Consider the following 72,089-nt stretch of genomic DNA (forward strand, 5'->3'; position numbering starts at 1 on the left):
CTCAATAAATACGTTGGTGCTGATTTACATGCGCCACAGATACATTGATACTAGTTTACCACGTTAGTATTAATTTGCACAAGTTAACACTAACTGTGATGCTAATTTACACATCAACACGTTGGTGTTGATTTACGAAAACCAACACCAATCGTGGTGCTAATTTATGTACCAACACGTTAGTATTGGTTTGCGCAAACCAACATCAAACCAGCACTAACATGTTGGTGTGTAAACCAACACCAATAGTGGTATATATATATATATAACATTGGATATGTGATAGGGTAATGTGTTACTAACGTGAGAAGATATATACAAAATTTGTATTATTTTTTTTAAAAAATAAGATACAAATATCAAATTATAAGACACAAATTTATGTGGTAAGTTAGGTATGCATTATATGTTGGTGTGTCGTGATAAAGAAAGAGCTAAAGACCAAATTTAATATTGTGATTACATGTTATTTACATGGTTTTAAGGTTATGCATTGTGATTATATAGTAGTAATTTATAGAATTTAAAAGTTTAATCTATAATTAAGAAGGGGTTCAAAGAAACATGATTATCTTAGACAAATGGAACAAGAAAATCAAAAGAAAGTATCAAAGCAATCATTACTTTTCCTAATTCTAAAATACTAAATGTGATTTACTAATAAGTCAAATTGTGTGATTTATATAAGCCATTTAAAAGCTACCTAATGAACTCAACTGTACACTACCGATGAACAAGTAAAAAATGATGACTTAATTCAACATGTCTAGATAGCCATTTTAACATACTCCTCAGTGTAAATTTTGTTATATATACCAAACTCTCATCACAGATCACGTTAGGCAAAAGGCAATGATCTCATCCCTAATGTCTCCATCAATTCATCCTAGACTATCACGAGCTAAGGAGGTAAATCATGATAATTAAAAAGTAGGATGGATGAGAGGATGAGTTGTGTTGAGTATAAGGATTTACGCTCTATCAAATCTGAAATTCAACCTAGGAGCAAAGCCAACTCAGGCCCAGTGTGGGCAACTGACCTAAAAAAATAAAATAAAGTCATTATTACACAATCATGACAATAAATAAATAAATTATTGTACAAATATTTGAGTCACAGCCAGTTGATATCAGTATACTGATATTATATCAACAGTTGACTAGAATAGCTAAATTTATGTTTGATTTATGATTTCATTATGATTTGTGGGCTGGAGTTAGCTCTTGTCCTGCTATACAATGGTGTTGCGGCTTGCAAAGCGGAGCTTCAGCCGTGACATTACTGTTGAGCCCACCGCCAAAACTGAATCGAATGAGGCACCCTCCATAACGTGTCCGTTGGTGGTAGCTACAATTTACTTACACTAAACTAATATCCTAGTTCCGTCCTTGATTCAACCCTTCATTCATTGGACAATTTTTTCATCTACTTGCCATCTCATCTAGCATTTTAACATACTCCTCAATTTAAATTCTCTTACATAAACATGAAATTCTCACCTTAGACCACATTATTTCTATTGTACACAGTCCTATGTTGCATTCAACATGGAAATACTCTTATATCAAATTATTTGCCCTAGGGTTTAGCTGAGTTGATCACGATAGAATTGCTAAATCAAGAGTTGATCCTCGATGAAATCAGGAGAAATATTCTCTCATATGCTGACCTGCTCAGTTTCTTAATTTATTTCTTTATAAATAATTATAGGATTGATCGTGTGGAGTGTTCAGAGTCAATGACCTACAAAATTAATATATAATTTTTTATGAGCAAATGAAATTGGAGAAAAAGAAGTTCATAAGAAAAGTACAGTTAGAACAGTAGCCAGAAACAAAAAGAAAAAAAATGATTACTCTCATCTTAAGCTCCCTTACAATCCGTCCTCAAATAATGTGAAAAAAAAAATTATAGGATCAATATATAGTCAATCATCAAGTGACTACTAGCTAGGGGTGAGAGGAATTTTTTCTCAAAAGTATATGTCCATCGAAAAATGATCCATATCCTATTATAATAAAACTCACCTTTTAACCACACGAGTGGGGATAGAATCATGACGCCCCCAAGGCAGGGTTGAGCTGGTTAGTGAGGACAGAATTACTATTATGGAGCAAAAGTTTGAATCTTGGCAAAGCTGAGAAAAAAAACTCTCTCCGTACTGGTCAAATATAATTTTTTGATTTACCTCTTCACAAATAATCATGGGACCGTTAAGATAACAGATTTTATCTTTTACTAACATGGGGATAGAACTATGACAATAAAGACTTGACAAGCGATTTCTCAAACTCTAATTATCAAAGAAATCCTCCTCTAAGTAACTTAGATAATGATAAATAATAATTGGATAGTGAATAGTGAGTAGTATAGTGAAGAAGCAGTGAATAGTGAAGAAGTGCCTAAGTGTTCAACCCTCTAAAACCCCAATTTTATTGATATGAAAGTAATAGTGCCTAATTCAAAATATAATTATTAATAATTAAAGTGTGTGCGTGTTTTTCATTTCCCAATCTGTAAATTGCAGATCGTTTCGCCGAAGCATCGGCGGCCATGGCGATGCGGGCGACCGTGTCCCGATTCCCGGCGGATGACAAGACTCTGGAGGCCTCCGGCCTCCCTTGGGGCGTCACCGTGACGCCCTTCGCCCCCGCCGACGAGCGCGGCGACACCCCCCTCTACGGTTCCGGCGGCCACCTGCTCCCTCGCTGCGAAAACTGCTGGGGCTACCTCAGTGCTCTCTGCGAGATCGAGCGGTGGGGCTGGACATGCGCGCTCTGCGGCTCCTTCATCGGCCTCGACTCCGCCACCCTCGACCGCTACACCCAACCCCAGGACTGCCCGGAGTTGTCATCTTCCTTCATCGACCTCGAGCTCCCAGGTGATCGACTTCGTGACCGTTTTGAGGTTTATCGGTCTGATCTGACTGAGTAAAGGATTTTACTTGCAGCGGAGGGATCTGGTGACGGGGAGATGCAGACTCGACCTGTCTATGTCGCAGCGGTGGATTTATCTTGTAAATTATAGAAATTTGCAACCTTTTTTTTTCAGTATTCGTTCTTGTTCTGTTCACTTTCTCTAGGTTTCTTGCAATGCCGATTGAATAGTGCATTTAGTTTGGTGTTGCTTATGTGCTCTCTAGCGCAGTTTAGGCATTCTATGGCTAGATGGGACTAGTAGAAATAGAGATTTTCCATATGGTCAATCATGCTTTATTGTCCAAAACAAGTCCAAAGTAGATCAATATAGTCTTTGATGGGGGTGTTCTATCCCTCAATGTAAAGGTTCAGTCATTTTAGGATGAAATAGACTTTGCTTTTGCTACTACATGATATTAGAGTCTCAACTTGTGCTTCAGTCTAAACTCTAAGTGTGAATATACAAGATACGCTTAAAGCCTTAGTCCACACCTTTGAACCGAACATTGGTTATATATATATAGGTTGGTTAATGTTCGTGAACAATTTATCAATAAATTTATTTATAATGTAAAATTTAATTGTAAAGTCATTTCTTAATTTTTTTATTCAAATACATAAAAATATAGTAATTTATAAAATTTTATCATCCTAGACTATTCATAATATCTTAAATAAAGAAATAATATAGTGTTCATATATTAGATAAATTTTTAACATAAATTATAAGTACGACAATGATATTAGTTGAGCTCGATAAAAAGCTTGAGCTTGGCTGGAAAGTTCAATAAGATTTTTAATAAACAAGTTTGAACAAGTTCCATAAGAGAGTAAACAAACTTGAACACACTTAAGCTTGATTCATCTCTGTTTGTTTACACCCCTAGTGAGCTTATGGCTAAAGTTTACATGGTGAATTATTTTCTTTTATGGAAAATGTGAGGTTTGTTTTGACTCAGAATGTCTCTTTCTTACCTCAAGATAATTCTAAGCTGCATTTTTTATTATATTGTAAAATTTTCCCTTTTTAATTGGTAATGTTTGTCTTTTGATGGTTTTATAAAACTTGTTCAATGGAATAAGCAAATTAAATCTATTATCAAGGAAGAAATGGATTGTGCATATTTTAAATTTTCTCGTGGACATATACTTCATGAAATACACTTGCTTTATCTTTCTCTGTGGGATAAGATAAAGGTAGACAAAAGAGAAAGACTTTCTCCAGTCTCGGTTCTGTTGTTCAAATGGCCTAGTTGAATCACTAAAGTTCAAATAAAACATTGGAGCGACAACCGTCAGCTAAGATATGCAATTCTGTGCCTTTGCAGTTTCTTCCTTGCTCGAGGAGATTGCTTACTTCTTTTGCTGGCTTGATTGTTTACTATAGAACAGCTTTCGAAATGTGCACAGTAGCTCTATGTCAATCATGGTAGCTGCATCACTGATTTCTCCCGGACAACTAATTATTACCTGGGAAGACTATGATCATATCTGTCATAAATGATTCTTTTCTGCTTCTAGTTGGTAGATTAATCTGACCCAAATGCTAAACTCTTAGTGTAGATACTGAATCCACTAGAGACCTATGTAGTGTGTCTAAGTGTAGAATCATAAATTCTGCATATAATTCTTCATATTGGTTGACATTCTTGCTCCAGCCTATGCTACTTGGATTTGGATACTACTATCTGACATAAGTGTTGATCCAAGTATTTGACATTGTTATTTTTGAAAATTTTCACATGATCAGTAGGGAATATTGAGAGCATGCTCAAAGTGTCAGTGTTTGAATTTGTACTGAGAGGGCAGATGAAGAGTCCAAATATTGTAGGCGAAGTGTAGTGGTGGTGCTATTTCAGAAAGGAAGATGAGGCAAAGTGGAAGTTATTGGTATTTTCCAATAGTCCACTGCTTTGAAGCTATCTTGTGCCACTCCACAAGAAGAGGCAATGCTATCTTGTGTCGGTGTGCTTTCGGAATGGTGGTAGCACAAGAGGAAATGAGGATGAAAAGGGATTAAGGAGAGAAAATCAGAGAAAAAGTATTATATTTGGCACAGCAGAGGAATTGATTTATATTGTTTACTTTTAAATTGCAATAATTGCAAATTGCCTTCATCCGCCACTAATTCTGCAAGTACCAGAAAAGAGAAATAAGGTGATTATGTCTAGAAGTTACCCTTTTAATGGAATAGTTGCAACATCACAATAAGAGAAATGTCGAGCTCAAACTTGATACTGAATTTTGGATATCACTCTTCATATTGGTTGCCTTCAAGCAAATATTTCATCCGTTATTTATTGAGGTTTTCTTTGCTTAGTTAGAACCTTTGTTTTGTGTGCACCTGTTCAGTTCTTGCATTCATTTTGTCAGGCATTTCTAAGGCTTCTAAGATCATAATAATGATTAGTGATTTAGTGATACTCATTTGTTTGTCTGTTCAACTATTTTCCTTATGTTATGTTTTTATTGGTGCTATTGGGCCCATGTACTGAATCCCAATCTCCCTTGACACCCTAATCGCAGCTTCTGAAGAATTTCTAGAACTTGTCAAAAGTGCACTCCTGGCAGCTCTTGAAGGTAATGGTTGGTTGGAACTAAAGATTCTTCTTAGAACTTTACTTCATCTTCTATACTGATATAGCTGCATCTTGTCTTTTACTGATGTAGTCTCCTTTTTCTTCTACTCTTATTTTTTACAGCTTTGGTACCAGGATCATTGTTTGGTCTGGTTACATTCAGCCACAAGATTGGCTTATATGATGTTCAAGGTCCAATAGCAGTCGTTAAAAACATTTTTATTCCACCTGATTTGGAGGACAGATTGCCTGTTGATCTTGAAGATGTCATGCCACTGCTTTCGTTTCTAGCTCCTGTATGGTAACCCTTGACAATAACCAATTGTTAGCTCAGTTTATGTTTCCCATAATCAAATGTTTTTTTTTATGTAAGTAGGTAGAAACATGCAAGGATCGTATTGCTGCAGCTCTTGAGACACTAAAGCCTACAACTTCCTGGGAGAGAACAACTGCTGCAGGGCAAGGGCATAATGATGGTGTATTACTAGGTGGCCGTGGGTTTGGGGTAGCCATGACAGCTCTCATTGATTACCTAAGTTCAGAATATGGGAGTACATTTGCACTGGGTATAACTGTAGAAGACTTTTCAAAGTTCCCTTATTTTTTCTATTTGCTGCTGAATTAATTTCTAGAAAATCATTTTCTTCTATGCTTAGATTTGTTAGCTATCTTATCTGTGGAATCTATCTTCCTAACAGCCAGGGTATTTGCATTCATGTCTGGCCCTCCTGATTACGGATCTGGACAGTTAGATACAAGACGTTATGGGGAACAGTATGCTAGCAAGAGGGAAGATGCTGACCTTGCTTTGCTCTCTGAGCAGACACCATTCTACAAAGATCTGGTATTGTCATCTAGATGAACAGCTTCATGATGAACTTTTTGACATGTAAATGCTGACCATTATCACAGGCTGCTGTTGCTGTTCAAGCTGGTGTTTGTGTTGATATTTTTGCTATCACTGATGAATACACAGATTTGGCTTCTCTCAAGTATTTGAGTATTGAAAGTGGTGGCTCATTATTTCTTTATTCTAACATGGATGATTCTACTCTTCCACAAGACATGTGAGTTTAGAGATGAATATTAAGAATCCATTTGAGTTTATGGATCATTACTAGATTTAAAAAATAAATTATTTGATGAATTATTTCTCTTATTCTAGATTTATTGACTATTAACCCTAATACTTGGACAGGTATCGTATGTTGAGTCGCCCTTATGCATTTGGTTGCATATTAAGATTGAGGACATCTTCTGACTTCAAACTTGGATACTCTGTATGCAGCATCACTTCTATTTGTACTTCTTGTTGATGTTATATATAAGTCTTTTCAACTTGCCCTTAGTTCTTTTTATTTCTTGCAGTATGGACATTTTTTTCCAGATCCACAATATGAAAATGTTCAACATATCATCTACTGTGATTCTTTTGCCACATATGCATATGACTTCGAGTTTGCAAATTCTAATGGTTTCTTCAGGTAAAATATTCTTTGTAGAAGGCATGTTATTGTTGGCTCCATTGGCCTATCTAGCTATTTTTAATTATGCTTGAAAGTTTAATGTCACAGGACAGAGTTGAGGGTCAATGTAGATGTGGAGAGTTGGGAACTGATAAAAAAGGTTGTAAATATTTAGGGAATAGAAGATAAAACAAAGATGATATTGGTTAAGTGATGTGGATATATTGAAACATGCTCCATAGATTCAAGTTAGACAAGTGGAAGGAACTAGAAGAAAAGGGAGAGAAGAAATCTTTGCTAAATATAATTCAAAAGTTATAAAAAATCTAGGCATTTGTCAATGACATGTGGTCTTAGATTCTCAAGGGAAGAATGAGTATATAGTAGGCTCCAAATTTGTATAGCCACTGTTTAGTCTCAGCTCAATGAACATGGTAGTACACATATGCAAGAAGGTATATACCATGTGCTTGGAAAGACTGCCACATCTCTCTTCAGGATCCTGCAATTTCGTTGTTCAGTTTTCAAGATTTGGTTCATACTTAATCACTTAAAAAACTACAGTTTGATATACAGAAAAGTGAATCCATGCAACTTCATACGTCTGTTAAAGGATATTCTGTAAGTTATGTACGTTAAACAATCAAAAGGTCAGAAGGAAAGCATATAAAAATTAGCATGTGCACATAAATTGAGTGTCATCTTTTTACCATCGACCATCATCACTATTATCACCTTTTAGTTTCTGAGATATTACAATGATTGTACCATTATGGCACTTTAAGATGAATGTGTATATGATCATGATTATAAGTTTTTAACTACATATCTACCACGTCCTCCATATTTCAGATCCAAAGTAGTATGTACTCAAATAATAACTTGTAGACCATAAAGCACATGTTTGCTATGACCTTACTTGATAATTAAAATGCAATTATCTCCTAACAACCAAATGGTGTGTAGCTGTTTACTCCCTCTGTAGCCTATAAAAATTGTAATTCTGTGATGGTGTAGACTGGATTTCACCATGGCCTCCATGTTTCAAATCCAAAGTAGTCTGTACTCAACTAATAACTTGTAGATCATAAAACGTGTGTTTGACATGATCTTCTTACCTGATAATTAAGATGCAACTATATATCTCCTCACTACCAAATGGTGTGTGGCTGTGTACTCCCACCTAGCCTATAAGAATTGTATTTATGTGATAGTGTAGACTGCAGTTCTGTTTATTAAATAAAAATAGCTAGCACAATACTTGTTGCAGTATCAAAATTCTCATCTTTCGTTGTAGTCATCCTTTAGAAATAGCCTTCCTTCCAATTCTACAGAGCTTCATTCTGTAATATTAGAGCTTAAATTGGGAAGTGCATTTGGTGACACATTATTTATCTAACAGCTTGGTGATATACGTTGAGAATAGGGAAATGGAACAGAAATAGGACAATCTGGATTTGTTTAGAAATGACCATAGCATGAAAGGTTGGAGTTCCTCAACATGGAGGGGATCACAATTGTTAGTTCTTCTATTGAGAAAATTAGAATGATAATCTTCATAAAATTATGTAGAAAAGAAGCTTTGCAGATGTGATTGTGTCAGTAATCTTCCAAGAAGCGGGTATTATGAGTGTTTAACATAGAGCGATTGATATTATGAGTGTTGCTTTGCAGGTATACAGAACCTCCAGTTCTCCAGTTGGCATTTCAGTACAGTATTGTTGTTCCTCAGGAGGATACTGACACTTCTGAGTCGAATTCTGCTAGAAGGTGTGTATATATGCATTTCTGACAGTATTAAATTTAGATTCTTGAGATGTACACAACTCAAGTATGGGATATTGACTTGCATCCATCTTGTTCCTTAAAGTATGATGATCAAGTGATTTTCCAAAGCACTGTCCCTGATTTCTCTATAGATTATAAATTTTGGAATTTTCAGATGCTCGGAATGCATATTTTTTCTATTTGTTCTAAAATTTTAATGTTCAGTATGATCCAGTGTATATTTCTCCTATCAAGTATTATGGAGGATATCATTTTGGAGGACCATGATTTTCTTGGAACATTTTAGTTTCTTATTGGCATAGTTGAGCCTATTCCTTGTTCTCTATTCTAGTACAATACAATCATAGTCACTTGTTTGTTGCTTTTCTCCATCGCTTGGTTTGGGTAACTTAATCCTTTGTGTTTATATATAGCTCAAAGTTTTGTGTCAAGAGACGACTACGGATAAGGACACTGCAATATAGTTCTGCTTCAAACATGAATGAACTTTATGACAGTGTTGATCCAGAAGCAACACTCTCCATCCTTGTTCATAAGGTAATATTTGTGACGTAGAATGCATTTTCTTATGAAACTTCTTGTTAACTTTTGGTTCTACATTTCAATGTCAATTTCCAAGGCTCTTACATTGTTGGAAGAGAATGATGATGACAAATTGCCGACTAAAGTTTGATTTTTTGCCACTTAGTCCTGCACTTTCATGCAAGATTGTATTAGTAGAAGTTGAAGTTCCATGTTTAGTTTGTCCAATAGTCAGTTCTTGGTTCAAAAGATCTGAGTTAAAACTTTGTAAGTATTTATAGTAAAAAAAAGTCATTTCAATTAGTTCCTTATCAAACCAGTCTCACTTGCTCTGATTTTCGGTCAATCGTTTTCCTTAATACTCGAGTTTCAGTTTTTACCTGTAATTGCTGTCCCTCTCTAGATATATTAGAAAAAACATGCTGTAATTTCATATTTCTTCCGCATTCATTGTCTTTCAGGTGATTTTAGCTTCCTTAAAGGAAGGTGTCAGAGAAGGAAGGTTGTTGCTCCATGATTGGCTGGTCATTCTTACTGCTCAATACAATGATGCACATGGACTTGTACAAAGCGGTGCGGTGAATGAAACTTCACGCGTTGATGTTGCTTTCTCACAATGTCCACAATTACAGTCCATGCCTCGACTAATCTTTGCCTTGTTAAGGAATCCTCTTCTCCGCTTACATGAGGAAGGCATTCACCCAGATTTTCGTATATACTTGCAATGCCTTTTTAGGTGAGTTTTTTTATTGGACCAATTAGGTCCTTGTAGCACAAATAGTGGTTAAGTTGGCAATCAGACAAATGCCAAAACTAGCATCAAGTTAATACCAGTGGGCTTCCTTTTTCTTAGGTAAATTTCTTAACTTAAAACTACCTATAATGACCAAAGATACTATCGAATGGCTTAGTAAATGGTAATTATTTGACGTTTAATTTTGAAATGATGTATTGACAAATTTTCAACCAGAAAATATCCATCTGGACATGTTTAGTGCACTTCCTTGAAGTAAGATACTATTGGAATATATTGTTTTGCTCAACAAATTGAAGATCTAAGAATCAGGTTACTCAAATTTGGAAACATGAAAAGGCCTGGGATAAATGCTAAACTATTTAGAAATCTAGGTTAATGTCGTTGGGGTGTATTGTTAGAATCAGGTTTCTTCCAAAGTACTCGGTTTAACTGAATTGCTTGTTGCAGTGCTCTGGAGCCAATTTCCCTTCAGCTTGCTATATATCCATTGCTTGCTTCCTACAGTACACCAGACAATTTGGCATACCCTCGCCATTCATTAAGTCGTGGAGCTCTCCTCGCAAGCGGAAGCCCGATCTTTCTCTTGGATGCCTTCACTAATTTAATTGTATACTATAGCCCTTCAGCTGATCTTTCACTTCCTTTTCCTCCTCCGCATGATTGTAAGTTATCTTCTGCTCTGTTGCACTTTGTTACATGAAACTGGAAGCTTGGTTTCTGTCATTTTGCAGTGTTAAAAAGGGTCTGAAATATTCCATTTTCTAGGTCTTCTGAGGACAACCATCAATAAATTAAAACAGGAAAGGTGCATCACGCCAAAGCTTACCTTTATACGCGGGGCGGAGGATGATGCCTCGGTATTCGAGAGATATCTCATCGAAGAGCAAAATGTTGATGGTTTCTCCAGTCTCATGGGGTTTGATTCCTTTCTGGAGGAGATCTCCCAGGGAGTGGTAGAGTTCCTCAAGTAGAAAAGAGATAGATTATTAAGCGGCAGTTTTTGAGAGTGAATGCTATCCGAAATTTGCGTCGGTCAAGGTTATCAACTCAGAATGCTGAAGTAATTGACATTGTTTTCTTTGTTTGCATGTTGTAATCAAGTTGGATATGTTTTTTTTTTTTTTTTTTTGATTGCAGCTGCATATCGAATGTTAGCGAGGCGTTCTTTGCGTAGTGTATAGAAAAGAACCAACTGACTGGCCCATTGATTAATCAAATTAGTTTGTCCTCTGATTTCATTTTAACTTTGTTTTATATTCGATATTTGCTCAAAAAAGTTGACGAAGGTGTTGCAAAGTTGGTAACCGATCCGATGTTTGTGAAGGTAAATTGGAACTCAAAATCTTAAAAAGGAAAACATAAGGTTTATATTGTCATATCGCATTCTTGTTGGAGAAATGAACAATGATAACCAATAATATAGATGGTGAGGAACATTAATATTATTATTTATTTAGTCAACATACATTCATCTAAAATATATTATTTTCCAAGCTCTTTTAAACTGGATAATATGTATATGTAAGTGTGATTTATTTTTAGCAATTGAATTTAGATTAAGTTTTAACTTAAACTATCTATGGGAATTCATAAAAATTTACACATTAGATATAGCAAGGGCGGAGCTACATTTATAACTATCCGGACGGTAGCTTGGGAGCTCAATGGGATGAAAATAAGATTTTTGTGGGAGGAAGAAAAAAAGTATCGGAGAGAGGAGGCTAGCCTGGCATGACAACGTCGGACGAAGGAGGCTAGCCCGGGATAACAGTATCAGCACAGTGCTCATGGCCCACAACTTGAGTAATCATCTGGATTGGCTCCGACATTGAGAGTATCCAGTATTCGAATTCGACTCAACTTTGTGTGTGTGTGTGTGTGTGTGTGTGTGTGTGTGTTTGTGATGCAGTTTCCGTAGTAGCCATGAACCATAAACGAAACTTACCAAGGCAACCTACATTGCTGATGAATTACTGGAGGAAGTGAGTAGAACACAATGCGCTTTTCCTTCAAGTTTCAACATGCTGCGTAGTCAAAATGTCACACATGATTATCCTTTTTTTTAATCATCCACAGTTCCCGGGACAGATCGGCAATAAGGGGAGTTTTAAACCGTGTGGCTTATTCATATCATCGATTTGACCTACAAGGATCAAAGTTGTTCAAGAGACATTACAACGAGACCAGACTGAAGAAGCATAGCGGCATCAGTTCTTGTCATGGGATTTCTGCAAAGTAAAAACCAGACGATGTTTAGAGAGGGTAATGCCGAGTGCTGGGCTAGTAAAATAGAGCACGCTAAAGTGAAAAGGAAAAGTTAAATGCAAATGCTTCTTCTTCAAGTAGTGTAGATTTTATGTTATGAAAAATAATCATATGGTAATTTTTATTATTTTTTGGTAATCTAAATGTCCTGGCTGCGCTTGATTAAATTCTAGACGGCCTTCCTCCTAGTCAGCCTACTGGATAAATCCAAATAACAACTTATGCACACTTAGGCTTTATTGACGAAAGTTTATTGTTTCAAGAGGTATATGATCCTTTTGGTGATCTTTACGGTATCATATAGATATAAATTAAATGCTAAAAAAATATAATTTTGTTTATTTATCTATTTTACAGCTGATGGATTTTCTAAAATATAAAAATGATTGCAATACAGATTTTCTCTCAGACAACATTTTGAAATGGCTATTCCGAGATAAATTAGTTCATATTTTCACTTATTTACACTAAAATGCAAAATTGCCTCACTTATTGTTAGAGAAAATGATTTGTGTTCACTATAATATTTATCTCAAGGAATACAGCAAGAGAAGAAAGTACAACAGTTCAGTGATATAGCCATTTTGATATTGGCATTGTCCAGAATGAAGATGATCCATTTATAAATTGGTGAAATGTTATTAAGGTCAGGAATCCATTGCTTGATGAAGCAAGAATTCCACCATGACCACCTTAATTCCTAACTCAATAGATTAAAGAAGTGCAAGCTAGAAGAGATAGTGGTGAGGAAGATAATCATGATGCAACTTTTGACCAAGAATTTCTACCAGAATCTAGACCCAAACATTCTCAAACATTCAACCCTAAATAGAACCAAAGGTCATGAATAAATAAAAAAGAATTCTAGCAAAGGGAGATTCCAAATCTATTCTAAAAAACTAGGTGACAAGCAAAATGACAAATTAATGATTGGTTATAATCCATTCCATGCAACGACTAAGTAAAAAGTTAGTGAGAATGGAAAAACACAACTACTTACTCATATTGCAATGTACAAAAAGTTTTAAATGAAGATATCAACATTGATAAAAGTACAACTATTGATAGAGGCAATTATAATGAGGAAGGTTACACTCATGTAACCTAGGATTGTGATCATGGCACTAGATCTATGAAGCGACAGTATCAACAAATTCGATGCAGGGGTGATAAACCAACTAAAGCTCATTATTATCAAAATATATAGAGTTTAAATAAGATTGATTCCGACCAAGATTCATTATACCCTCATACTTCTTATCATAGCTTTGATGAATCACACACTAATCTTTGAGTTTAGGGATATATGTGTATCCTTATACTGTGTCTATTCTTACAGTTTCTATCTAACTCCAGAATTGATAACTAAGCCAGTTATAATTGCTAGAACAACTGAATAAACAACAGATTTTTAGTGATGATATTCAGATTATAGAAAATTGAAAAAAAAAAAAATTTGGTCTTGTTGGTGGTTTAGTGAGTTTAGTTGCATTGACATTAGCAACTATAAACAATAAGGTGCAACAGAGTTGTCTCTACATAATCCTAATTTTGATCTGCTTATAGTTATAGCTTAGTTCAGTAACTGGATCCATTATGTGAGCAAGGAGCAGGTTGCCTAATCGTGAAGAATAACAAACAAAATTCGGAAAAAGGTCTAACATAAAATTTTATCCCCATGTCAGATGGTTCTAAGGAAATTAGAATACGAAGGTTTGGTCATGCTATGCTCTTTCATCCAACGAATACAGTCTACCTCAAATCTAGCAAACACCAGAACTTTATAGAATCAAATATATATCAGACAAGTATGAACAACCAAAATCATATAGCGACTGAAATAAGATGTGGCTAAATATCTCAATTAATATACCTTCTCACTATTCTCCTTCTCGCCATCGGCTTTCTCTTTCTCCCGCTGCTTCTTCAGTTTCTCCATCCTTTCTCTCTCCATTTTCTACACAGATCAAACCATAGAAGCCCCAAAACGACAAAGATCCACACCGATAGAAGCAGATAGGAAGACGAAAGGTTTTACAGAGACCTGGATGTAGATGTTCTCCGCGGCTTTCTCCTCCTCGCTGAGAATCTTACCCTTCCCATCGCTAAATAGTCGTGCGCTCCTCAATGCGGCGGACTCCCTCGCCACCGTCACCGGAGATCTGGAGAAGCGATAAAGCGCTTCGAGCGCGGACCTCATCGCCATCTCTGATTCGGTTGCAAGCTCCGGTTCTATTCCAACCCTCTTTGAACAGACAACGACGGCGACTGAGTTTGCCCGCTAGGAAACGAACCGATTCCTTCTTTAGGAGAAGCAACTCCCCGAAAATTATCGGGTTACGGATCCGGTTCAGATTCGAGTACTGAATTTGTCTACTGCCAGATACCGTTAAGGATCCACCGTTTTTTTTTCTTTTTTTTTTTCAATAATATAAAAGTTTTAGTCAATATCTACTCTTCTTTTGTTTTTTTTTTACCACATCAAAATGATGTTAATTGATTTCAATATTTTTAAATATAAAATATATTAATTAAAAATAAAAATTTTAACTTAAATATTTAATAAATAAAATATTAAATTAATAAATTAATGAGATAATTTTATTAAATTTAATTAAGTTTATTTAGATTATTCCTATTAAAGTTTGATTGAAATTAAGGATAGTCTGTACAAGATCTCAGGAAAAAAATTTATATGTAATTTTATCCTGTTTTACAAAAGATTATTTTTGAGATTCAATAATATGATCTCCAGATTACGTGATAATAATTTTATAATTACGAGAGTTTATGTGACGTAGAGGGTATGAGGCTCCTCAGACTTATGAGGTATTGTTTGAGTTGGAGTTGGTGATAGAATATGATGGCAAAAGATGATTACGTTCGCTTCTAGTATTCCTGTCAATCCGTCCTAAGGCCAATACGGATGAGATAAATCACGAGTGACTACTAGCATTTGGAATAGTGACTGGTGCATGAGGGAAGTATTTACCTTGACTATGTTGAAATTTAAACCCCATACCTCATGATGATAGTACCTCATGCACTAGTCATTACACCGTCCCGAGAGGACAAGTTGGTGATAGAACATGCGTAGATGGAGGAGTGCCTCCTCTTCTAGGCCCTCGATGCTGTGGTCGATCTAGGTAGTAAATTTGGAAGTGTCGCTCCAATTTTAATGGTTGATTAAGCATGATCCATTAATAGCATTGGCTAGCGGTGTGTGTCGGGTGGCAAACACTAACATCTTTATACTTCCTTAATCTTTACAATGTTGTTGCCCCAATTTAAGAGGGTAAAAAAATGCATATTATCCGTCAATTTGATTCGAAAAAAATTAAGTTTAGATAGAGTTGAGACTGAGTCTTTGGATTGATTTTTTTGGGATCGAGTTTGGATTGAGTTAGATTCGAGTTGACCTAAATTTAGGATTTAGAATTTTTTTAGATTAAATTAAATTTTATTTTAAAAATTAAGATATTTTATGTACATGAATGCACAATGTAATATAAGAATAATGAAATATTAAGATAAATTAGGTTTTTTTTCTAGGTGAAGGGGATTATTCAAGTTATCCGGGTACATATTCAGATTTTAAATTTTTAGATTGAGTTTGAATTCGGGTTCTAATTGAATTCGGATCTAATTTTTTTTATAATCAATTTTCAATCCTATCCGAACCCACCAAATCAATCTGAATTAACACCTTTGCTCTGAATACACTTCCATTTGCATTCGGTAAAAATTAATTTTAAATTTTATTAATGGATTAATTTAGTAAAATGTAATATGTATCATATAAAATAATTATCACTATATTTAAAATTTATATTAATATAATGAAAAGATATAATTGTGATTCTAATATACATCAAGGTAATTAAAAATAGTTTAAAAAAAATAGACATCGCTTAAGTATTTTAATGAGATATGCCTTTTTAGCTAATTGTCCATATTATTTTATTCGTATCTGTTCTATTAAATTAGGTCACTACCACCATTCGATCATCTTACTCTCTTAGATCCTACGGCGGATACAGCTCGAGCACCACAATTTCAAACGCTATATCATATCCCGCCCGTAAAACCATTCCCATCCTCCCACTGCGAAGAAACCCTGCTTCTTCGCTCTCGTCGCCATTGACAGGTCTTTCGAGGTCGCCTCCACACCAAGCATGGCGTCCTTTCGCCACGAGAAAGAAAAGGCTGTAAATGTGCAGGTCCTACTCCGCTGCAGGTACGGGAAATATCCTCTCCCCTTTCTTCCCCCACCACCTATTTAGGGCTAGGGTTCCCTTTTCTGAGCGATCTGGAACTCTTCTTATGGAGGAGTTCTGTGCCTCTCTGAACTCCATGATTTCCTACGTCGATTGGTTAGCGATCTCGTTCTCACTGTTTCTTTGATCCGGTTGAAGGCCGTTCAGCGAGGATGAGCTGCGAAGCAACGCGCCGAAAGTTGTAACATGCAATGATTATAACAGGGAGGTATCCATCACACAGACCATCGTTGGGAAGCAGATAGATCGTGTGTTCACGTTTGACAAGGTTTGACTTTTGTGAGATCGTTATGAAAATAAGTCATTTTTCGCAGATATCCTACACCAAATTGATCTGTGATTGATAATTAGCGAATAAGGGTTATACAATTTTCATAGATGTCTGCGTTAGTATGGATTGGAAACTAAATCGTCACTAGTCTTGCTTAAGCAGTGCTTGCAGTCAAGGCTGATGTCTGTAATCAAATGTGTTAATTACCTTAGAAGTTGCTGCCTAGGTCCTGGGTTTGAAACCCAGAGTCATAGATGCAAGGCTTGCTTCCATATATTAAAGTAAAGGCAACTATTATGTAGTAGATCTTCCAACATCTGGTGTTATTAGTTTAAGGAGTGAAATGATGACTGTTGAGCTATTGGATGGCAGCATGCATGCCCACTATGCACGATCCTTTTTGTTATTTTTATCAATAATGGTTATATTTTAATTTGCAACTTCAAAATTTTTCCCTTTTTAGTGTGCAGTCTCCAAGTTTTATTGTTGATTCAAACTTGTTGGTTGTTATGAGTACTTGAGTGGACTCCTTTTCTTTGCATTCTAAGTCTTCATAGTTGCAAGGTATGCCTTTGTTAATACCATTACTCCATAGAAGTAAACGCCTGTAGTGATCACTGATCAATTAGTCGAACATGTTTGGTGTTGTGGTAAAAAAATGCTATTTCTTTTTCTCAAAGTACATTTTTAGTTTGTGCTCCACAAAATTATGATTCTTCTTTGTCTCGAGGTATGACATAATTTAATTCATTGGAGTAGACTATTTGTTTCAATAGGTATTTGGTCCTAAAGCAAGGCAAAAGGACTTATATGATCAAGCTGTAGTTCCTATTGTGAGAGAAGTACTGGAAGGTTTTAATTGCACTATTTTTGCGTATGGACAAACTGGTACCGGAAAGACCTACACAATGGAAGGTGAATGCAGAAAGGCCAAAGTATGTTTCTTTCTGAGTAAATTCTATTGGCATACAAAGTATGCACTCATAGTTATGTCTGTTGATTTGAACATTTTAGACATTTCATAGTTATATGAGTTAGAATTGCAACATTTTAGATAGTAGACTATTTGTTTCAATAGGTATTTGGTCCTAAAGCAAGGCAAAAGGACTTATATGATCAAGCTGTAGTTCCTATTGTGAGAGAAGTACTGGAAGGTTTTAATTGCACTATTTTTGCGTATGGACAAACTGGTACCGGAAAGACCTACACAATGGAAGGTGAATGCAGAAAGGCCAAAGTATGTTTCTTTCTGAGTAAATTCTATTGGCATACAAAGTATGCACTCATAGTTATGTCTGTTGATTTGAACATTTTAGACATTTCATAGTTATATGAGTTAGAATTGCAACATTTTAGATGATTAATTTGAATGCAAATTCCTAATTTTCAGAGTGGACCAAAAGGCCAGTTGCCCGCTGATGCAGGAGTCATTCCTAGAGCTGTAAAACAAATTTTTGATACATTGGAGAGTCAAAATGCTGAATACAGCGTGAAAGTCACATTCTTGGAATTATATAATGAGGAAATCACTGATTTGCTTGCTCTTGAAGAACTGTCCAAGACCACTTTAGAGGATAGACAAAAAAAGACTTTGCCTCTGATGGAAGATGGCAAGGGTGGTGTTCTAGTAAGAGGACTAGAGGAGGAAATAGTAACGAATGCTGATGAAATCTTTTCTCTCCTAGAAAGAGGTTCTGCTAAAAGGCGCACAGCTGAAACATTATTAAATAAGCAATCAAGGTCAGAATTTACAAATCAATCAAATTTATTTTTCTTTTAGCTTCTTTCTAAAATTTATTTTGTTTGTTTTAATTTTCAGTCGGTCACACTCTCTCTTTTCCATTACCATTCACATTAAAGAGGCCACTCCAGAGGGTGAAGAACTGATCAAATGTGGAAAGCTAAATCTTGTTGACCTTGCTGGATCAGAAAATATTTCACGGTCAGGAGCTAGGGAGGTACATTCTATTTACTTTTTTTTTATATATTTTTCTTCGTTTGTGGCTGGAAAAGTGATGTGTTCCATAACCCATTACCTGTTCATTTCTAATGACACAATTTTGTTTATCTTTCCTTTTTGGTGAAAGGGCCGTGCAAGGGAAGCAGGAGAAATTAACAAAAGTTTGCTTACTCTGGGTCGCGTTATTACTGCTTTGGTAGAACATCTTGGACATATTCCCTATAGGTTTGGCCTTCAACTAGCCTATTCATTCAAACATTATGTTGTTTGTCTATCCACCTTCAGTTTGTTTGACAAGTTGCATTTTGGATGTACAGGGACAGTAAACTCACACGGTTACTTCGTGACTCCTTAGGTGGAAGGACTAAGACATGCATAATAGCTACTGTTTCACCGTCTGTACATTGTCTGGAGGAAACTCTAAGTACATTAGATTATGCTCACCGAGCAAAGAGCATAAAAAATAAGCCTGAGGTGATTTATTTATTCCATTTTATTGTTTACCAAGAATATGAATTATTTAACTTTGAATGTTTAGCCAACCTCAAACTATACCAGAGTTCTCCATTTTCCAAAGTTTTACTTAAAAGATATAGAACATAATTGATAATCATGTATATTTTGTGAGTGTCATACACATTCAGGTGTGGCTTATGAATTCTTTTGGTTTGATGATCACAGGTTAACCAAAAACTCATGAAATCAACATTAATAAAAGATCTATATGGTGAAATTGATCGACTTAAAGCAGGTAAATTTCTGGTTGTTGCCCTGCAACAGGTTGTGTGGCCTATTTCTCGATGAATAAACTAATGACTTTCACATTTTAGAGGTATATGCAACTCGTGAGAAAGTTGGTGTTTATATACCAAAGGAAAGATATTACCAAGAGGAGAGTGAAAGAAAGGTATATTATTTTACTGTGTTTTTTTTTTAAAGAAAATTGTTATTGGCCATTTGCGTATTATTATTTGATTTAAGCATAAGCGACATGCCTAACAAAATGACTTTACTAATGCTTAATGGAGAGGTAATGGGTACAGTTTTATTGAAATATGCCCTTTTACCATCCTTTTTTGTAACTGCTTATAGTTCATTACATAATTTGTTTCTCATTTTCAATAATTTTTCTTTGCTGATGTTTTTTTGTATATTTTCTTTTTCAAAGGCAATGACTGAACAAATTGAGCAAATGATTGTTCAGATAGAAACTAATGAAAAGGTGAGAACCATTGCATGTTTTACTAACATTGATATATGCAGCAATGGTGAATGATATTTATAATACCTATTCCACCTTTTGCCTGTTCTATACCAGAAACTTGAGGATATTCACGAAAAGTATAATGCTGAGGTCAATTGTTCTGCTGAGCTAAGTCGGAAACTTGAGGAAACAGAGGTGATTGGAGTAACTAATTTATGTGCTTTTTATTAATCTCTTGGTATTCATTCATTGTAATACTCAGAAAAGGCTAGAAGACATGGGCAACTTGTTAGTTATTGCAAAGGATGATGTTAAGCGGACTCAATATGCTCTCAAGGAGAAAGATTTTATAATCTCAGAGCAGAGAAAAGCTGGTGAGTTAAACTATGTATTTTTAAAAGAAACTATAAGCATGTGCTGATGCAGGTTAACGTAAGACAGAAAATGCATTGGCACATCAAGCTTCTGTTCTGAGATCTGATTTGGAGATATCTGTTCGTGATAATGGATTGCTACTTTCTAAGATAGGTCAGTTTTTTTGTACCTTCAAACTTATTAATAGATGATCGTTATCTATTTTTTGTTTTTTTCTTTGAGTTCATTTCTTTATCCTAAAACATAAAATTGCAGCTAGAGAAGACAAATTGCTCGTTGCCAACAGGTCTGTTGTAGAAAATTTCCAAGCTCAATTGGTTGCCAAGGTTGAATTACTTTGCAATACTATAGCTGTATCCATAAACCAACAAACTGAGTATCTTCAATCTATTGAGAAACTATGTCAGTCGTGCCTTAATTACAATGATAAGGTACTTATCTCTGGGAGCATGCTTACCTAGTACGAATTTGACAATGTTGGTACTTACCAATACAAATTAATGTTTGTTGACTTAGATGGCAGTAGAGCTAAAGAAGAAAGTTTTAGCTTCAAAATCATTGTTCAAATCACACATAGAGGCTATACAGAATGTAGTGCGTCTACATAAGGCTTCAAGTAATGACAGCCTAGAAGAGATGTCATCAATAATTTTTGCCAATTGTTGTTCTCTCAATCAAGTAAGCAGCTTGATAATCTTAATGGTAGAATAATCTATCTTCTATCTTTTGTTTGTTTCATTGATTTGTAGTACTCATGCATCAGTTATTAGCGCTGGGGGAAGGTGAATCGGATCAAACTTTGAGTGAACTTCAGAATCTATTGTTAGGACATCGAGGAGAGATTGCACATTTTACACAAGAGCTTCGGGAGGTTAGTAGATTTACTATCTAATATATTTTGATGGTCCTCTCAACAAATTAAGGAAAGCTTCTATCAAACAACTTTGCAGAGATTTAGCAATAGTTTAATCCATGTTAAAGAGGCCTCCCAGTTCATCCATGGGCTACTAGAAAAGTTTGGAGAAGAAATGAAGAAGCTTCAATGCCACTCAAGTCGGATGCATGAATCGTATTCGAATAGTATTCAAGAGTTCCAAAAGGAATATGAGGTATTATTCTTGAATTTATCAACCAATGCCGTACTATTCTTTATTAGGTAATCTTATTGATTATTTATGAAAGCAGGAACAATCAAGGATTGAACAAGAAAAACTTTTATCAGAGATAGCTGATTTAGTTTCCAATCGCATGCACCGTCAAAAAGAATTGGTTTGTCCAAATTATTGTCTTTGCAACTAACTATTGACAAAATCAATAAATTTCAAGCATAACCTGATAATCATATGCCTTTTCAGGTGGCTATGAAACTTGCCAGCCTGGGAGAAGCTGCTTTAGAGAACAAGGAAACTGTGGAAGAGTTCACAACAATGATGACTGTAGCAACCACTGACGCGAAGAGAAAGTGGGAAGAAATATACAAGCAGACAGAAAGCGATTTTAGGAATGGCTCCAGCTTTTCTGCTGCCAAACATTGTTGCATGGAAACTACACTCCAGCAATGGTCAGTAATATGAACTGTTGCTTGTTCTTCTTTCACATTTTGTGAATTTTCCCCCTTATTATTGTTGTTGTGGCACTGTTTTCTTACCATTTCCATCACCAACTAAATTCTTAGTGCAAGGGCTGTGGATGTGGCCTCTCAAAAGTGGAAGAAGACAACTGAATCTGTTTTAGAGTTGAACTCTAGACATGCAGTTGATATGGACGTGCACATTAAGTAAGCATCCTGTTCATGTTTATTGCCATTGTTTTTTTAGCCCTAGTCATTGTTTAACTTTTTGCAGGAGCGCTATTGAGGCCAACGAACAACATGATGTAGAGGTTGCTTCGGCACGAAATGCATCAGAGGATGCTGCAGAAGAAAGTAACACAGCCATCATTCAACACTATGATTGTAAGCGTTCTAACTTCTCCAATATATCGACAAACTCCTGTTTATTGCTTGATTGTCTTGTACAGCTGCATTGGAACACGAAAGGAAGCACACACTAGATGTCATCGTTGCAGTAGGATCTCATGCCACAGCCATAAGACAACTGGAGGAGGAGCATGCCGTACATGTCACAGATATCAACAAGCATGCACAAATCACTTTTCAAGATAATTACAAGGTAATCTAGCATGCTTCTCTGCTAAATCCTGCAAGATCTGAGTTTGAACCTGTCTGAATATTGTGCAAACTTGGTTAAATGGTAAATTTGAAAAAATGAAAAATAATTATCACTATTTCTCAACTATTTTAGGATTATGAACCTTCTGGGGAAAGTCCTGCAAGATCCGAGCTAGATGTGCCAAGTAGGGGATTGATTGAATCTCTGCGAGCAATGCCTGTGGATGCATTGTTGGATGAGTTCCGAGAAAATAATCCTTATGATTCATTTAGGGAGCCAAAACCATCTCTCATACCACGTTCACCACTTCTCCAGCGAAACTGAAAACCAAATTGTTTTCATGGATGAAGTTCTATCGCTGTGTAGAACCTTGCCGGCTCCCTGTCATGCACTGCTGTTCTTGTGTTTGTTGTGACAATGGCATTGGAAAACAAAACTTAGGTGCATGAGAGTATTGAGAGTTTGTGTTCGGAAGCAAATACGACTGTCACATGCCAAGAATTTGTTTGTTATTGTATAAAGGTGAGAGGTTTGACTACGGTCAAACTCGAGATGGGGAGTTCATTTAACGCCGCCCTGTTAATTTTTGAACAGTGTCATTTATCGATATAATATATCAAACATTGTCATAAGTGATGGTGATGCCTAGTGCTCGGGCTGACTGAATTAAAATGATGTATTGCTTTCCTTGATGGTAAATAGTTTAACTGATCTTTGACAAGTTAAATTCTCTCCGTTTGATCACAAGGCAGTTGACATGGCTAATAGCTTCGACAAACCAAACTTCACCTAATGTGTGTGATGGCTAATTACTTTGCTAGGAAAAGATATTTCATTCCCTGAACCTAACATACAATTAGAACATGTTTATCCACTGTAGAGGAGGATTAATCTGACTCTAGTTAGCCAATTTGTGAAGGAGAGCTTTGACAATGATAAAGTTGTGTTATTTTGTAGTCACAGGTTCAACTTGTAGAAAGTTTCTTGCAATGGAAGGTCAAACTGTACACAATAGATTCAACGATTCTTCTTCGACATTCTGTACTGGCAGAAATTTTATGCATCATATTGCCCTTTAATTAGCTAAACTATTTTGGAATGTATCTTCAGAGTATATGTAATGAGATGATTTAGCTGGAAAGGAAAAATTATAATTACATGATTTCATAGCAATGAATTAGGCAGGTCATGCTTCAAAAGCCTTGATAAGAAGAGTGAAGAAGAAATATATATTTTTTCTTTCTTAAATTTTGTTGGATTCAGGATTCAAGTTTTTTTTTTTTTAAAAAAATATATATAGCCCTATGATAGTTCTTGTGCTCTTAATTTCTTGTTAATCTCATTTTTGTTATAATTTTCTAGCGACCTATTTATTTACTTTTTTTTTTGGTTAATTTTCTAAAAAATTTATAAGTCACCACCGCTAAGATTGTGTCAGACTCGATATCCATTCTTATTCTGAGAAGTATTATTATTTTTTTTAATTTCATTTTTTTTTTCTTTTAGGTAAATGATGCATAAAAAAGCCAATATATAAAATATAAAAAGGTTTAATTTTATAAACCTAACTGACCTCCTTACTTTAATGCCTTTATATTTTGCAAGAAAATGTTTTAGGTTGGAACTTGCTAAAGATACAAGGAAAATCTGAATATCATTTTAATGGTTGAGATTTCTTTTCAAAGATTATAAATAAGGTTTTTTTAAAGCATTGAAGGCTAAATGCTTTTGTTCATCCTTTTGTCCTTTCAGATAACTAATCCTCTCTTTAGCTCCCAATTCCACTAATCCTCTCTTTAGCTACCAATCCCACATGGCTCACTCTGGTTGAGCACTTTCATTTATATTTTCATTTTGGCTCTCTTAAACTCAACGAAATTCCCTAGGAGCTCATAAAAAAGATAACTCGGCGGTACACGGAGTTTCAGTCAATAGTGTGTGGGAGTTGACGAGAAGACCTGCTCCATTGTGTGGATTTTTTTTCCCGGTAATAATAAATTTAAGAATTTGGCCATTTGAATGAACTTCACGGCCGGTCGAAAATTTTCATGGACCGAATCAGTCACCATGGTTCGGATTGAAAAAAAAAATAATATAGAGGACCTGCTCCATGGAGGCTTGACCTCACCTTCTCCACTACAACCATGGCAGTTCCCCTTGCAGCTTTCTCCTAAAAATGTATAAATGCTCAACTTCTGGACCAGCAATATCACACCCCTGACCTCCCTCCTCTTCATTAGCTACCTACTCCCACTTAGTTCCCAACATGAGCACCAGCGCCGATGCCGCCCCCGCCACCGTCATCCCCGTCGACGAACACCCTGCCTCCGACACCAGGGGCAAAGCTCCCGTGGCTACTGCACCCCCGCCTCCGCCTCCGCCGCCTCGCACCTTCCCTTTCTTCCTGAGGAACACCGCCAAGGGCGCCGCCGGGGGATGCCAGCGTGCCTTGGCGTTGCTCGACTTCGTGCTGCGGCTCTGCGGCATCGCCGCCACCCTCGTGGCCGCCGTCACCATGGGGACCACCAACGAGACGCTGCCCTTCGTCACCCAGCTTTTCCAATTTCGCGCCAACTTCACCGACCTTCCCGCGCTGTTGTCAGTCCCATAAATGGAAATGATTAAAAGAAACAAATTAAAACGTTAATCAATTCACGATCGGTTTAAATTGCAGGTTCTTTGTGATAGCGAACGGCATCGCCGCTGGCTACCTCGTGCTCTCCCTCCCCTTCTCTATCGCCGGCATCGTCCGCCCGCAGGCGACGTGCCCAAGGTTCTTCCTCTTTTTCTTCGACTCGGTGATGGTCGCCTTCACTTCCTCGGCGGCGTCGGCGGCGGCGGCGATCGTGTACTTGGCTCACAACGGCAGCTCCAGGGCCAACTGGGTGGCCATCTGCCTTCCTTTCGACGGCTTCTGCCAGCGCATCAGCGGGGCCGTCGTCGCCGCATTCATCGCCGTCGTCTTTTTCATGGTGTCGGTCCTCATCTCCGGCCTGCTACTGCGAAAAGCACGAATATAATTCGATCACCTCCGGTCGATCGGCTTAATTCGTTCTAAATTTCGTGCGTTTAAAATTCGTCGTCGTGTCGCGTGTGAGCAGCCGTTAGCAAACTGTGCTTAAATATCATCGTTCTAGCCGTTTAATGCTCTTGTACTTTACCGTTTCTATTTTCATGTCTTTATGAATGCGAAAAATTCGATCCTGCAAGATTCAAATTATTACAATTGAGACTTGAATATATATATATATATATATATATATATATATATATATATATATATATATATATATATATGTGGTATCAGAACCCTAAGAACCTATTCGGACTTTATATGATATCAGAACCTTAAGATCCTATTTGGATTTTTTATAAACAAGTTACAATTTTCAAATTCTTACTACAAGGCCGCTCTTGATTATTCCCAACAATTCACAAAATCTAAAGATATTGGCTATAGTAATTCTTTCTTAGTCAGTCAAGGAGACCAAATCCTATTACAACAGAACAACACTATTCTAGCACTACTTACTTCTCTACATTATAGACTTGCAGTTTTAGAAAATTAAATTCTTACTTTAAAAAATCACATACATAAAAATAATCAGAGAGAGGATCTAAAGCAAACACTAGAAAATATAAATAAAGACCTTGGTATGCTTTCCCTAGGAAAAACTATTACTAAACAACTACCTACTACTTAAAAGTTCCTAAAAATCCAAGATCTACCTTCTAATGGCTCTACAAATAAAAACGCAAGTTGAAAGTTTTTCTGGTTTATCATATGCACTAAGACCTAATAAGAACCTCTCTATGATACCCAGAAAATCTACAAATACTCAGGCTATATATCAATTAGAAGAACTTATAGATATAGACCAAAATCTAGACACATTCTCTAATGAACAATTAAATACACTAAACCCAAAACGCCTATATCATCAAGGTTCGTTATCCTTTTCTACTTCACTTTATAGACATCATAGAACCCAACTATTACACTTACTAGATGGAGTAGAAGAAAAATTTATCCTTATGAATGAAGAATTAGCCAGAATACTTTTACAAAGAAAACATAACTTTATCTACTTAGGACTAATTGTGTTTAGCCTAAGAGGATTTATCAAAAAAGCATAGGTGCTAAAGTCTTTTTAGTATTATATAACTCAAGGTTCTTAGATAATGACAAAGTGGTTATTGGACTTATAGAAGTAGATATGAATAGTAATTTAGGAATTACATTTTTTTGTCCCAATTTTAATATGACTATTCCAGAATTTATTGACCATATTAAAATTTCTGTTCAAGCCAGAGGATATGGAGATTTCTAGAAACATAATATTCAAATAGACATAATCTTTCTAGAAAAAAACAATAACTAGCATCAACAATAGTTTCAAAGTTCAAATTAATAATATTATAGAAACCCTTATAACAAAGGGAATATATTTCATCAAACCTAAAAACTTTTCGTCTGACCTACTTGCTAGATTAGACTGGAATCTTAACCTAGATCTAAACATTACACCGCAAACATTACAACCAAGAGAATCCATAATCTATAAAGATAGACATGGCAAATCAATAGTAAGATTTCACAATTGCAAGCCCTCAACTTCTCAAGAAGACAACCAGGAAGAGAACCAACCTGCTTTAAATCTAATGAATATAGAAACCAGTACTTACTCACACTCACAGAAGGAGAAGGACAACTTTTTATTTTATGATGATTTAAATGAATATGTCTACCTCCCATTTGAAATAGCTAATTATTTTACAAAAGAAGATCTTAAAGAATTAGAAACTTTTGACATTTTACATCATAAGTTAGATGAAGATTGGATGTTATACTTTGACGAATACCATAATATTATAGCAAAAAAGAAAGATTATTTTTCCAATATTGCTTTAATGTAGATCTGCTACATTAACGACCTCCTAGTGTTGGCCCTAGGGATATGGAGGGAGGTACATGTAGGTACACAGGCGTCAGGCGTATGATGGAGTAAATCCCAGGTCGTCAGTTCCTGAGAATCAAGGCCTAGCCATTACGCCAGAAATGCCATGCGTCCACCATTTGTGCTACGCCCTAGGGGCACCAATGTTGCTTTAATGAATCCTGTAGAATCTAGTACTACCAATACACCACAACCTTTACATGTAAGACATCCAGAAAGTTCTATGAGAACTATGGATTATGGAGAGGGGCATCCTCCATGAACACAAATTCACCTTTATACAAATAATAATCCCTTGTTAAGAACTATAGGAAAAAGAAGATCACTAGAAATTACATACTTTGATAAAGTAAAAATTCGGTTCTACTTAATATAGGAGAATGCAATGACCCTTAAATGTATGACACTTAGAACAATGGATAATCTCTGTTAAAAGGGACTACCAAGCCAAACATGAGCTAGACATAGAATCTAGTGATACCATGATAAGAGTCGGTGAAAATTATTTAGGCGATGTAGCCAGAGCAGCATGAGAATCATATAAAACTACTCATCCATAAGAAGTATCTAGGATTGCTTATCAGGGAAATAACATACTTAATTTCTGTTATACTATCCACAGACTTTTTACAGCAAGAGATGCCAACACAGGCTTAGATATTAGACAAAAAGAAGCTATGAGAGATTTAAAACAATTACAACTTTTTAATTGGAATTGGATTAAACCTTTTTGCAATAACTTCCTTGCCTTAATAGCCATATCACGACAATTACTCTAACCCAAAATTAGGAGAAAGACTATTTAACAAACTTCCTGGAGAATTAGGAAAAGAAATACATAAGGCATGGACAGACATGAAAGTAACACCTCAGTATGACAATATTAGAATACACATACAACATATTATTTTTGTATTAAAAGAAAAATGTACTTATATCCATATTCAAAAATAACTTAAAAATCAACAATACGGGTTATGTAGTCAAATCTACACCCCTCAACAGTACGACTCAATGGTACATAAACAAAAACAAAAACATTATAGAAATACTAAATCAACTACACAACCTATTAAAACCAAAAATTTTAGGCCAAGAAAAACATATTACGTTCGAAAAAGTAGAGAAAAGAAACCTTATTTAAATAAAGACAAACACGTCAGAAAATTCAAACCAAAGAAAACCTATGCTAACACTATTACTTATTTTGCCTGCAATGAAACAAGCCATTTATCTTCAGCTTGCCCAAATAAAAAAAAACCTATATACAAGAGAAGCCAAATTAGTCACTTGTACAAATTTAGATCTAGTAGAAATTCAATCAGACGTCTCTGACACATCCTCTATTTACTCTATTATTTCTGTAGATGACATGGAAGAAGTTCCCCCTTCTTCAGACTATAGCCTAGTAAATTCCTTCTTACAACCTTCCTATTACCCAGAAGTAGACTATAGTCCAGTAAACCTAGATACTGACCTATGGGATGTATTCCCACCCATGGACATGAACTTAATGCTGACACAACTAAATACAACTATAGGCGAATCCAACTGTACACATGATTGGAAATTAAAAATAAGAACAAACAACATTCCTTGCTATCTGTGTAGTTATTATCCAACAGTTGATCAAAGAGGCACCTACACAAATTGCAAAAAGCAGACTTGTAATCTTTGTCTCCATAGCTATTTTAACGTTATAATCCCTATAACACAACCCACTAAAAGCAGTACTAGAAATATTCTTTTAGAAATAGGAGTGTCAACATTAGAAACTAGAATAAATCAGTTAGAAGCCCAATTGGATCTTGTAACAACCCAACTAGAAGACCTGGTCTTACAACTTTCTCCACATCCTTCTAATAAGGGTAAAAGCTTACAACTTACAAATTCACCAAATACTGATATGATTTTCATTAAGGCCTCTAGTATCTGTAACACAAGTAGAACTCTTGATATTAGAGTAAAATGCTTAGTAAATAAACATGACCATGAATTTACATTACATGCCTTTTTAGATAGGGAGTTACTAATTCTACTATAGATGAAGCCGCACTCCTGTCAATTTTACCTAAAACGTTTATCAAAATAGCCTCCCAACCTTTAATCAGTACACAATTTGATGAACAACAACTTACCAGTACCCAATTTGTCACTAATACACATTTAAGGTTTTATAATAATTGTAGTACCTATAGTGCTCCCCAAACTCTCTCTAAATTATGGGTTAAACCCTTGTTACATCCTAATATACACCTTATCTTGGGTCTCAATTTTCTTATATCACCAGACCGAGCTTTTCTACTTACTAAAGACTATGCCCTATTTTTTTCTACTCCAATAGTAGTCCCTATTGTTTCAGATTATCCCTCTGTAGTTCAATCTCTAACTACTCCACATACAACAAAAACCCAAACCCAGTCCTCTGACGCCACTTGTCAATGTACTATCAAAGGGACGTGCAAACAGTCTCCTCTTCTGTTAACCTGTGAACTAGCTTTTTTTGAATATCAGGAAAACTGGACTCACTTGGCTGGACAAGCCCTACCGACATACTCCTCCCAAAACAATTTCTCTAGACCATCAACACCCATCATCCAAATTTAGACTCTCTTATCTCCCGCCTAGAAAAATTAGAAATTATTGGAGATAACCTAATCAAATACTGGGAACGAGACAAAGTCTATTGTAAATTAGAAATCATTAACCCTAACCTAACTATTAAGACCCAAGATTTAAGATACACAAACTGGAAAACAAAAGAATGCAAAACACATATCCAACAATTACTACAATTAGGTGCCATTCAGAGATCTACCTCTCGACACAGAAGCCTAGCGTTTATAGTCAATAAGGGAGCCGAACAAAAACACGGTCAATCTTGAATGGTCTTTAATTACAAAAGGTTAAATGACAACTGTCAGGAGGACGATTATAAAATACTCGATAAAGACCAACTCTTGAATAAGATAAAACATTTTAAATGATATTCAAAGTTTGACATGAAATCAGGATTTTGGCAGGTAAGGATGCACCCAGACTCGATGAATGGATAACTTTTTTCTGCCTAGAAGGCCACTTTGAATGACTTGTTATGACATTTGGTCTTAAAGTCGCTCCTCAAATCTTCCAATGAAAAATGGATGATATTTTTAGAAATGTTTCTCAATTTACCTGTGTTTACATAGACGATATTTTAGTCTTTTCCAAAACTAAACAAGAACATTATGCCCATTTACACATAATTTTTAATCTCTTTGAAAAACACGGTCTTATCATTTCACGGAACAAAACGAAACTAGCAGTAACACATATTGAATTCTTAGGGGCCGAGATAGGCCAAGGACAAATCATATTACAATCTCATATCTCAGCTAAACTTCTTGCCTTTCCAGACAAAATGGAAGATACTAAGACTCTAAGAGTTTTTCTAGGCCTTCTAAATTATGCACGACCATACCTTAAAGACCTAGGAAAAATTAGTGGGCCTTTATACAATAAGACATCTTTGATTGGGTAAAAACATTTTAACAAACAAGACATAGCCTTAGTTCAGCAAATTAAGCAATTGGTCAAAACCATTCCTAAATTAACCTTACCTTTTGACTCAGATTATTTAGTTATTGAAACAAACGGTTGTGAAACAGGATGGGGAGGTATTTTATACTGAAAATATCCAAATATGAGCCTAAATCAACTGAAACCTTATGCAGATATGCCTCAGAAAAATACCACAAAAAGGACATCTGACATCATTAGAGTATGAGATCTTAGCATTTATTTACTGCTTAGAAGCTTTTAGATTATTTATTTGTAATAAACCAGAAATCCTTATTAGAACAGACTGTGAAGCCATAGTCAAATACTGTCAACAAACTAAAACAGTTAGGAAAGGCCTTAGTACAAAGCGTTGGCTAAAATTTATGGATACTATAATCAACAAGAGACTCAAGATACAATGGGAGCATATTAAAGGAGTAAATAATTCCTTAGCCGATGCATTATCAAGACTACTGCATTAACTTTTGCTATTTACTTCTTGAGATACAGGATGGACCGACTAAAGAAAGTTTACACTTTTTCTACCAAAATCATGAGTTTTGGTACCCAAGATTTATAATTACTCACACAACCAGAAGATCATTTTCATTTTACTGGTAGACACATACTTGATCACATCCAAAATTGTCTCATTGACAATATTTGGCATATCCCTACACTTCGAGGGAGCTCTGGACACAAGATTGTAGTGATTAACGCTCTTTCCAACTATTTCCTTACTACCATACAAAAATCAACAGGAAAGAAATTTTCCTGTTACGTGGTCTTCTCAGGACCTCAGGCAGGGGTATACTCTACATGGAAAGAAACTAATTTAACCATTCAAAACATAGAACATCCATACTTTAAAGACTATTATTCGCTCGAAGAGGCTTTTACAGTAGCCAGAGCCCATCTTAGGCCACATTTCTTTATTAGTACATCTCTTCAAACTACACCAATACAAGTTACTAACCCTGATACACATACTCTCACTTATGCTCAAATTGTAGAACATACTCCTAAGAATAACCTGGCGAATACTACTATAGAACACACTACCAAAACTCCTATCAGACCAGAATACTTAACTCTAGCCCAACTTAAAGAACAAAATAAGACTGCGGCTTTACAACGAGCATCTGTGATGCACCTGGTGGGATTACCAAACACTATTCCTAAAGACATTAATACTTATGTTCGCAGTTTAGTTGAAATCTACTTTACAATTTTTTATCGAATTATACGAAGCCCTGAAAGCTTTTCACAAAACACCTCCTGAAAGAATGACCATTGTATACGAAGTTGAATTCAACCCAAAACTTAAATGTCAGAAGAAAGGTCCACCTTGTCTGGAATCAGATAAATATGGATGTCAATGTCAGCTTCTTTATGCTTTCCGAAGAACTAACATGGATTATGAATCCTACATCACTACAGCTTACAAAGGGAGACATATTACCCTTTTTACTCTACTTGACTATGGTCTCCTGCATAAATTATGGGTGCATGACCTATATTCAATCAAAGATTTCCCAAAGAAACTAGGCACCATTATTTCTACAGCTTTAGAAGAAGAAGAAACTTTTGTGGTATGCACATTTGACAGTACTCCTCCAGAATGGTTGGACCTCAAAATCGAGTCAGCCCGACATTTCGTTAAAATTAACGTAAATGAAGTTGGAGGCTACCAAGCTGAGCTAGAAGACTATCCAACAGATCTAGGCTATGATTGGGAAGCTTTTCCCTCCTTCTCTGATCAACTTAAACACTAGCGAGCCTCCGTCCAAGGGACGCATTGGGGCTGGGACCGACTTAAAGATCCAGATACTTATCTCCTTGTTGGTGAATCTTTTACAGAAAAAATTTATTGGCCAAAGGATATGGGTATCAGGTTTTTTCCTTTCCACTTTATGACTCAGCATACTACTCCGTTTCAACATTACCAGAAGAAGATAGAAAGAATAAGTAACAAGAGGTTAGCAAGCTCAGCTCTTTCGGCCAGAACCTACCGAGCTACCCTTGCCAGACACAGAGCACCAGTCCAAGCTTCCAGCTCACAAGCACCATTGTTGGACTCTACAGGAGAAGATAACATTGATAATATGGTTGACAACTAACACCGCCAACAGTAACACCAATATGACAGTACCCAACAGTGTCACCACTATGATAGTACCGCTACTATCCACCTATCTTGCTTTCCTTCACCTCCAAGCAAGTCCTTCCTTCCACCTGTCTCACTTTTATAGATTCCTTCCACCTATCTCACTTTTATAGATGCTTTCCTTCACCTCCAAGCAAGTGCTTCCTTCCTCCAGAAGCTATCTCTCCTCTCTTGCCTATAAAAGGCCATCCTCTTCTGCTTCCAAGGCATCGACGAACAACCCTCTCTCTCTTTGCCTCTTCTCACTCCCTATTCTCAAGCTCTCCCTCTGAAAGTCCTCCCTCTCTTCTGTAAGTATGTAAAATATTTCTATTTGTCAGTTTCAATATGTAAGGTTTCAGTATGTAAGATATTTCTATTTGTCAGTTTCAATATGTAAGGTTTCAGTATGTAAGATATTTCTATTTGTCAGTTTCAATATGTAAGATATTTCTGTTTGACATTCCTCTTCCTGTATGTATGCTCACTCATGTAAAAGTATCATGCTTAGTTAAATAAATGTTGTCTTGCATTACTTCTATTCTAGTTCTTCTTCAGTCCTTATCTAAGTAACCTAATAGTGAACAGTAACTGTAAAAGAATAGTAGACCAAAATAAGACCTATGATGCCTTAAAAAGGAAGGCAACTTGGTGCTACACACACACACACACACACACACACACACACACACACACACACACACACACACACACACACACACACACACACACACACACACACACACACACACACGTATAATGCAGGGTCCAGTATAATAGGGAGGTCAATAATAAAGGTGATATGATGGTCAAAAGTAAAAGAGGGATGACGGTCAATGACATGAAGTTTCTGTCCTAGTCTAAAAATGAAGTAATAGTCAAGGTTAAGAAGTTATTCGGGGACTTGGTTCTCCCACCTCATAGGCACGACTCCCGATATATTTTCGGTCGACTTCTTAGTTGGTTGGGTCCCCACGGCTCAGTCCTCTTATTTCCTCCTAGGCACCGCTCCAGTCTACACCCGATCAGCTTCTTAGCTGGTGGGGCTCCCACGACTTAGTCTCCTCATTTCCACCTGGGTACCGGCCCAGTCTACACTCGGTCAGCTTCTTAGCTGGTCGGGTCCCTAGGGTTTAGTCCCCTCATTTCTCCTAGGCACCGCCCCAGTCTATGCTCGATCGACTTCTTAGCTGGTCGGGTCTCCAAGGCTCAACCCCCTCATTGTTCCTCGACACCGACCCAGTCTACATCTGGTCAACTTCTTAGCTAGTCAGGTTATTGTCAGGAAATAATTTTTTTAGAGAATCACAACTTATCAAAAAATAATAGCTGTTTGTTAGGGAATATTCTGGAGCCTTGGCGCAACTGTAACATTATTGCATTGTGATCTAAAGGTTATGAGTTCGAATCTTAAAAACAATCTCTTTCAGAATTCTTCTCTAAGACCTCGTATAGTGGGAGCTTCGTGTACTCGACTGTCAGGGAATATTCTAATTGTAGGATCGAAAAGAATTTAGATATCTCCACAATGACATGATATTGTCCACTTTGGGCCTAAGCCCTCATGGTTTTGCTCTTGGGCTCTACCCAAAAGGCCTCATGCCAATGGAGATATCTTTCTCTTATAAACCCATGATCTTTTCCATGTGTTTTCAATATGGGACTATGTTTGCAACCTTGCAACCCCAACAATCCCCCCCTCAAACAAAGGACCATGGGCTTCCCACGTCCGATCCTTGACCCACCAGGTCTTTCTGCCCCTCGGTCTACCCGACCTACTAGGACTTCCTGCCCCTCGGTCTACCCGACCTACTAGGACTTCCTGCCCCTCGGTCCACCCGACCTACTAGGACTTCCTGCCTGGTGTCTGGTCCTCTTGATCCGAACATAGGAGCCCCCACTTTCTTTGTTCAAGGTCAATATTGTATCCACATGACTCAATCAGACCATAGCTCTTGTGCACAGTCGGCGGTAAGAATTTAGATATCTCCACAATGACATGATATTGTCCACTTTGGGCCTAAGCCCTCATGGTTTTGCTCTTGGGCTCTACCCAAAAGACCTCATGTCAATGGAGATATCTTTTCTCTTATAAACCCATGATCTTTCACATGTGTTTTCAATATGGGACTATGTTTGCAACCTTGCAACCCCAACACTAATACTCTGCCATCTGCATCTTAGAGACTTATGCATATTTAAATAGAAAAATGATATGTTCAAGGAAAAAAACTCAAGGAAAAACTCAAGTATAGACATAGAAAGTCATGGGGCCTATAAAAAGTGAAATGGTGGACCATGACTTTATGTGTCTATCCTTGAGTTTTTTTCCTTAAGCATATCATTGCTCATTTAAATATTGTCGTTTAGAATATTTGTACTTAATTACAATTGGAGATACGATGATTTTATTTATTTTACTAAGTGTTTTACTATTCCATCACACTTATACAATTAGGGATGAAAAAATACTAAAAATTCAGCATATCACATGTATCATATTAAAATATACTGAATGATATTAATATTATTGGTATATTAAAAATTTTAATACAGTATTATATCATATCAAATTTTTTAATATCGATATAAAATTTACTATCAGTATACCACATATATAGCACCATATAGAAATTTTAATATAAACGATATGAAATTTATATCGTATCAAAAATTCGATATACAAAAAATTTGATATGTCAAAATTTTGGTACAATATCTATATAAATTTTTTTATATTAAAATTTTCTATATGATATACAAGTTTAGGATTTGGTATACCATATCGAACAACCCTATACAATATTTATTGTCTCTTGAATAGTGTTGTGCATTCCATGATAATTAGGAATTTCACAAAAAAAAGGACTCCAAAATCATCTTTTGGAGCCTGCTTCTAGTCCTATAATTACATCACCTACCTTTGGTTCTGTAACGACCCGCCTTCTACTGGCTAGGCTGTAAGGCCGAACCGTCACATTATGCTGTGCTAAGCTATATCCATGACCATTACTAAGTCTAGGTGCGGAAAGCTGTACCAATTTAAAACTTTGCTAAGCTAATACAAGTTCTTGGTCCTACATGTGCTAAGGGATGCAATCTAAGGTATTCATGGCATACCCTACATCCTCTATGGTCAAGGAGCGGAATTACAAGGCCTCTTGGTCAAAGCCCAGCTTCCCAATCGATCCAGATTGAACTCAATCGATTGCAAGCTGTTGGATCGATCCATGGATCTATTCAGATTGCTACTGTGCTCGGGGTAATACTCTGGATCGATCGGCTGATCGATCCAGACTGGCCAATCGATCCAGTGATCGATTCCAGAGCTCTCTGTTTGCGGGAGCGATTTCCCGATCGATCGAATGATCGATCCCGGAACTTTCTGTTTGCGACAGAATGCGTCTGGATCGATCGGCTGATCGATCTAGAAGCTTACTGTTCGCGACAAAATGTGACTGGATCGATCGGCTGATCGATCCAGAAGCTTACTGTTCGCGGAACCAGCCTCCCCAATCGATCCGCTGATCGATTGAGGGCCCCAATCGATCCGCTGATCGATTGGGGTTTCTGATTTCGCAGCAAAGCTCTAATTTCAGCACTGTTTCGTGCCCAAATCACATGTACAAACTCTAAACTAACTGAAATGCATTCTAACATCAATTACCTAGCATTCTAAACATGGCATGGTGCATATTTCACTAGTTCATGACTTTTAAGCAAACTGAAATGCGAAAACTAAACATAACAAGGTTCTAATAGTTAGACTTGCTAAATCCCTAAGATCTTCATTCCAAACTCCTTTTCCACACACATCTTCGTTGCATTGTCCTCCAGCCTCCGCTAGTCCATCTTTCCTTTACCTTTATCTGTAGTATAAGGAAAAGAGTATCTGTAAGCTTGAGAGCTTAGTAAGAAACCATCTACCTTACTAAAACGTGCATACGATGCAATTTATGTTTTTAAAACATGCTATTTGAAATATATGCTAAACAGGTAAGAGCATAGCATGGCATACAAACAAACTAGTCATGACAACAAGTGCTAACATAAGCTATCATATGGTATCAATAGAAAACTAAACTGATACAAACAAACAAACTGAATTGAGCTAATTTTAAGTTAATGCTAAAGCTATACTGAATTCACATAACTATTTGTGAAGTTTTGAAAACTATTTTTATAAATAGATTAAAATAATAATCATGCTGCTGTTTGGGCCCGACAACTGTACTTGCTATGCGCGCATCCCTAACTAGACTCGTGTTTGCAAGTCCCGAATTTAGTAGGGTTTACTAGGTTATCTAAACTTAGGGACGACTGTGGGAGCCCAACCCAATGGACATCTAGTCTAGTACAGTGCCACTGCTGAAAATAAAATACTGGTTATAGCTGAATTGTTCTTATCTTGCTATTTCTAGGTTATCTGAACCTAGAGCTAGGTTGTCTGAACCTAGAGGCGATTGTGGGATCCCACCCATTGGACCGTAGTCCCATAAAAGCTGTAATAAACTGAACATGCTATAAAAATGCTTCTATTGCATTTACTGAACTATTACAATGCCTAAGTTACACTTTAGATGGGCTGCACCTACTATCGAGCACTTGGTGTGCGCTATTGCTCACCCTATGTGCCAAAAATCCATATACTACTAAACTAAAGCATGAAATCATACGAAAACTACTTATACTGCAGGTGAGAGGTTTCTTACCTTCTGCTCTAATTTTCTTACGATTCTAATCGCTAGATTTCCGGAGAAGATGATCCTTTCGACGATCTTCTCGCGTCTATGCGTTCCTCTCGCGGAGGGGAGCGTCCTCGGGTCGGAGTTGTTGCAGGAAGGAGCCCTTATGACCCTAGGGATGAAACCCTAGCCTTTCCTTGGCTTTGGTGTGAAGAGAGGGTGCGGGAGAGAGGGGTTCGGCGGTGAGGGTTTGAGGGAGAAAGAAATCCCGATCAAAATAAAACCTCACTTAATCCCTTCCCTATTTATATTAAGTGGGTAATTTGGCCCAACTCTAACATAAATATAATTGACTCTCTCTTCTCTCAGCACGGCCCTGCTGGGTTCACTTGGTTACTAGAGATCACCTTAAGTCGTAGGTCCCAATAGGTCTCGGGTTCGATTCCCGCTTAGGCTATTCACGATTCTATTTATTTTTGCTACTGCCGCTACTCTAAAAATTCTGTAAAAATATCCTAAAATTCCAGAAAAATCATAGAATATTTCTAAAATAATTTTGAGAATTTTCGGGCGTTACAATCTCCCATACCTTATAAAAAGTTCTTCCTCGAACTTAGAATAACTCTGGGTACTTCTGTCTCATACTAGCTTCTGTCTCCCAAGTTGCCTCTGCTGTGGTGTGATTTTGCCAAATAACTTTTACTAATGGTACCTCCTTGTTCTACAATTTCTTAATTGTTCGGTCTATTATCTGAATAGGCCGACTGTCATAGCTGAGGTCTTCGCGGACTAGTACAGACTGAGGCTCAATCACCTGGGTGGCATCTGGGATATGCTTCTTCAGCATAGAGACATGAAATACATTATGGATGGTTGACATCTCCTGTGGTAGTTCTAGCTCATATGTTACCTTGCCAACTCTTCTAGTGATAAGGTACGGTCCCACATATCTGAGACTTAGTTTGCCCTTTTTCCCAAAACGCATTACTCTCTTCATGGGAGCCACTCTGAGAAATACTGAATCCCCAACTGAAAACTCTAAGGGTCTGCGCCGTGTATCAGCATAGCTTTTCTGGCGGCTCTGAGCTGTCTCTATCCTCTGGCGGATCTGCTGTATAGCTGCTGTGGTATCTGCTACTAGATCTGTCTGAAGTTCTAGTTCTTTCTGTCCACCACTCTCATACCAGCAGAGTGGAGATCTACACCTCCGCCCGTAGAGAGCCTCGTAAGGTGCCATGCCGATAGTGACCTGATAGCTGTTGTTGTATGCAAATTCTGCTAAACTCAGATATTTTCACCAACTTCCCTTGAAATCTAGGGCACATGCTCGGAGTATATCTTCGAGTCCCTGGTTTACTCGCTCAGTCTGACCATTTGTCTGAGGATGGAAAGCTGTGCTGAATTTTAACTTCGTGCCCAATGCTGTGTTGGTTGCTACTCGGAAAACCTAGAGGTTCCACTGTACAAAAATTTTGTACAAAGGTCTGAACCTTTTCCTAGCTACCATGTGTTCTTTTAAATTAAATTTTGGATCGCCTGCGGAACTTAACACGTTTGATCCAAAACTTAATCTATTCGTTCTTTTAGGTTTTGACTGGGGTCTCCTGCGGAACTTAACACGTTCGACCCAAATCACCTTAAGTTATTAATTCCATTAAATATTAATTTCCATAATTGGTTCCTAGTACTGACGTGGCGAGGCACATGACCTTCTTGGATATGGGAGCAACCACCACCGACTAGACAAAACCTTTTATGGAAAGCTAATATTTAATTTCCTAAAATAACTTTAGGTTAACCGAAAAGAACAATCAAATCACAAGGAAAAAAAAACAAAAGAACACAACATCGAAAAACATATTCGAAATACTAGAATCGCATGCCTCTTGTATTTGGTATTATTTCCATAAATAACTAGCATGATGCGGAAAGAAAAATTACTAGTTATACCTTCTAGAAAGACCTCTTGATCTTCTACCGTATTCCTCTTCTAACCTCGGACGTTGTGTGGGCAACGATTTTCCGAGATGAGAACCACCAAGCACCTTCTTCTTCCTTGCAAGTTTCGCCATCAAAACTTCTCCTAGGATGAAGAGGTTCGGCCACCACCACCATGCTCCAAGGGATGCTAGAAAAGAGGCTTCTTTTCTCTCCTTCTTCTCCTTCTTAGTTCCGGCCACCAAAGCTATCTCCACCATGAGAAAATTTCGGCCACACAAAGGAGAGGAGAGGAAAGAAAGGGCCGGCCACACCCAAGGAAGAAAAGAGGGAGAAAAATAATAGAGTTGTTCACCCATGAAGGCACCTCTACCCCCTCTTTTATAATCCTTGGTCTTGGCAAATAAGGAAATTTAAATAAAAACTTCCTTAATTCTTTTGCCATTGAACAGGAAAATTTATTTAATTAAAAATAATTTTCTTTTCATCATGTTAATGGCCGGCCACCTTAATCCCTTTAATCAAGGAAATTTTAATTCACACAAGAATTAAAACTTCCTAATTTGCTTCCGGAAATTTATAAAAATTTCTCAAATAATTTTTCCCTTCATGGTGGTTAATAAAAAGGAAATTTTATAAATTAAAATATTTCTTTTAAACATGTGGATAAAAAGAAAGTTATCTCTAAAAAATTAAAATCTCTTTTAATCTACAAATAAGGAAAGATATCAAATCTTTTCTTAATCTTTTGTAGAAACTTATAAAAGAGAATATTTAATTTTAAACTCTCTTTAAATCATGAACATGATTAAAATGAAAGTTTTCTTAAAATTTAAAATCCTCCTTTAATCAACAAATAAGGAAAGATTTCAAATTTTAAACTCTCTTTAAACATGTAGATGATTTACAAATAAGGAAAGTTTTATCAAAAATTAAAACCATCCTTTTAAACTACAAATAAGGAAAGAGATTAATCTCTTCTCTTAATCTTTGTAGAAAGTTATAAAAGGAAATTTTTAATTTTAAACTCTCTTTAAAATCATGATATCCATATAAGAAATAATTTTAATAAAATCCTTTTAATATTCTAGTGGCGGCCACCTAAGCTTGGGACCCAAGCTTTGGCCACCTACATGACTCATCCACTTGGTCTTGGCCGCCCTAGCTTGGGTTCCAAGCTAGCTTGGCCGCCCCATTGGATGGGTAAGAAGGTGGGTATGGTGGGTATAAATCTCTATATACTAGAGGCTACGATAGGGACCGAGAGGAGGAATTGGTTTTGGTCTCCCGATGAAATTAAGCATCCCGTGTTCACCCGAACACACAACTTAATTTCATCAATAATAATTCATTCCACTAAAGAACTATTATTGAACTACGCACCAATCCCAAATTACATTTTGGGCTCCTTCTTATTATGAGTGTGTTAGTCTCCCGTGTTTAAGATAACAAATGTCCACTAATTAAGTAAGTTACCGACAACTCACTTAATTAATATCTAGCTCCAAGAGTAGTACCACTCAGCCTCATCGTCATGTTGGACTAAGTCCACCTGCGGGTTTAACATGACAATCCTTATGAGCTCCTCTTGGGGACATTCTCAACCTAGATCACTAGGACACGCTTCCTTCTATAATCAACAACACACACTATAAGTGATATCATTTCCCAACTTATCGGGCTTATTGATTTATCGAACTAAATCTCACCCATTGATAAATTAAAGAAATAAATATCAAATATATGTGCTTGTTATTATATTAGGATTAAGAGCACACACTTCCATAATAACTGAGGTTTTTGTTCCTTCATAAAGTCAGTATAAAAGGAACGACCTCAAATGGTCCTACTCAATACACTCTAAGTGTATTAGTGTAATTATATAGTTAAGATAAACTAATACCTAATTACACTACGACTTTCCAATGGTTTGTTCCTTTCCATCTTAGTCGTGAGCTACTGTTTATAATTTATAAGGAAACCGATAACATGATCTTCTGTGTGTGACACCACACACCATGTTATCTACAATATAAATTAATTGAACAACTACATTTATCATAAATGTAGACATTTGACCAATGTGATTCTTATTTCTAGATAAATGTTTATACCAAAAGCTAGGCTTTTAGTATACACTCTAACATGCTGACTGTACACACTCCCAGAAGTGTGATGTGAATCGACTGTCTCTGTCTGAAATAATGGTCCGTGGGACTCCATGTAGTCTGACGATCTCCTTGAGATACAACTGAGCTAGCTGTTCCATGGAGTAGGATATCCTGATAGCTAAGAAGTGGGCTGATTTAGTTAACCTGTCAACTATTACCCAGATGGTATCAAAACCGTTCGTGGTTCTGGGTAGTCCCATTATAAAATCCATAGAAATGTCTTCCCACTTCCATTCTGGGATCTGGATAGGCTACAGAACTCCTCCTGGTCTCTGGTGTTCTGCCTTGACTCTCTGGCAAGTCAGACAGGTGATAACGTATCTAGCGATGTCTCTTTTCATCCCAGGCCACCAAAAACGTTTCTTCAAGTCCTGTTACATCTTGGTGGAACCTGGATGCATCGCATAAGGAGTCCTGTGAGCCTCGTCTAAAATCTTCCTCTTTAGTTCCTCCTGATCTGGAACACAGAGTCTGTCACCGAAGTATACTGCCCCACTATCAGCCATTCTGAACTCTCCACTTCCTGGTTCTGCTATCCCTTGCTTGATTTTCTGAATTTCAGGATCCTGTTCCTGAGCTGTCTGGATGTCACCAAGCAGGGTAGATGCTATGGTCATAGTAGAGAGCTGTCCCACTATAAGTTCGAGACCAAAATCTATGATCTCTCTCTGTAGGGGCGGTGACATGGCTGCTAGGGATAGTAAGGTAGCATCGGACTTTCTGCTAAGTGCGTCTGCTACCTTATTAGCTTTTCCTGGGTGGTAGAGGATGTCTATGTCATAATCCTTGACCAGCTCAAGCCATCTACGCTGTCGCATATTCAGATCTTTCTGAGTGAAGAAGTACTTCAGACTCTAATGATCTGTATACACTCTGCACTGAGCTCCATACAAGTAATGTCTCCAAATTTTGAGAGCGAACACTACTGCTGCAAGCTCAAGGTCATGAGTAGGGTAATTCTTCTCATATTCCTTGAGTTGTCTGGAGGCATAGGCGATCACCTTGCCATTTTGCATCAGTACTGCTCCTAGTCCCAATTTAGAGGCGTCACTATAAATATCAAAGCTATCTGTGTTTTCTGGTAGAGTCAAAATGAGAGCACTGATCAATCTCCTTTTTAACTCGCTGAAGCTGTTCTCACAGTCCTCTATCCACTGAAATTTTCTGTTCTTCCTGGTGAGAGCTGTCAGTGGGGAGGCTATCCTGGAGAAATCCTCTACAAACTTTCTGTGATAACCTGCTAGTCCCAAAAAGGTTCTGATCTCACTGGCGTTCTTAGGTCTTTTCCAGTTACTCACAGCTTCTATTTTACTAGGGTCTACCATGATACCATCCTTTGAGATGATGTGACCCAGGAAGGACACCAGATCTAACCAAAATTCACATTTTGTGAACTTGGCGTACAGCTGGTTCTGCAGAAGGGTCTGCAATACTATTTTTAGGTGCTCTGTGTGTTCTTCCTGAGTTCTGGAATAGATAAGGATGTCATCGATAAACATAATAACAAATCTATCTAAGTAGTCCCTGAATACTCTGTTCATGAGGTCCAAGAAAGTAGCTGGAGCATTTGTCATGCCAAAGGGCATGACTACGAACTCATAATGTCCGTATCTAGTCCTGAATGTTGTCTTGGGTATATCCCCTTCTTTAACTTTCACCTGATGATAACCTGATCTGAGGTCTATTTTAGAGAACACTACTGCTCCCTTTAGCTGGTCGAACAGGTCATCTATTCTGGGAAGAGGATACCTGTTTTTGATCGTGACTTGGTTCAGCGCTCGGTAATCTATACACAGGCGCATGCTCCCGTCCTTCTTCTTCACGAACAATACAGGCGCTCCCCATGGTGAGTGACTAAGGCGTATGAAGCCCTTGTCAAGTAGCTCCTGTAGTTGCTCATGAAGTTCCTTCAGTTCTGCTGGAGCCATACGATAAGGCGCTTTGGAGATAGGATTTGTGCCGGGAACGAGTTCTATCTCGAATTCAATCTTCCTGTCTGGTGCTAGGCCTGGTAACTCTTCAGGGAAGACTGCTGGGTAGTCACATACAACGCGGACCCCTTCTAGCTGTTGGTCCTTGTTCTGACTGGTATTGATTACATGTGCTAGGAATCCCGTACATCCTGAATCCATTAATTTTTGTGCTTTTAGAGCTGAGAGAAACTTCTTGGCCTTTCTCTTTGGTTCTCCGATGTACTCGAATTGTACTTCTGCTTCAGGTTGGAATACGACTTTCTGTTTACGATACTCTATAGAGGCACCGTATCTGATCAGGAAGTCCATTCCAAGGATGACATCATAATCAGTCATATCTAGCACTATCAGATCACAAAAGAGTTCTCTGTCTGCTATAATGACTGGCATTGCCCGGAGCCAGTGCGTGTACGCCATAAATTCTCCCAAAGGTAGCGTCGTCAAAAACTGACCACTGAATACCTCTGGGGGTACTGCTAACTTTTCGGCGAATGCCCTGGATATATAAGAATGGGTTGCCCCAGTATCAAATAAGACAGTTGCACTTTGCTTAAAATACTAATCTGACTTGTAACAACTATCGAGGCATTCGCTACGTATTCTCTGGTTAAGGAGTAGATCCTTGCATTTGTCGTAGCTGGAGGGGCTTCTAGTCTGCCCTGGCTGATGTGTGGACCATCTAAAACGGCCTGCATCTGATGTAGCTGTGCTGACTGGCCTCCGTACTGTATCGGCTGTGGTTGAGGAAGACTTGTCTTGTTCGGGCATTGCTTAGCCATATGCCCTTCTTGTCCACATTCAAAGCATCCTCGTGTGCCCTTGCGACAAACTCCTGGGTGAAATTTCCCACAAGTAGCACATTTGGGATAACTAGGCTGTTTACTGGCTGGTCCTCCCTTTGGGTAACTCCCTGGTTTGCACTTGTTGCTGGAGTTCCCTTTCCAGTTAGAGCTGTGACCCTGTTGTTTCTGGGTACCTGAGCCTCCTTGCCCTTTGGACTCTGAGAGGACTTGCTTCTGTTGCTTGATGTTATTCTGGTAGTGCTCGGTGGTCAGAGTACTGCTGACTAGTTCTTCGGTGGTTTGCGGCCTATGAACGCCGCCAGCCACGTTCATTGCTATTTCCGGCCTCAACATCTTGAGCATCAACCGGACTCGTTCTTTTTCGGTGTTGACTAGTTCAGGGCATAGACGAGCCAATCTATTGAATTTCTTCACGGCTTCCTCAACTGATAGGTTGCCCTGACGAAACTCAGTGAACTCGTCGTAGTGGCGGTTTGTGACCCGCATGTGAAAGAACTCCTCGAAAAATTCTTTCTCGAAGTCGGCCCATGTCATCTGGTTCACCGAGCGCTTCGCTCTAATTCTCTCCCACAAGCAGAAGGAGGCGCACTTCACCTTTTCATGCTCTGGCCAATCCAGAAGCTCCATCGTACTCTCCAGTGTTTTGAACCAGGCTTGAGCATCCCATGGTTCACTGGTGCCTGAGAAGTTCTCGGGCTTGACTCTCTGCCACTGGATCAGATAGGCTTCTCTCTTTGCCTTTGCTACTGGGGCTACTGGTGCTGTAGGCTGGACTAGTGGAACCTCTATAACTACTGGGGTTGCTATGTTTGGTTCCGGGGTGACAGTGGGGGTATTCTGCTGATTAGCCTTTAAGGTGGCTATCTCCTATTATTGTTCTGCTAGCTGCTTCTGTAACTGAGCCACTACTGCTGTAAGGTCTGGGGGAGGCACTGAACTGCCTGCCTCATGCGGGGGCTCAGTAGCTGGTGCCCTTCTAGCTGAGCGTCCTCTTGCCATTTCTAAAGGAACAAAGGACAACATAACTAAATGTTCATGTCACATAGCTAATACTATCATGTTAGTTACTATCACAGATAAGCATACTTAAGCTATCTACAAACATGAAGGCAATAAACATAACAAAGTGAGAGGTATTCTTACTTGGAAGCTGCAGGTTCAATGCTGATGTGTGTGTAGGAAGTATGGAACTTTGCTCTGATACCACTCTGTAACGACCCACCTTCTACTGGCTAGGCTGTAAGGCCGGACCGTCACATTATGCTGTGCTAAGCTATATCCATGACCATTACTAAGTCTAGGTGCAGAAAGCTGTACCAATTTAAAACTTTGCTAATCTAATACAAGTTCTTAGTCCTACATGTGCTAAGGGATGCAATCTAAGGTATTCATGGCATACCCTACATCCTCTATCGTTAAGGAGCGGAATTACAAGGCCTCTTGGTCAAAGCCCAGCTTCCCAATCGATCCAGATTGAACTCAATCGATTGCAAGCTGTTGGATCGATCCATGGATCGATTCAGATTGCTACTGTGCTCGGGGTAATACTCTGGATCGATCGGCTGATCGATCCAGACTGGCCAATCGATCCAGTGATCGATTCCAGAGCTCTCTGTTCGCGGGAGCGATTTCCCGATCGATCGAACGATCGATCCCGGAACTTTCTGTTTGCGACAGAATGCGTCTGGATCGATCGCCTGATCGATCTAGAAGCTTACTGTTCGTGACAAAATGTGACTAGATCGATCGGCTGATCGATCCAGAAGCTTACTGTTCGCGGAACCAGCCTCCCCAATCGATCCGCTGATCGATTGAGGGCCCCAATCGATCCGCTGATCGATTGGGGTTTCTGATTTCGCAGCAAAGCTCTGATTTCAGCACTGTTTCGTGCCCAAATCACATGTACAAACTCTAAACTAACTGAAATGCATTCTAACATCAATTACCTAGCATTCTAAACATGGCATGGTGCATGTTTCACTAGTTCATGACTTTTAAGCAAACTGAAATGCGAAAACTAAACATAACAAGGTTCTAATAGTTAGACTTGCTAAATCCCTAAGATCTTCATTCCAAACTCCTTTTCCACACACATCTTCGTTGCATTGTTCTCCAGCTTCCGCTAGTCCATCTTTCCTTTACCTTTATCTGCAGTATAAGGAAAAGAGTATCTGTAAGCTTGAGAGCTTAGTAAGAAACCATCTACCTTACTAAAACGTGCATACGATGCAATTTATGTTTTTAAAACATGCTATTTGAAATATATGCTAAACAGGTAAGAGCATAGCATGACATACAAACAAACTAGTCATGGCAACAAGTGCTAACATAAGCTATCATATGGTATCAATAGAAAACTAAACTGATACAAACAAACAAACTGAACTGAGCTAATTTTAAGCTAATGCTAAAGCTGTACTGAATTCACATAACTATTTGTGAAGTTTTGAAAACTATTTTCATAAATAGATTAAAATAATAATCATGTTTCTATTTGGGCCCGCGCATCCCTAACTAGACCCGGGTTTGCAAGTCCCGAATTTAGTAGGGTTTACTAGGTTATCTAAACCTAGGGACGACTGTGGGAGCCCAACCCAATGGATATCTAGTCCAGTACAGTGCCACTGCTGAAAATAAAATACTGGTTATAGCTGAATTGTTCTTATCTTGCTATTTCTAGGTTATCTGAACCTAGAGCTAGGTTGTCTGAACCTAGAGGCGATTGTGGGAGCCCACCCATTGGACCGTAGTCCCATAAAAGCTGTAATAAACTGAACATGCTATAAAAATGCTTCTATTGCATTTACTGAACTATTACAATGCCTAAGTTGCACTTTAGATGGGCTGCACCTACTATCGAGCACTTGGTGTGCGCTATTGCTCACCCTATGTGCCAAAAATCCATATACTACTAAACTAAAGCATGAAATCATACGAAAACTACTTATACTACAGGTGAGGGGTTTCTTACCTTCTGCTCTAATTTTCTTACGATTCTAATCGCTAGATTTCCGGAGAAGATGATCCTTTCGACGATCTTCTTGTTGGTTGCTACTCGGAAAACCTAGAGGTTCCACTGTACAAAAATTTTGTACAAAGGTCTGAACCTTTTCCTAGCTACCATGTGTTCTTTTAAATTAAATTTTGGATCGCCTGCGGAACTTAACACGTTTGATCCAAAACTTAATCTATTTGTTCTTTTAGGTTTTGACTTGGATCTCCTGCGGAACTTAACACGCTCGACCCAAATCACCTTAAGTTATTAATTCCATTAAATATTAATTTCCATAATTGGTTCCCAGTACTGACGTTGCGAGGCACACGACCTTCTTGGATATGGGAGCAACCACCACCGACTAGACAAAACCTTTTATAGAAAGCTAATATTTAATTTCCTAAAATAACTTTAGGTTAACCGAAAAGAACAATCAAATCACAAGGAAAAGAAAAAACAAAAGAACACAACATCGAAAAACATATTCGAAATTCTAGAACCGTAAGCCTCTTGTATTTGGTATTATTTCCATAAATAACTAGTATGATGCGGAAAGAAAAATTACTAGTTATACCTTGTAGAAAAACCTCTTGATCTTCTACCATATTCCTCTTCTAACCTCGGACGTTGTGTGGGCAACGATCTTCCGAGATGAGAAACCACCAAGCACCTTCTTCTTCTCCTAGCTAGGTTCGGCCAACACAAAGAAGCTTCACCAAGGATGAAGAACAAAACACCAACCAAGCTCCAAGGGATACAAGCTTTCTCTCCTTCTTCTTCTTCTTCTCCAAGTAGTATCTGGCCACCACAAGAACTCCAAGCAAGAGATAAGTTTCGGCCACCACAAAAGAGGAAGAAAGGAAGAGGATGGCCGGCGACAATAATTTTCTTCAAGGATGAATAATTTCGGCCACCACCAATGCTCCAAGGGATGCTAGAGATGAGACTTGCTTTCTCTCCTTCTTCTCCTTCCTTGATCCGGCCACAAACAAAAGCTCCACCAAGAAGATAGGTTTCGGCCAACAAGAGGAGAAGAGAGAAAGGGAAGGGCCGACCACCACACCAAGGAAAAGAGGGAGAAAAATAATAGAGGTTGTTCACCATGAAGGCACCCCTACCCCTTCTTTTATATTCCTTGGCTTTGGCAAATAAGGAAATTTATTTATAATAAAATTTCCTTGACTTTCCTTGATAACAATTAATTAATAAAAAATTAAATAAATTTTCCTAATTAATTGTATGTGGCCGGCCACCTCATGTAGAGCAAATAGGATAATTTTAATCAACAATTAAAACTTCCTTTTTTGTCTTTGGAAATTTAAAAAAAATAAAATTTTCTTTTAAAATCCCTTCATGGTTGATAAAAAGAAATTTCTATAATTTTAATTTTCAACATGTGAATACTTTTTCAGAGAGAAAAAAATAAAATATCTTTCCAATCTACAAATAAGGAAAGAGATCTAATCTCTTTCTTTTAATCTTTTTGTAGATCTTTTTAAAGAGAGATATTTTAATTTTAATTCTCTGTAATAAATTATATCTTCCAAATAATAAAAATAAAAATAATAATTCTTTTTAATTTAATGGGGGCCGGCCACCTAAGCTTGGGTTCAAGCTAGGGCCGGCCACCCATGAACCAAGGCTTGGCCGACCCTAGCTTGAACCACAAGCTAGCTTGGCCGGCCCCTTTCTCATGGGTATGAAGGTGGGTATAGGTGGGTATAGTACTCTATTAATAAGAGGCTACGATAGGGACCGAGAGGAGGAATTGGTTTTGGTCTCCCGATAAAATTAAGCATCCCGTGTTCGCCCCGAACACACAACTTAATTTTATCAATAATAATTCATTCCACTAGAGAACTATTATTGAACTACCGCACCAATCCCAAATTACATTTTTGGGCTCCTTCTTATTATGAGTGTGTTAGTCTCCCTGTGTTTAAGATATCGAATGTCCACTAATTAAGTAAGTTACTGACAACTCATTTAATTAATATCTAAGTCCAAGAGTACTACCACTCAACCTTATCGTCATGTCGGACTAAGTCCACCTGCAGGGTTTAACATGACAATCCTTATGAGCTCCTCTTGGGGACATTATCAACCTAGTATCTCTAGGACACAGTTTCCTTCTATAATCAACAACACACACTATAAGTGATATCATTTCCCAACTTATCGGGCTTATTGATTCATCAAACTAAATCTCACCCACTGATAAATTAAAGAAATAAATATCAAATATATGTTCTTGTTATTATATTAGGATTAAGAGCGCACACTTCCATAATAATCGAGGTCTTTGTTTCTTTATAAAGTCAGTATAAAAGAAACGACCTCAAATGGTCCTACTCAATACACTCTAAGTGTACTAGTGTAATTATACAATCAAGATAAACTGATACCTAATTACACTACGACCTTCTAATGGTTTATTCCTTTCCATTTTGGTCGTGAGCTACTGTTTATAATTTATAAGGTACTGATAACATCATCTTCTGCATGTGGCACCACATACTATGTTATCTACAGTATAAATTAATTAAACAACTACAACTAAATGTAGACAATTTGACCAAATGTGATTCTTTATTCATAATGAATGTTTACAAAGCTTAGGCTTTCAGTATACACTCCAACAATCTCCCACTTATACTAAAAGATTAAACTGCCATATCTGCTGCCATACATCTGATTCTCAACCCTTCAACATGCCCATCAAAAGCTCTTGCCTTAAGGACCTTAGTGAAAGGATCACCTGATGCAATCTAGGCAGCAACAACTTCTCCTCGTTTATACGATTTCTCGTATTGGGTGGTACTTGCGCTCTATTGTGTTTACTTGCCTTATAGACTTATGGTTTCTTCGAGTTTGCTACTGCACCAACATTATTACAATAAATTGTAACAATCTTTGGACAAATCAGAAATCATATCTAAGTCTATCTTGAGGTTATTGAGTCATTCAGCTTTTATGGCTACCTCAGAGGCTTGCCATATACTAAGCTTCTATGGTGGAGCCCAGAAAAACACCTATGCTTATCACTCTTCCATAGTTATGACTTTACCTCCTAAAGTAAACACAAAACCCTGAGGTTGACTTATTATTATCCCTATCCGATTGGAAGCCAAATCCATGCAACCCACTAGGACCAAATTAACTGCCTTGTAAGTTAGCATATAATCTCTAGTGCCTCTAAGGTACTTCAATATATGCTTTACTGCAGTCCACTGTCCTTGTCCAGAGTTATTTTGATATCTGCCAACTATGCCCTTGGCAAAACAGATTTCTTATCTCGTGCATAGCATTCATTAGGCTTCCGACAGCCGAAGCATAAAGAACTGCCTTTATTTCCTTTATCTCCTTTGATGTCTACAGAGACATATCTTTAGATAAATTTACTTCATCCTGAAAAGGTAAGAAACCTTTCTTGGAGTTTTGCATGCTTTAAAACTAGCAAGGATTTTTCCGATGTATGAAGCTTGGGATAAGTAAAATATTCTTTTCTTGCGATCCCTTATTACTTTGATCTCAAGAATATATTCATTCTCCCAAGTCCTTTATATCGAATTGTTTGGACAACCATACCCTTACTTCTGACAACATTTTGATATTGTTTCCAACTACCAAAAATGTTATCTACGTATAGTACAAGAAATACCACCACGCTTCCATCACACCTTTTGTATACACAAGACTTACCCGGTTACTAAATAAATCCATAGGTCTGAATTACTTTTGATAAACCGGATGTTCCGAGACCTTGAAGCTTTGCCTCAGTCCATAGACTGATTGAGCTTTACACAAGATGCTCTTAGCCCTTTGCAATGAACCCTTCTGGTTGCTTTATATGGATGCTTTCTTCAAGACTTCCATTAAGGAATGCTGTCTTGACATCCACTTGCCAAATAGATAAAAGAATCCGGATAGACTTAAGCATGGCAACCAGTGAAAAAAGTTTCCTTTTTCATCAAGCCTTGCTTTGAAGGTTTCTACCTCCCTGTCTATCCCTCTTTTTTCCTATTATAGACCTTTTACATCCAAAGGCTTTTACACCACTTGGTGGTTCTACAAGCTTCCAGATTTTATTAGAATACATATATTCTAATTCTATTATTCATTACTCTTTGCCTAGATGCTGCATATTTATCTTGGAGTGCTTCGTCATATGTCCGGAGATCAGGTTCATGTCCTTCAGGGATCGAGTTCAAAAACTCTTCCAAAACATGAATCTTTTAAGGTTGCTTAACAACCCTCCCACTACGACAAGACATTTTCTGCAATTGTGTATCATTTGTGATACGTGTTACAGTTTTCTTGTGGTATCTCATCTTGTACAGTTGGTACTAGATTAGACATGTCTTTTATTATTTCCTTAAGAACAAATTTACTCATGAGCACGTGGTTCATTATATAGTCCTTTTAAAATCAGTCATTGATGCTAACAATGACCTTCTGATTTTTAAGACTATAAACCTACTTTTGTTTATCTAGGATAACTTACAAACAAGTGAACTCCTATCCAACTTATTATTATCTCTCTTTAACATATGTGCTGGATTTCCCGAATCCGAATAGGCTTACGCCTATTTAGCAATTCTATATGAGTAGAGAGTTCTAACTTGGAAGGTGTTATGTTCACTTTCGTTTTCAGAGTTTTATCCTTAAAACAAATTTGGTAATTTTTTGAATAACTCATCATCTATCTAATTATTCCATAAGAGTCCTTTACCTTCTTTCTACTACACCATTCTGTTGGGGTATACCAGATGCAGTTAGTTGGGATTGAAATCCAACTACTGATAAGTGACTCCTAAAATCTCTCAAGAGGTACTTGCCACTACGATCTTCCATAGTGACTTTTTACTTTAACATTTCTCCGCATCAACCTTGTACTCTTTGAACTAATCAAAGTACTTAGTCTTGCGGTACATTAAGTAAATTTATTTGTATCTTGAATAGTTGTCTATAAAATAGACAAAATATTCAATACTACCTCTTGTCTGGATAGTCATAGGATCACACAAATCAGAATGAATCGATTTCAACATATCTTTGACTCCATACCCCTTGGACTTAAAAGCTTCTTGGTTATTTTCCTTCCAAGTAAGACTCGCAGGTTGGAAATATTTCCACTACCAATGAACCCAAAAGTTCATTAGCTACCAATGAATCCTACTCAAGTATAACCTAGCTTTAGGTGCCAAAGATATAATTGGTTCATTTCCGAAGGTTACTTTCTCTTAAAATTAGAAGATGTGTTACAAATTTCCATTTGTTGCATCGTGGGAGTTATTGGATTATAAATTGTCAACCATCATACCAGAATAGATAACTTCCCTATTTTTCTTGATAACAACTTTGTTATCAAAATAGACACAATATCTATAATAGTTTAGAAACTGAAATCAGGTTCTTTCTAAACTTGGTACGTAAAGACAATTACTTAAAATCCATATTTTATTCTTATCAAAGGATAAACATCTCCCACTGCAACAGCTACCACTTTTACAGTAGTACCCATGTGGACGGTGATTTACCTTTCATTTGGTTGTCGGGTTTCCTGGAACCCTGCAATGAATTGCAGACATGATTAATGGCATCTTGTATCTACACTCCAGGTTCTGGTAGATAACACCACTAGACATGTTTCAACTAATGAATTAAATACACCTAAATTGTTCTTAGTTCTAAGAAGACAGTCTACCTTAATGTCCAAGTCCTATTTCCAATCATTACAATTGGGACTACTAAATCTTTTCTATAGTATGACTACTAGGGATTGACAAACATCCTAAGAATCACAAAAAAATTTGGTCAAGATCAACTCCTTAAAATCTCCATGAATTTTGTGTATACAAAATCGAAGAGGAGATTTTATTCATTAATTTTATTATCTCGTCAACTTTACTTTATGACGAATAAAATTAATAGTTGATCGGTCTTTGATCAAATATTTGGTCAAAACTCTTTGAATTTAAAATAACATTGATTCCTCAAACAATATTATTTAAATTCACCAACACCTCAAACACCGTGAATTTTGCATGCCACGTTAGTGTGGACGTATACAAATTCATCATTTGTAAGAGGAGGGTTTTACCCATTGACTATCTTGTCAATATAACTTTTTGACAAATAAAATTACCTCAAACCCCATGAATCTTGTATGCCACGTTAGTGTGGACGTATACAAATTCAAACATTTGTATGAGGGGTTTATTAATTTTATTATATTGCCAATCTAGTTTTATGACAAATCAATAGTTGGTTTCCCTTTGGTCACACAAGTGATAGTAGTGAGTTGGGAGGATACTATTAAATGTGTCTAAGTGTATACCATTACTTGACACTAAGTCCATTAATAAGATTATGCCCCTTCCGTTGGGGAAGATCACACGCTCTTAATTAACTTCCTATAGTCATCCAAAATTGGAAGTTTGTTCTAGTGATCCACAAACAAGCTCATCCGTTATGGAGGAAGGCACTCAGAGCCAACGCGCAAGCTTGTTTGCATCACTTACAAACCAGTAATGGAGACCATGGGATTTACTTAAAAATCCCTCTCTCACTTAGTTATTTATAAATGAGGAATTTTAACTATGCTAGCATACTAAATATGTAAACCAACATGCACACACAGCACAATATAAAAGCAATAAATAGAAAAATTAATTTTCAACTATTATGGCTTTTATCTCTAGTTGTCCTCCGTGTGTTGTCATCCCAAGCTGCTGCCATATTTGGCCATCGCGGGTCTAGCTGTCGCATCCATCTTGCTCCTAGTTCCGCTGCGCCTCTGGTCCTTAGAAGGTTCCACGCTTTGCAAGATTCGATCCATGACATAAATAGAATTTTACATTTTGATCCTATATTCCATAAAAGGAATGTACATGTATCTAGATCAAAAATAAAATCCTAATAAAACTAAATACAGCTCCTGCTGTATTTTATAATACAATCATGCACACACATATAAATGCCCTTGACATGTCCAAGGGTCCAATCACACACATAATAACTAAAAGCCATAATAGTTTGATCCTGCATCCACAAAGTTAGCACATCCTACTATTAACCTGCCTAAATTATGTATGACATGTGCATAATTAAACTAATACCAAATACACAGAGGCAAAACCCTAGCTCTGATACCAATTGTTGGTTGCTACTCGGAAAACCTAGAGGTTCCACTGTACAAAAATTTTGTATAAAGGTCTGAACCTTTTCCTAGCTACCATGTGTTCTTTTAAATTAAATTTTGGATCGCCTGCGGAACTTAACACGTTTGATCTAAAACTTAATCTATTTGTTCTTTTAGGTTTTGACTTGGATCTCCTGCGGAACTTAACACGTTCGACCCAAATCACCTTAAGTTATTAATTCCATTAAATATTAATTTCCATAATTGGTTCCCAGTACTGACGTGGCGAGGCACACGGCCTTCTTGGATATGGGAGCAACCACCACCGACTAGACAAAACCTTTTATAGAAAGCTAATATTTAATTTCCTAAAATAACTTTAGGTTAACCGAAAAGAACAATCAAATCACAAGGAAAAGAAAAAACAAAAGAACACAACATCGAAAAACATATTCGAAATTCTAGAACCGTAAGCCTCTTGTATTTGGTATTATTTCCATAAATAACTAGTATGATGCGGAAAGAAAAATTACTAGTTATACCTTGTAGAAAAACCTCTTGATCTTCTACCGTATTCCTCTTCTAACCTCGGACGTTGTGTGAGCAACGATCTTCCGAGATGAGAAACCACCAAGCACCTTCTTCTTCTCCTAGCTAGGTTCGGCCAACACAAAGAAGCTTCACCAAGGATGAAGAACAAAACACCAACCAAGCTCCAAGGGATACAAGCTTTCTCTCCTTCTTCTTCTTCTTCTCCAAGTAGTATCCGGCCACCACAAGAACTCCAAGCAAGAGATAAGTTTCGGCCACCACAAAAGAGGAAGAAAGGAAGAGGATGGCCGGCCACAATAATTTTCTTCAAGGATGAATAATTTCGGCCACCACCAATGCTCCAAGGGATGCTAGAGATGAAACTTGCTTTCTCTCCTTCTTCTCCTTCCTTGATCCGGCCACAAACAAAAGCTCCACCAAGAAGATAGGTTTCGGCCAACAAGAGGAGAAGAGAGAAAGGGAAGGGCCGACCACCACACCAAGGAAAAGAGGGAGAAAATAATAGAGGTTGTTCACCATGAAGGCACCCCTACCCTTCTTTTATATTCCTTGGCTTTGGCAAATAAGGAAATTTATTTATAATAAAATTTCCTTAACTTTCCTTGACAACAATTAATTAAGAAAAATTAAATAAATTTTCCTAATTAATTGTATGTGGTCGACCACCTCATGTAGAGCAAATAGGATAATTTTAATCAACAATTAAAACTTCCTGATTTGTCTTTGGAAATTTAAAAAAATAAAATTTCCTTTTAAAATCCCTTCATGGTTGATAAAAAGAAATTTCTATAATTTTAATTTTCAACATGTGAATAATTTTTCAGAGAGAAAAAATAAAATATCTTTCCAATCTACAAATAAGGAAAGAGATCTAATCTCTTTCTTTTAATCTTTTGTAGATCTTTTAAAGAGAGATATTTTAATTTTAATTCTCTGTAATAAATTATATCTTCCACATAATAAAAATAAAAATAAAAATTCTTTTTAATTTAATGGGGGCCGGCCACCTAAGCTTGGGTTCAAGCTAGGGCCGGCCACCCATGAACCAAGGCTTGGCCGGCCCTAGCTTGAACCACAAGCTAGCTTGGCCGGCCCCTTTCTCATGGGTATAAAGGTGGGTATAGGTGAGTATAGTACTCTATAAATAAGAGGCTATGATAGGGACCGAGAGGAGGAATTGGTTTTGGTCTCCCGATAAAATTAAGCATCCCGTGTTCGCCCCGAACACACAACTTAATTTTATCAATAATAATTCATTCCACTAGAGAACTATTATTGAACTACCGCACCAATCCCAAATTACATTTTTGGGCTCCTTCTTATTATGAGTGTGTTAGTCTCCCTGTGTTTAAGATATCGAATGTCCACTAATTAAGTAAGTTACTGACAACTCATTTAATTAATATCTAAGTCCAAGAGTAGTACCACTCAACCTTATCGTCATGTCGGACTAAGTCCACCTGCAGGGTTTAACATGACAATCCTTATGAGCTCCTCTTGGGGACATTATCAACCTAGTATCTCTAGGACACAGTTTCCTTCTATAATCAACAACACACACTATAAGTGATATCATTTCCCAACTTATCGGGCTTATTGATTCATCAAACTAAATCTCACCCACTGATAAATTAAAGAAATAAATATCAAATATATGTGCTTGTTATTATATTAGGATTAAGAGCGCACACTTCCATAATAACCGAGGTCTTTGTTTCTTTATAAAGTCAGTATAAAAGAAACGACTTCAAATGGTCCTACTCAATACACTCTAAGTGTACTAGTGTAATTATACAGTCAAGATAAACTGATACCTAATTACACTACGACCTTCTAATGGTTTATTCCTTTCCATTTTGGTCGTGAGCTACTGTTTATAATTTATAAGGTACTGATAACATCATCTTCTGCATGTGGCACCACATACTATGTTATCTACAGTATAAATTAATTGAACAACTACAACTAAATGTAGACAATTTGACCAAATGTGATTCTTTATTCTTAATGAATGTTTACAAAGCTTAGGCTTTCAGTATACACTCCAACACTTCTCGCGTCTATGCGTTCCTCTCACGGAGGGGAGCATCCTCGGGTCGGAGTTGTTGTAGGAAGGAGCCCTTATGACCCTAGAGATGAAACCCTAGCCTTTCCTTGGCTTTGGCGTGAAGAGAGGGTGCGGGAGAGAGGGGTTCGGCGGTGAGGGTTTGAGGGAGAAAGAAATCCCGATCAAAATAAAACCTCACTTAATCCCTTCCTTCTTTATATTAAGTGGGTAATTCGGCCCAACTCTAACATAAATATAATTGACTTTCTCTTCTCTCAACACGGCCCTGCTGGGTTCACTTGGTTACTAGAGATCCCCTTAAGTCGTAGGTCCCAATAGGTCTCGGGTTCGATTCCCGCTTAGACTATTCATGATTCTATTTATTTTTGCTATTTCCGCTACTCTAAAAATTCTGTAAAAATGACAATTGATGCCAAAGTCATTGATGATTAACTCCCCTTGACAAATTTTTTAAAGAGTTATGATTGACACACACACATATATATATATATAAGATAATAACCCATATATAAGAGTGATAAATCATGATACTAAGTGATTTTCTAAGTATGAAAACTTATTCCCTAAATGAATGACCCTAATTAATTTGAACTTTTGTTCTTCTGTGATAATTTTATCATCCGAGTACTAACTCAGCCACCTACTCACGAGGGCAAAATAGAAAACTAATTATTCTTTTAATCCACACACCAGTATGGGTGATGCTTACAACGTCACCTTAAATTTAAATTTTTTTTTATGCTTAATAATATAACTTAACCCTTAAACTCTAAAGATAAAATTCTAAATGATTTAACCATAAACTAAAAAAATAATAAAAAAAAAATGAAGAGCTATGTACCGTACATTTAAGCATCATATATATGATGCACAACATAATTTCGTTAAATATATATAGAGAGAAAGAAAGTTGTTATTCTACTTATCTTATGGTGCTCACTTTGTGAGCACTACTACGTGTAATTTTTTAAAAAATTTCTTTAGCTTAAATACTATAATCTATCTAAACACTAAGCTCTAAAAAAAATATACATGGTGCACACAAGATCAGTATCATAAGGTAAGTGGGGTAATAATTTTTTTTTCTCTCTCTCTATATAAACTAGATATCCAGATCTTACAATCCAATTAATCTTAGGTTCATCCTCACATTCTGCCAACCAAGTAAATCAAGAAGCACAGTAGCTCCTAACGTGGCACCATAGCTTCACTCGTAATTCAATCATTGTAGATATGCCCTACGTGAGAATTGAATTATGTTTACTTTGAAAATACATCCTATCATTTATCAACATATAAAACCCTGGGGCTATAGATATTGATATAGAAGATATAAATGAATGTGATCCTGCCTAAAAACGTCAATGATCAACTCGCTAGTGAGGTATTTTTGATGTTGACCATGTCACCATGACCCAAAGGAAGATGGGACCGAACTGCCACATATGTTGACTAAGTTGCTGTGAGCTGGAGGGCGGTGGGGCCATCGGAGATGTCTGTGAAGCTATAGAAGGACGTCACTGTGTGCCACAAGGAGAACTGAACCGTCCGAAGAGCTTGCAAGGAGTAGAAGAGTGACGGAGGATGTTAGAATGGAGGCTTGGGGGTGGTCCGAGTGTATCCATTCTGACACTTAAGTCAGGTTCCAGCGGAGTATATGAAGTAGGTAAAAGGCTGGAACATAACATCAACTAGAAGGCAAACAACTCGAAGGCTAGAACATAACAACAGCTTGAAGGATGGGCAACTTGAAGGTCGGAACATGACAATATCTCGAAGGTCGGAGCATGATAGCGGCTTGATGGCCTGATGACTTGAAGGCCATAACATGACAGCAGCTAGAAGGTCGGAACATGACAACGACTTGAAGGTCGGAACCGGGAACCAAATTGACCACCGAGTCAGAGTACCACGACAGATCAATGAGGGCTCGAAAACCGAAGAGGTTTTGAGGTAGAGCACGACATGGCTCAGAACTCAACAGGGGCACAAAAGGGCGGCATCATCGAGATCTATGCCAGGGAAGGTGGCAACAACTGGATCTGCATGAGAGACGATAGCGACTGCGGGGACCTGCGTCGGAGGCCAGATCGCAGAGTCGGCATTAGAGGTAAATCACTTTGGGGATCAAAGGCCGGATCTACATCAGAGGAGGATTACAGTGAGGTCGGAGGTCAGATCTATATCGGAGGAGGATCACAGTGGGGTCAGAGGTTGGATCTGCATTAGAGGAAGATCATAGTGGCTATCAGAGGCCAGATATGTGTTAGAGGAGGATCACAATGATGATCATAGGCCAGATCTACGTTGAAGGAGGATCTCCATGGGGATCGAAGGCCTGATTTATATTGAAGGAGGATCACCATGGGGATCAGAGGGACTGTGGCTGGTTGAAGATAGTAGAGTTTCTACGGCTGGCAGTGGGGCTGCTACAGGGTTACTCATAGAGGCGCTGGTCTGGAGGACTACCTGCAGTGTCGTCGGTTGGGGGAAGAGAGAAGGCTGGTGCTGTTGTAGCGGTGTCAGGAGACGGTGTTGACGCTGGAGAAGGGGAAATGACCGACATACATGGAGGAGATCGAGCGGCCTAGCGGGTGCTGCGATCGACGAGGCTTTAGAGGCAGCATCGAGAGGGGAGAGGATATGAGGGAGAGATGATAACCCTCGTCCCTAGGGCCCCCGTCAGCCGACCCCACGATCAACACGGTAAATGTCGAGCCAAGTGGGTGGCGGGGCCGAATGTTTCCACCACAGGGTGCAGGGATATTATTCCTTGCCAGCCCTGTGAATTGAACTCATGACCTGATGTTGGTACTACCAACCCACTTACCACAATAGCTGAGCTCGTGGGGGAGAGGACATGAGGGAGAGAGAGAGAGAGAGAGAGAGAGAGCCTAGGGAGATGGTGACGTGAGAAGAAAAAGTCCCCTTTTGCCATCCCTATCCTCCCTTTTCTCCTCTTTGGGATTAGAGTTTTATCCCTGCTCCACATGATATTTCTATACACCCCACATTATAAATCTTCTGCTCAAGTTCAATCAAAGGAGTCATGAGTTTGACTAACTAAATTTTTGTATTTGTGATAGGATGGAAATGCCAAAAGGTCCTCGATTGAGCGCATAAGAAGTCTCCTACTGAGAGTGAAGGTTTTTTGAATTTCCGATTGAGTCGGGTTAATGCGTCTTCGGGTATATCGTAAGGCGAATGACTTCCGACTAAGAAGTTGAGGATAAAATTTTTGAGCCTGTCGTAAGGCAATATGAGCATATGATAAGGCTAATCCGCTCCTGATTAACGAGCCGAGAAAGAAATCTCTAGCACATAGCTAGGATATTTGAGCCTGTCGTAAGGCTAATCCAAGCCTATCGTAAGGTTAACTCACTCTCGACTAACGAGTTAGGAAAGAAGTCTCTAGTGTTAGAGTGTATACTAAAAGCCTAGCTTTTGTAAACATTTATTTGCTAAAATAAAAGAATCATATTGGTCAATATCTGCATTTATTTATTAAATGTAATTGTTCAATTAATTTATATAGTAGACAACATGAAGTGTGGTGTCACACTTAGAAGATCATGTTGTCAGTTCTTTATAAATTATAAACAGTTGCTCGCGACTAAGATAGAAAGGAACAAACTATCAGTATAGTCGTAGTGTAATTAAGTATTAGTTTATCTTAACTAATAAATTATACTGATACACTTTAAGTGTATTGAGTAGGATCATTTAGGTAAGTTCTTTTTGTACTGACTTAGTAAAAGAACTAAACCTTAGTTATTATGGAAGTGTGTGCTCTTAATCCTAATATAATAACAAGCACATATATTTAATATTTATTTCTTTGATTTATCAAAGGGTGAGGTTTAGCTCGATAAATCAATATGCCTGATAAGTTGGGAAATGATATTACTTATAGTGGGTGTTGTTGATTATAAAAGGAATCTGTGTCCTAGTTATCTAGGTTGAGAATGTTCCCAAGAGGAGCTCATAAGGATTGCCATGTTAAACCCTGCAGGTGGACTTAGTCCGACATGACAATAAAGTTGAGTGGTACTACTCTTGGAGCTAGATATTAATTAAGTGAGTTGTCAGTAATTTACTTAATTAGTGGACATTCATAATCTTAAACACAGGGAGACTAACACACTCATGATATGAAGGAGCCATAATGTAATTTGGGATTGGTGCGGTAATAACTCTTTAGTGGAATGAGTTGTTATCGATGAACTTGAGTTGTGTGTTCAGGCGAACACGGGATACTCAAGCTCATCGGAAGGCCAAAACCAATTTCTCCTCTAGATCCCTGTCGTAGCCTCATTATAGCCTCAAGTCCATCCAAATGAAAGACTCTTCTTGGTGTCCAAGAGGGGCCGACCATTGCTTGGTGACCAAGCAATGGCCGGCCATATCCTCTTCAAGGGGCCGGCCCTATAGCTTGGTGACCAAGCTTGTAGGGGCCGACCATAATAATTCAAAAAGGGAGGGTTATTTTGAATTTTTAAAATCTTCTCTTTGTAGAAAACTATAAGTTTTAAAAGAGAGATTTTAATTTTTAAAACTTTCCTAATTTGAATTTGGCCACATGTTTTAATAGAGAGTTTTAAAAGTTTTAAAACTTTCCTTTTTTAACCATCCTCATGGTTTAAAAAAAAAGGAGATAAGTTTTAAAATTAAAATTTTCTATCATCATGTTAAAAAAGGAAATTTTATAAGAGAGTTTTTAAATTTTAAAACATGGTTTTAATTTTAGAAACTTTCCTTTTTTAACTCCTACTTTAGGAAAGAGAGCTTGTAAAATTTTATAAGAGTTTATCTTGTAAAATTTTATATAAAAATTTTTTTTTCTTTGCCTTTTAATGTGGCCGGCCACCTTGCTTGGTGCCCAAGCAAGGGCCGGCCAATAGGATTCAATCCCAATCCTAAAACAAATAGGATTGATCTCAACCATTGATTGATGATTAATTCAATCAAGAGGAAGGAAAAAGGAAAATAAAAAGGGAAAAGGAAAATTATTAAAATCTTTCCTTATTTGCCTTGGGCAAGTAATATAAAAGAAGGGGTAAGGGGGGCTTCATGGGATACAACTCTTATTCCATTGCTTGGGTGATCTCTTGGTGGCCGGCCCTCTCCCTTCTCTTCTCCCTTTGCTCTCTTTTCTATTAGAGGTGGTGGTGGCCGAATATTGCAAGGAGGAGAATGACCCTTTTGGGTGGTGTTCATCTTGGAGGTTCGTCGCCCACACAACGTCCAAGGCGAGGCGAGGAATACGGCAGAAGATCTCGAGGTCATTAGCATACAAAGAGAAGGTATAATTAGCAATTGTTTTCCGCATCATGCTAGTTTTTCTCTTTGTAAGAATTCTAAATACAAGAGGCAATTAGATCTAGTTTTTCGAAATAGTTTTTCGAGTTTGTGTTTTCTTCTTTTTCGAACTTGTGTTTCGATTGTTCTTTTTGGTTGACCTAGAGTTATTTAAGGAAATAAATATTAGCTTTCCTTAAAAGGCTTTGCCTAGGCGGTGGTGGTTGCTCCCATATCCAAGAAGGCCATGTGCCTCGCCATGCAGTCCTGGAAGCCGTTTTTAGAAATTAATATTTATGGAATTAATAATCTAGGTAGGTTTGAATCAATAGTGTTAAGTTCCGCTTGCGATTCAAATCTAAATCATTAAGAACAGATAAGTTAAATTTGGAATCAATGATGTTAAGTTCCGTCTGCGATTCCTAATTTAATTTCTAAAGAACACAATAGGTTATTTAAGGAAAGGTTCGACACTTGTACAAAAATTTTTGTACAGTGGAACCGGTACGTTTTCCTAGGATTAACCAACATCTAGCACATGGATAGAGACTCCGAGCCCGTTGAAAGGCTAATGACCAGCGATTAAGAAGTCAGGGATAAAATCTCCAGGGCTATTGTAAGAAAATCTGACCTTGTTGTAAGGAGGAGTGGACAAAGAGGAGGTCGATTAATGACTATGTCCAAGTCGAAAAATAATAATAAGCTCAATCCCATGATTCCTACATACCGGTGGAGTCGGAGGGAGAATAATAAGCTTAATCTCACGACTCTTGAGTGTTGATGGAGTCAGAGAGAGAAAAAGTTGATCCGTGACTATGTCTAAGTTGGGAGAAAATAATAACTAGATCTCACAACTCCCAATTACCGGTGGGGTTAAAGAGAAAATAAGTTGATCCATGACTATGTCTAAGTTGGGAGATAATAATAAACTGATCTCATGACTCCTGAGAGAATAATAAGCTCTATCTCATGACTCCCAAGTGCTGGTAGAGTTGGAGAGAGAATAAGTCGATCCGCGACTATGTCCAAGTCGAGAGATAATAATAAACTTGATCTCATAACTCCCAAGTACTGATGGAGTTGGAGAGAGAATAATAAGCTTGATCTCATGACTCCTAAGTGCCGGTGGAGTCAGAGAGAGAATAAGTTGATATGCATTTATGTTTAAGTCAGAAGATAATAATAACTCGATCACATGACTCCCAAGTACCGGTGGAGTCAGAGAGAGAATAAGTAGATCTATGACTATGTTCAAGTTGGGAGATAATAATAAACTCGATTTCACGACTCCTACATACCGATGGAGTCGGAGGGAGAATAACAAGCTTGATCTCATGACTCCCAAGCATTGATGGAGTCGGAGAGAGAATAAATTGATCCGCGACTATGTCTGAATCGAGAGATAATAATAATCATGCTACAAGGAGGCTTATTGGCATATATAACATCATGTTTAATCTGTGACCCTCAAGTATCTGCTGAGTCAGGGGGAGGCTTACCGATACCTTGGTCAGGGAAGGCTTACACGCATATATAACATCATGGTCGATCCGTGACTCCCAAGTATCCACAGAGTCAGGGAGAGCCTTACTGACACATTACTTGGGGGAGGCTTACAAGCTTATATAAGCTCAATCCTAACTATGCTCGAGTCAGCAAAAGAGTGGGCCCTGAAAAAGACACTAGTGATATACGCTCGACCCCTTTGCAGAGGGGAGGTTAATACCACATCCGAAAGGATCTCGACCCCAACTATGTCCAAGTCGGGAGAGTCTGAGCCTTGAAAAAGACACAAATGATACGATATACACTCGACCATTTTGCAAGAGAGGTTGATATCACAACCGGAAAGATCTCGACCCTGACTATGTCTGAGTCAGGAAAGTATGGGCCAAGAAAAGGATAAGGACGATACGATATACGCTCGAGTCCTTGGATATTGATACTACAATTAGAAGGATCTCGACCCCGACTATGTCCGAGTCGAGGGAGTCTAGGACCTGAAAAGGACATGAGCGATGTAATATACTCTCGACTGTTTTGTAGGGAGACGTTGATATCGCAACTGAAAGGATATCAATTTTGACTATGATCGAGTCGGGAGAGTTTGGACCCTGAACATGACATCTACTAATAAAAACAGCTAGTCTGAGATCAAAAGAAATAGTTAGTGTCCTCAATGAAGTACCTCCAAGTAAAACTATGAGAAAAAACTACAATTCATATCCAAAATATAGAACTAAATGTGTTACAACTTGAGGTGCAACTTTAAGATAACCACGCCACTATCCTAGAGATAATATCCCGATCCCTCGACTCCCAAGTATCGGAGTCGGGGAGAGAAGAGTAATATTGATCCCACCGAGGGAGATAATAGCTCAATCCTACTGAGGGAGAGAATGACATGATCCCGCTAAGAGAACAATTCGATCTCTCGACTTTTATAGCGTAGCGGCAATGAGTTTGTTGAAATCCTCCCGGTCACGATGAGGGTAGCAGATATTCTAGTGCCATCCATCTTAGAACGTCTCAGTATAGTTCTTAACTCAGTGTTCTTATAGATGGTGTCAATTTGATCCTACCTGAGAACACCGATGGTCAACTCACCGGTGAGGTGTTGTTGATGTTGACCATGTCGCGATGACCCAAAGGAAGATGGAGCTGAACTGTCTTCTAAGTTAGCTAAGTTATTGTGAGCCGGAGGGTGGTGGGGCCATCAGAGATGTCTATGAAACTATAGAAGGACGTCACCGTGCGCTGCAAGGGGAATCGAATTGTCCGAAGAGCCTGCAAGGAGTATAAGAGCAACATAGGGGGTCAAAATGGAGGCCTAGGGGTGGTCTTGGCGTATCCACACCGATGCTCAAGTCAGGCTCTGGTGGAGTATATGAAGTAGATAAATAGTATGGTAATGAAGTATATAAAAACTGAATGTAAAAGCATATCAGGCCCGTGAGAGAGGGTCGGAGGTGATATTGGATCGATACGCACGTGAGGGGGGGGGGGGGGGGGGGGGGAATCACGTGGTGTTTAGAAACTCTTCTTTTCTTTTTAAAATTTAAAGTATATAAACGCAACGAAAGAGAAAAAATAATACTAAAAAAACACGAGCGATTTACTTGGTTTGGAGCCTTCGATGACTCCTACTCTAAGACTCAAGTCCCGCAAGCTTATCGATAGATAATTCACTATAAGCCTCTTTCGGCACCTCCGGAAGAGGGAATCGAGTACAAGAATAGGGTCAGTGTAACAACCTACACTTCCCTTTTAAAGTAGTAGAAAAAATACAGCACTAATAACAGGTTACCAACAAGTTGGAGAGTTCGGTGTGTTGCTGTTGGTCTGCCAAAGATGATCGGACATCCCGGAAGCATAGCTCGAAGGCATACGGACTTTCTAGAGTAGCAGCAGGAAGCAAAAATAGTCGAAGCCCAATCGAATGTGTAGTAGTTCGTACATTTGTTTTGTTTTGAAGCCTTCTCGAGACCCACTTATATAAGTCATAGAAGGCGCCTTCCATAGGCGTGGAAGGTGCCTCCAACCTGTGAAACTTGATCCGAACAACCCGACACTCATTCGGGGTGAAGTCAAAAATTTATCCTACGGAAGACGCCATCCATAGTCATGTAAGGCGCCTTTTATGAATAGTACGAAGACACCTTCTATGAATAGTACGAAGTCGCCTTCACTGCTTGAAGGCGCCTTCGGACACTATTCATTCGAAGGTAATTTTGCTCCTTTTTTTTTTGCAAAACAATGTTAGTCCAAATAACTTACAACACAAGTATTAGGACAATAATAATTAATAATAAAGAATAGTGTAATTAGTTCCTATCCTCCCAGGACCAGAAACTAGTCAAGGTCTTAGTTTAAGGATCCCAAATGGATCTAAAATGAACCGACGTCTAATGCCCCTTCAACCGGGACGCGTCCTCACTTAGTCACTCTCCTCTAGTGACTTACTTTAACTTACCAATTTGTTAGACATCCGATCAGCCCGTCAACCTGTCTGGACTTCATGCCAGCTATCCGGTCGACCCGTTGAGCTAGTTGAATTTCTTGCCAGATATGCGGTCAACCCGTTGACCTATCTGAACTTCGTACCAGCTATCCGGTCGACCTGTTGACCTAGCTGAATTTTCTTTCAGATATCCTATCAGCCCATTGATCTATCTGGACTTCTCTTATATACTTAATCAAGTGGTTAGATCACAACAAAATCTAACTTAACTTACTTGTCATTCATCAAAACCTGAGTTACACCGTTAGTGTAAACTGCACCAACAGGTGACACTAAGCTGAAAGCAACACGAAGTTGGAGATCGAAGGATGGAACATAACAGCAGCTCGAAGGCTAAATGGCTTAAAGGCTGGAACATGACAATGGCTTAAAGGTTAGAACATGACAACATCTCAAAGGCCGGATGGCTCGAAGGGGGGACGACTCAAAGGTCGGATGGCTCGAAGGCCAGAACATTACAGCGACTCAAAGGCCAGACGGCTTGAAGGTCGGACGACTCATAGGCCAGAACGTAACAACAACTAGGGCTTTAAGAACCGGATCGACCACTGAGGCGAAGTACCATGGTAATTCACAATGAGGGCTCGGAAGCTGAAGGGAACTGGAGGCAGTGCATGACAGGGCTCAAAAATTAATAGGGGCAGAAAAAGGGTGGCATCATCGAGATTTGTGTTGGGAAGGCAGCAATAGCTAGATCTACATGAGAGGTGATAGCGATAGTGGGGACCTGCATTGGAGGTCGAATCACAGTAGCGATCGAAGGCCAGATCTACATCCGAGGAGGATTGTCGTGGAGATTAAAGGTTGAATTTTTGTCAGAGGAGGATCGGGTTGGAGGTCGGATCTGCATCGGAGGAATATCGTTATGGAGATTGGAGGCCTGATCTACGTTGAAGGAGGATTGCAATGGGGTCGAAGGTCGTATCTGCATCGGAGGAAGATCACAGCGGCTATCGGAGGATGAATCTGTGTCAGAGGAGGATCGCAGCGACGATCGGAGGCTGGATCTACATCGGAGGAGGATCATCGTGGGGATCGGAGGTCAGATTTGTGTTAGAGGAGGATCACCGTGGGGATAGGAGGGATTATCGCTGGTTGTGGATAGTAGAGTTGCTATGATTGGCAGTGGGGCTGATATAGGGCTACTCGCAGAGGCACTGGTTCGAAGGACTGCCTTCAATGTCGTTAGTTGGGGGAAGAGGGATGGCTGGTGCTAGTGCAGCAATGTCGGGAGATGGTGTCGGCACTGGAGAAGGGCCGATGACCGGCAGACATGGAGGAGATCGAGCAACCAGGCAAGTACTACAGTCGGTGGGGCGCTGGAGGCATCATCAGGATGGGGGAGGACATGAGGTGTCAAAAGGCGATTCACTCACCCCCACCGCCTCCTTCAGCCCGTCCCCAGGCTAATACGGAAGAGGAAAATTATGGGTGGCTAGGGGAGAGGACATGAGGGAGAAAAAATAAAGATTAACCAGGTCAGGTAATATCGAACCTGGGGCAATCGGCCTAGTCCCACGAATGTTTCCTATCGATCGCTAGAGTAAATTGGGCAAGTGCACATGGAGCCCATCCTGACAGTCGACATTCTCAGGTCCATTACCCATTAAGAAGAAAAATTACTAATAATACGCCACCGTTGAATCTATATCCCTGATCTATCACTAGAGGATCTAATCATGACACCCTATCCTTAGGGCAAAAGACATGAGGGAGAGAGCATGAGAGAGAGGGAGAGAGAACATGAGAGAGAGAGCCTAGGGAGTTGGCGGCGTGAGAAAAAAAGCCCCATTTTCCCATCCCTCTCATCCCTTTTCTCCTATTTGGGATTAGGATTTTCCCTCAAAGGAAAACCATAAAATATTCCTACCCCATGTATACACCCCACATCAGGATGCTTATACTTTGTCCTTTTAGTTATTGGTACTTTGTTTACACAATTGATTGGTGAAAAAAACACACATGCATGCTTTTTTTTCTTCTACCCAAAATTTTACAGATCTTGATCACAGATCTTGATCAAAATACACCCAAATTAACATATTGAGACTATTTTACACATACTTATCGAAATACACTCAAATTAATTTTTTTTCTTTAGTAGAAAATTAAAAGAATATTTTTTTTCATTTGATAAAAGTTGAAGTTTGTCACTCTGATGGCCTCCTATAACTATCTCACATCGTAAATCAAAAAATTGAAGCATACTATCACATAAAAAAAATATTTCTATCAATTTCGTCGAAAATTGATCCTTCCTCAATTCTATCAATATATTCTATAGTAACCAGCTTGGCTAGACCATGGATTTTATTGAAATCATGAAAAAAAATATTTTTATTCATTAACCATCAAAATAACACCCGATCCTAGTTATCTTATTTTTATTATCTAAATTACTCCTTACCTTAGCAAATCTGAATGATACAGTAATTATGAGTCCTAATGGTTATGACACATGCACAATTGACTGTTCAACTCAAGTCAATACTATCAATACCATATCTAACACTTACAATTCATTATAATTAAGTGAAATCCTTCGTACTATGAGTGAAAAGCTGTCACAAATATAACGAGTGTTTAGGGTTAATCGAATACTAAGCTAGGTCAAACTCAAGGGAAGTCAATGACCCTTTATTCCTAACTGAGCTGATTGACTAGTCTTCCCAAGGTCGACTTGACGGTTCGACCGACGAGGGCTGACCTGAAGGTTTGACCGATCGGGCCGACCCGAAGGTTCGACTGGCAAGGGTTGACAAGGTCCGATCCGTCAATCCTGTAGGACCAAAAGCACTAGAGAGGGGGTGAATAACGGGTTTGCCTTTTACATTTGTTTAAAACATGATCGAGTAAAATCCAATGGGATATAAGGAGATGGAAAATAGAGCAATACTAACAAGCGAAGATTTGCTTGATTCAGAGCCTGTGACGACTCATACTCCAAACTCCGCACGTGAGAGTACTTTCATTGGGCAATCACTAATCAATCAAAAGTTACAAAAATGAGTTTACAATTTTAACTACAAGTAACTTTGAAATTAAACAATATCGACGATTTAGAAGCGGATCTTGAACATAGTCGTTGTTCAAACATCTTTTGGGCATCGTAGAGACCTTTTAAGAGCAGCATGCAGAAGTGGAAGATGTTTGAAATGATGTATTGAAGCTACTGTTGGAACCTCAAGGTTGTTTTGATATAATCAACAAGTTAAGTTAGGTCATGTGTGTTTCTAACCTTGTGTCTAAGTATGCAGGAGTTTAGGAGCACATGTACTCGAGCGGAAGACGCAGCTAGCGAGAAGGACGGCACGCGGTGCGTCCGAGGGACGAGGTGCTACGGAAGAGTACACCGATAGACGAGAAGGAAGCGTGCGGTGGTTCCGAGGGACGAGAAGCCGGAGCGAAAGATTGCTCGAGGAGCAAGAGACGCAGCTACCGAGAAGGTCGGTACGGGGTGCGACCGAGGGACGAAGACTGCGAATGAGTATGCTGGTGGACGAGAAGGAAACACGTGGCGATTTCGAGGGACAAGAAACTGGAGGGAAGCCTGCTCGAGAAGACCAGAAGTTGGGTTCGGGTGAGCCCTTTTCCGGATGGCAGAGATCACCCAAGTGAGCGGATCCGGAGTAGAAGACCCGGACCGAGCCGAACCGAACCAGAACAGTGGTCCCGGATGAAAAAATCAACACGGGTTGACTTTACTGGTCCGGGGCACCCGGACCAGCCCGAGGCGCCCGGAACCCCTCCGAGCGCCCGAAACCCCTCCGGGCGCTCGGACCAGTATGTTTGACCAGAACATGTCTAATGTGTTCTGAATGTTGGGGGATAAAGTTTTATCCCCCCCAGGGTGCCCGGAACCCTTCCAGGCGCCCCGACCAAGGCTATAAATATACCTTTGGTCCATAAGCTTTTCAACGAACTCATTACTTGTAATTCCAACGCTTGTGTGCTTTAGAGTTGTAGTTAAAGCTTCTGTTTCTGCGCTTCAATGTTGTAAGAGGCTTCTCCATATGAAGGAGTTTTTAGTGCTTTCAACTTACTTGGATTAACAACCACATCGGTTGTAACCAAGTAAATATCTTGTGCCTCGTTCTTTATGATTTTAATTATTGCTTTGTTTTATTTATGCAAGTGTTAGCTTAAAGAGTTCGAGAAGGGTTGGTTCTGATTTTATTTTTGCAGGCTATCCAACCCCCCCTTCTAGCCGACCGCAATGGTCCTACAAGTGGTATCAGAGCCGAGACGCTTCAAGAAGGACTAACTGCCGTCTAAAGCAACAAAATGATGGCCGGAGATAACGTCTACCCACCTGCATTCGAGGGGGAGTTTGCTGTTTGGAAACAAAAATTCGAGGTATACCTTAACTCAGAATTTAATATTTCTTTAATAATGAAATTTGGTTATGAAGAACCGAAGAACGCGTACGGAGAAGAAATCGATAAATGTCTCTGGACCCACACGCAACGTGAGGAGTTTATGGCAAACGGGCGAGCTAAATTTCACATTCTAACCGTAATACCAAATGAAGATATCAACAGAGTCGGAGAGTACAAAAGCGCAAAAGAACTTTGGGAAAAGTTCTTGAAGATTCATGAAGAATCAGAAGAAGCCGAATCCGAGACTAAAGAAATTGCCGAAACAACAATCATAGCAGAAGACCCACCTAAAGATGAAAAAAGCTCAACCGAGACAAGCATCGAGAAAGGGGGAGAGTCTTTAGAAGAAAGCAATTCAACAGGGGGAGAATCAACAGCTGACAAGGTAAGTCAGGTATGGTCTCCACCTTCTGAACATTTAGTTAAATCAATCAAAATATCGCCGAAAGAATTTTGTGAATTAAAAATTGAATCATCGAAAGAATTTTTTGGATTAGAAAATCAACTGCCGAACTCTTCTTGCAAATTAGAAATATTATTGAAAGAATTTTTCGAATTACAAAATGTTTTGATGAAAGATTCTTGCGAATTACAAATTATTTTGTCAAAAGAATTTTGCAAATCAGAAATATTGCCAAAAGATTCTTGCAAGTTAAAAAATATTTTGTCGAATGAATCTTGCAAATTAGAAAAATTGTCAAACGAATTGTTACCAATTATTTTGTCAATACAATTTGTTGCATGCTTAATATTTGTTACTTTAAATTTAAAAAAGTGCGATTTAAGAAGTTACAATATATTAAAATGGAAATTTAAAACTTTATGATAAATGCACTAGAGTAAAATATATAAATAAATGCATAG

The 72,089-nt window shown here is 38.2% G+C and overlaps 4 protein-coding genes across 5 annotated transcripts; 3 read left to right on the top strand and 1 right to left on the bottom strand.

Annotated features, from left to right (window-relative positions):
• The first annotated feature begins 2,504 nt into the window (after positions 1–2,504).
• Positions 2,505–11,275, top strand: LOC122041861 (protein transport protein sec24-like). The gene is made up of 14 exons (XM_042601716.1): positions 2,505–2,882; positions 2,952–3,017; positions 5,446–5,499; positions 5,622–5,794; positions 5,875–6,064; positions 6,197–6,342; positions 6,411–6,565; positions 6,697–6,778; positions 6,867–6,982; positions 8,639–8,734; positions 9,166–9,289; positions 9,736–10,010; positions 10,479–10,693; positions 10,797–11,275. Exons 1-14 carry the CDS (start codon positions 2,555–2,557, stop codon positions 11,000–11,002), a joined length of 2,226 nt encoding a protein of 741 aa, XP_042457650.1. The 5' UTR covers positions 2,505–2,554; the 3' UTR covers positions 11,003–11,275.
• Positions 11,276–12,033: 758 nt separating this feature from the next.
• LOC122039856 (uncharacterized protein At2g27730, mitochondrial-like) lies at positions 12,034–14,601 on the bottom strand. The gene is made up of 3 exons (XM_042599278.1): positions 14,341–14,601; positions 14,170–14,253; positions 12,034–12,259 (listed from the first exon to the last, which is right to left on the bottom strand). The coding sequence occupies exons 1-3, from the start codon at positions 14,500–14,502 to the stop codon at positions 12,239–12,241; spliced, it is 267 nt and encodes an 88-aa protein (XP_042455212.1). The 5' UTR covers positions 14,503–14,601; the 3' UTR covers positions 12,034–12,238.
• A 1,796-nt stretch (positions 14,602–16,397) lies between these two features.
• Positions 16,398–23,223, top strand: LOC122041862 (kinesin-like protein KIN-5C). Of its 2 annotated transcripts, XM_042601717.1 has the most exons (23): positions 16,398–16,533; positions 16,712–16,841; positions 17,621–17,779; positions 18,235–18,584; positions 18,664–18,802; positions 18,932–19,029; positions 19,122–19,278; positions 19,486–19,555; positions 19,635–19,711; positions 19,973–20,026; positions 20,123–20,203; positions 20,271–20,382; positions 20,450–20,536; positions 20,639–20,814; positions 20,900–21,061; positions 21,147–21,254; positions 21,334–21,492; positions 21,569–21,652; positions 21,739–21,944; positions 22,059–22,160; positions 22,228–22,337; positions 22,403–22,554; positions 22,687–23,223. In XM_042601717.1, exons 1-23 carry the CDS (start codon positions 16,472–16,474, stop codon positions 22,876–22,878), a joined length of 3,027 nt encoding a protein of 1,008 aa, XP_042457651.1. In that variant the 5' UTR covers positions 16,398–16,471; the 3' UTR covers positions 22,879–23,223. The 2 variants fall into 2 exon arrangements, with proteins under 2 accessions (XP_042457651.1, XP_042457652.1); XM_042601718.1 differs by lacking the exons at positions 16,398–16,533; positions 16,712–16,841; positions 17,621–17,779 and adding an exon at positions 17,927–18,081 and having other exon boundaries at positions 22,687–23,221.
• A 1,548-nt stretch (positions 23,224–24,771) lies between these two features.
• On the top strand, positions 24,772–25,763 carry LOC122039857 (casparian strip membrane protein 2-like). The gene is made up of 2 exons (XM_042599279.1): positions 24,772–25,152; positions 25,229–25,763. The coding sequence occupies exons 1-2, from the start codon at positions 24,821–24,823 to the stop codon at positions 25,572–25,574; spliced, it is 678 nt and encodes a 225-aa protein (XP_042455213.1). The 5' UTR covers positions 24,772–24,820; the 3' UTR covers positions 25,575–25,763.
• The last annotated feature ends 46,326 nt before the right edge of the window (positions 25,764–72,089 follow it).

The sequence above is a fragment of the Zingiber officinale genome, chromosome 2A (genome assembly GCF_018446385.1).
Source record: "Zingiber officinale cultivar Zhangliang chromosome 2A, Zo_v1.1, whole genome shotgun sequence".
NCBI classification, from domain to species: domain Eukaryota; kingdom Viridiplantae; phylum Streptophyta; class Magnoliopsida; order Zingiberales; family Zingiberaceae; genus Zingiber; species Zingiber officinale.

Coding starts and splice junctions, on each gene's coding strand:
- LOC122041861 (XM_042601716.1), top strand. CDS start 2,555: ATGGCGATGCGGGCGACCGTGTCCCGATTCCCGGCGGATGACAAGACT. Junction 6,343..6,410: donor CACCATTCTACAAAGATCTG/GTATTGTCATCT, acceptor CCATTATCACAG/GCTGCTGTTGCTGTTCAAGC. Junction 10,694..10,796: donor TTTTCCTCCTCCGCATGATT/GTAAGTTATCTT, acceptor TCCATTTTCTAG/GTCTTCTGAGGACAACCATC.
- LOC122039856 (XM_042599278.1), bottom strand. CDS start 14,502: ATGGCGATGAGGTCCGCGCTCGAAGCGCTTTATCGCTTCTCCAGATCT. Junction 14,254..14,340: donor CGGAGAACATCTACATCCAG/GTCTCTGTAAAA, acceptor TGATCTGTGTAG/AAAATGGAGAGAGAAAGGAT. Junction 12,260..14,169: donor AGAAGGAGAATAGTGAGAAG/GTATATTAATTG, acceptor TTTACTTTGCAG/AAATCCCATGACAAGAACTG.
- LOC122041862 (XM_042601717.1), top strand. CDS start 16,472: ATGGCGTCCTTTCGCCACGAGAAAGAAAAGGCTGTAAATGTGCAGGTC. Junction 21,062..21,146: donor ATTGTTGTTCTCTCAATCAA/GTAAGCAGCTTG, acceptor CTCATGCATCAG/TTATTAGCGCTGGGGGAAGG. Junction 22,161..22,227: donor GATATGGACGTGCACATTAA/GTAAGCATCCTG, acceptor AACTTTTTGCAG/GAGCGCTATTGAGGCCAACG.
- LOC122039857 (XM_042599279.1), top strand. CDS start 24,821: ATGAGCACCAGCGCCGATGCCGCCCCCGCCACCGTCATCCCCGTCGAC. Junction 25,153..25,228: donor ACCGACCTTCCCGCGCTGTT/GTCAGTCCCATA, acceptor TTTAAATTGCAG/GTTCTTTGTGATAGCGAACG.